General features: G+C 33.5%; 1 protein-coding gene across 2 annotated transcripts; it reads left to right on the top strand.

The window, feature by feature from the left end:
* The first annotated feature begins 21,809 nt into the window (after positions 1-21,809).
* Positions 21,810-51,095, top strand: LOC120087625 (cellulose synthase-like protein H1). 2 transcript variants are annotated; one of them, XM_039044460.2, is made up of 9 exons: positions 21,810-22,139; positions 23,073-23,397; positions 24,804-24,941; positions 31,144-31,257; positions 32,668-32,883; positions 48,592-48,709; positions 48,799-48,986; positions 49,525-49,875; positions 50,446-51,095. In XM_039044460.2, the coding sequence occupies exons 1-9, from the start codon at positions 21,883-21,885 to the stop codon at positions 50,977-50,979; spliced, it is 2,241 nt and encodes a 746-aa protein (XP_038900388.1). In that variant the 5' UTR covers positions 21,810-21,882; the 3' UTR covers positions 50,980-51,095. The 2 variants fall into 2 exon arrangements, with proteins under 2 accessions (XP_038900388.1, XP_038900389.1); XM_039044461.2 differs by lacking the exon at positions 24,804-24,941 and having other exon boundaries at positions 21,812-22,139.
* Positions 51,096-72,089: the final 20,994 nt, after the last annotated feature.

The following is a 72,089-nucleotide window of genomic DNA, read 5'->3' as shown; positions in this document are numbered from 1 at the left end:
GTGGGGATCTCTCGGTATCAGTGGATACAAAAAATTACAGATTGGTGATTTCGTTGATTATCTGTAATTTGTAAAATTCCTTTATTGCTCATTAATAAATTAATTCAAGCTGGTTCTCAAAGTGGATGTAGACCAAACTGGTCGAAACACTATATATCTTGGTGTTCTTTACTGCTTTCGATTTATTTCTGCTGATTGTTTGCGTTCTGTTTGGCCATCTAAGTTAAGTTCAAAAACTCTCACAAATGGTATCAGAGCTCCAGTTGATCCAAAGAGGTTGTGTGGTAGTGTGTGCTGGCATATTCTTTGTTCAGAAGTTTTTGTTGGAATTAATTTGATAGATGGCTTTGATATCTACATGATTCAAAGTTGTTAAATTTGATGGGAAAGGTGATTTCGGGTTATAGAGGAAAAAGATTAAGGCTATTTTGGTACAACAAAAGATAGCCAAAATATTAGACGAAGATAACCTTCCACCAACAATAACAGAAGTTGAAAAAAGGGATATGGATGAGATGGCCTATTCGATGATAAATCTGTATCTGCCAAATGGAGTGCTTAGGCTAGTAGATGAGGCCACTACAACAGCGGAGTTGTGGAAGAAACTGGAAAGTCTTTTTTTGACTAAGTCCTTGCCAAATAAATTATATCTAAAGGAGAAATTCTTTGGATATAAGATGGACTCAAGTAAAGGCTTAGAAGAGTACCTAGATGAACTTCAGAAGATTATAGTTGATCTCAATAACATCGGTGAGAAGATGTCGGATGAAAATCAAGCATTTATTCTTCTGAATTCTTTGCCAGAATCGTATCGAGAAGTTAAGGCAGCTATTAAATATGGACGGGATTCATTGTCCATGGATATAGTGTTTGATGCCTTGAGAACTAGAAATCTCGAGATTAAAAAGGAACGAAAGAATGGAGAGTTCCTCATGGCCAGAGGCAGAAATAAGAAAAAGAACGAAAAAGGAAAAGAGTCGAGATCCAGGTCGAAATCAAAGGGGAAAAGCAAAAAGTGTTTCCTATGTCATAAAGAAGAACACTTTAGAAAAAATTGCCCTTTGAATAAGAGCGATGAAGCATCAAGAAGCAAACATGTAGGGGATTTTAGTGCAGCAAATATTACTGATGGGTATGATTCAGCATAGGTTTTGATGGTGTCCAGCAAGGACATTCAGAATGCATGGATCATGGATTCAGGGTGCACGTTTCACATGACTCTTAATCGGGATTCTTGATTGATTTTCAGGAAAATGATGGGGGATCAGTTCTGCTTAGTGATAATGGTACTTGTGATGTAAAAGAAATTGGGTCAGTTCGAATTGCAATACATGATGGTATGATCAGAATTCTTACAAATGTAAAATATGTTCCAGAACTCAAACGAAATCTAATTACTTTGGGCGAATTAGATGGAGCAGATTATTCTTATAAATCTGAGAATGGAGTTCTGAAGGTTATCAAGGGTTATTTGGTTAAGCTGAAGGGGACCTTGAGGAATGGTCTTTATGTGTTGGAGGGTACTGCAGTTTCAGGTAGTGCTGCTATTGCATCTGGAAAAGAAACAGATAAATCTATGTTATGGCATAACAGATTGGCTCATGTGAGTGAAAGAGGTCTGCAAGCTCTTTCACAACAAGGTTTGCTTGGAGGAGTTAAAGACATTGAACTTCCATTTTGTGAACATTGCATAATGGGAAAGTCTACCAGAGTAAAGTTTGGGAAAGGGAAGCATTCTACTAAAGGAACTTTAGATTATATTCATTCAGATTTGTGGGTCCTACAAAGGTACCTTCTATGGGAGGTTTGAGATACTTTATGTCAATCATTAATGATTTTTCAAGAAAAGTGTGGATGTATCCATTAAAACAGAAGGATGAAGCTTTTGGAAAATTTCTTGAATGGAAAAAGTAGGTTGAGAATCAACAGGTAGAAAGGTAAAATATCTGAGGATAGACAATGGTTTAGAATTTGTGAATAAAAAATGTGATAAACTTTGCAAATCTGAGGGAATTACGAGGAAATTCCCTGTTACGTACACTCCACAGCTGAATGGTTTAGCTGAGAGATTCAACCGAACAATTGTGGAGCGTACAAGATGTCTCTTGACAAATGCTTCATTATCGTTGAAATTTTGGGGGGAAGCTGCCCAAATAGCCTGTTATCTTATTAATAGGAGTCCGTCTTCCGCTTTAGGCCTAAAGACTCTTCAGGAGATATGGACAGGAAAAGCTCCAAGCTTGGATCATCTCAGAGTGTTTGGATGTTCAACTTATGCTCATGTTAAGGAAGGGAAGCTGAACAAGAGGGCACTGTATGTTTATTGGCTATCCTCAGGGTGTTAAAGGATATAAACTTTGGTGCTTGGAAGAGGGCAGAAATAAATGCATTATCAGCAGAGATGTGACTTTTAATGAAACAGAGATGCCATTTCATGTCAAAGAGCAGCAGAAACAGCAGACAGTTGATCAGGTTGAGGCATAGGTTAGAATTGATTCTAAAGCACAACCATCAGTTAGTTCAGGTAATTCCAGTGATCAGACATCCAGTTCTGATGGTAGACAACCTCAACTGCAGAGGACTTTGATTGATGAGGGAGCTTTTGGTGAAGAAAGCTCAAGTGGCAGTGACCTACAGAACTATCAGCTTACACGCGTGACAGGCCTCAGCGGGTGAGGCAAGCTCCTACGAGGTATGGTTATGCTGATTTAATTGCTTTTGCTCTTACTTATGCAGCTGACAGTATTGAAGTAGAGCCTCTTACTTTTGAGGAGGCTATTGTATCTGATTCGAAGGAACAGTGGAAGGATGCTATGGAAGCAGAGTTGTTCTCGTTGCAGAAGAATCAGACATGGTCATTGGTTCCAAAGCCTCCTAATCAGAAACTCATTCAGTCAAAGTGGATTTATAAAATCAAGCCAGGTACAAGAGGTGATAGCAAGCCTAGGTATAAGGCTAGACTGGTAACCAAGGGTTACACTCAAAAGGAGGGAGTTGACTTTCATGGGATTTTCTCTCCGGTGGTGAGGCATTCGTCCATTCGATTACTTTTATCTATTGATGTTCACTTTGATATGCTTGTTGAACAGATGGACGTTACCACAACTTTCCTTCATGGTGAATTGGAGGAAGTGATCTACATGACTCAACCTAAGGGCTATGAGGTGAAAGGAAAGGAAAACATGGTTTGTCATCTTCATAGGTCCATTTATGGATTGAAGCAATTGCCGAGACAATGGTATATCAGGTTTGACACCTTTATTCTGAAGCAGGGGTTTCACAGGAGCTCATATGATGTCTGCGTGTACTGGAATCTATCTCAGAAAGGTACATATACTTATCTATTTCTGTATGTAGATGATATGATTCTGGTGTCCAAGGATTATTCTGAAATCTGTGATCTCAAGAAACGATTAAGTAGTGAATTTGAGATGAAAGATTTAGGTGAACTAAAAAGAATCCTAGGCATGGATGTGAAAAGAGATAGGGAGAAAGGTTTGTTAACCATTTCGCAGGAGAGTTATGTGCAAAAACTGCTTGAGAAGTATAATATGTCTGGTTGTAAGGCAGTTTCAACACTCTTAGCATCTCATTTTAGGCTTTCTTCATCTCAGTGTCATATTACTGAACAAGAAAGGTTAGAGATGGCTAATATTCCCTATTGTAATGTTGTTGGAAGTATTATGTATTTGATGATTTGTACTAAACCTGACTTGGGATATGCTATGAGTATGATAAGTAGGTTTATGTCAAATCCTGGAAGGAGCATTGGAGTATGACAAGTTTAGGTTTTGTTGAGGAGTTCTTGGAGCGGAGAAATTATGAGAAAAACCATTTTCTTCACAAAAAGTTTCAAAAGCATTACTATCAAATTCTCCTCCATGATCCCTCCTAATTTTAGAAATCAAAAAACTTTTTTCATTTTGAACTCTTTTTGCAAAACTAGAAAAGCTTTTCAAAGCATCATTGTTATGTTTTAGCATCAAAACCCAAGTAAACCTTGAAAAATCATCAACTATCACAAAGGCATAATAGTTCTCTCCAAAACTAGCAATTCTAGAAGGTCCAAATAAGTCCATGTGTAATAGTTGAAGGGGTCTAGTTGTAAAGATCACATTTTTAGATTTGAAAGAGGACTTAGTTTGCTTACCCATTTGACAAGCATCACAAACTTTGTCTTTTTCAAATTTAAATTTGGGAAGACCTCTAACCAAAGAATTCTTGGAAATATTTGAAATTAAGTGCATGATAGCATGTCCTTGTCATAACCAAGAATCATTATGCATAGCCGATAAACATTTATCATTAATAGGACAATCATTCAAATCAATCGTATAAACATTTTCATCTCTATTTCCAACAAATATAACTTTTCTATCACTAGCATTTTCAATGATGCAATTCTTTTTATCAAACACAACTCTAAAGCTTTTATCACACAATTGACTAATACTAAGTAAATCATGCTTCAAACCATCAACCAAAAGTACATTTTCAATTAAAATAGAAGATTCATTACCTATACTACATTTACCAATTATTTTACCTTTTTTGTTGTCACCAAAAGTTACAAGACCTCCATCCTTTTTGGAGAGAGAGGCAAACTTGGATGAGTCTCCCATCATGTGCCTCAAGCAACCACTATCCAAGTACCACTTGTTTTTCTTAGAGACTTTCAAACAAACCTACAAACACAAATGTTCAAGTTTGATTCTTTGGTACCCACACTTGTTTGGGTCCTAGATGGTTAGCATTGACAAATTTGGGAGTCCATTTCATTTTTGCATAGACATTTAAGGCATTGGATTTAGACAAGTAACAAAAATAAGTTGTATGTCCAAACTTGCCACATGAGAAACAAACAACATTATGCAAAGATTTATCTCTTACAACAAATTTATGCATTCTACTTTTCTTGGAGAAATTATTCCTTGGAGCATTGTGAAACTTTGCATTTGAGAAAAATTTCTTCTTGGAGAAGTAGTATAAGCATATTTCAATTTAAAACATTTAGGTCTAATATGGCCTTCAACACCACAATAATGACATATAGGCACAAAGTTAGATTTAACATGCTTAGACACAACCTTAGGCATATTGAGCTTAGACATATTATGAGATGCTTTAACAAAGATAGTTTTAGAACTTGAAGGAGTAGAACATTTATCAATATAGCCCAAACCTCTTTTATCACCAAAAGGCTTGCCTACTTCAATTATCTTGCCTAATCTTTGAGCACCTATTGTCAACTTTTTAATATATTCTTTAGCCTTATCAAGTACTTGCAAAGCACTAAATTCCTTTTCTTTGAGTAATTTAATCAAATTATCTTTTTCATAACTATCATGCTCAAGAAATTTAACTTTGTCAAGCAAGGAATTTTTCTCATCACAATCAAAAGCATGCTTGTCACAAGAAATATTCATTTCATCAATATGCATAGCATCATGCTCATTCTCTTTTACGCAAGATATTTCTTCAAGTAAAGACTTATTTTTACTAGATAAAACATTGTATTTCTTTTTAAGCAGAATATACTTAGAACTAGGTTTTTCTAAATCATTTTGCATATTTTCAAAAGCTTCAAACAATTCATTATAAAAAAGAGGTTCTAGAGTTACCTCATCATTTTGTTCATCTTCTTTGTCAGTATGAGCCATGAAGCAAAAATTGGTCACTTCTTCATTATCACTCCCACTTTCACTTTCATCGCTATCATCCCAAGTAGCTTTCATTGCTTTCTTCTTGGATTTCTTAGATGATTTGAGAAGAGGAAAATCGGTTATAATATGGTCCAGCTTCTTGCATTCATAGTATATTACCTCATCCTTTTTGCTCTTTTCACCTTTTGACTCTTTTTGGTTGGAGAGATGCTTCTTGAATTGCTTTTTTCTCTTGATGAAATTCTTATACTTACGTGAAAGATAGGCAACATCATCTTCATCTTGGGAGTCAACTTCTCAAGAGATGGTCTTTAGAGCTGTACTCTTTTCTTTCTTTTTCTTCTCATCCTCCATGTTTTTCTTGATCTTTATCTCATGCGTCAACAATGAGCCCATGAGTTCATCAATGGAGAGAGATTTGTGATCTTTTGCCTCTTGAATGGCAATGACTTTAGGCTCCCATTGTTTAGGCAAATACCACAATAGCTTCTTTATCTTCTCAAGATTTGAGTACTTTTTCCCAAGTCCTTCTAAAGCATTGACAATGTTAGTAAATCTAATAAACATATCGGAAATAGCTTCATTTTCATCAATTTTAAACATATCATATTGATGAACTAACATGTCAATCTTTGTTTATTTTACTTGACTAGTTCTTTCATGAGTAATTTCTAATTTATCCCATATCTCTTTAGCGATTTTGCAAATAGACACTCTATTATACTCAACTTCATTCAAAGCACAAAATAAGCAATTAATAGCTTTGGCATTTAAAGAGCATATTTTCTTTTCATTTATTGACCATTCTTCCTTAGGTTTTATAGTGCTAACACCATCAACATCTTTTGTTGGAATTTTAAAACCTTCCTCAACAATATCCCATAAATCATAATCAATAGAAAGCAAGAAAAATCTCATTCTATTTTTCCAATAACTATAATTAGTATCATTAAAGAAAGGAGGTTTTGTAATAGATTGACTATCGGTAAAAGGGATAAAACCTAAACTTGTCATAGCTAAAAAATAATTAAGTTTATCAAGAAATAAATATTTCAAGAAGAGCAACCCGATACCAATTGTTGAATCGATATGGCAACCCTAGAGGGGGGTGAATAGGGTTTAATTAAACTTTTTTTCTAAATTAACCCAGTTAAACTAATTAATACACTTTCTATAAATAATAAGAAAAATTCAATTTATGCAACAAATAAGATGACAAAAAGTGTGATAATTTAATTCTATCAAATTTTAGCAAATAAATAAGAACAAAATAAAACATACAATAAATTTCTTAAATTAATTGCAAAAATAAAAAAAGAAAAGAGTTAGATAAGAGGACACCATAATTTTTATAGTGGTTCGGTCAAACTCGACCTACTCCACTCCCCAAGCGCCTCTTGGAAATTTGAATAAAATCTTTCCGACTCCTTCCATGGATTAGAGCTCAACCGTTACACCACCGCTCCTTTTACGGGTTCAAGAGCAAACCTGATCCTTTCCACGCTTTAGGATCAAACCGTTACAAATGTTGGAATTTTTTAAGAACACAATATAACTCTCACTGGAATGGATTTACAAGTTTAAGCACTCAACAAATTTATCCTCACAATACAATAACACTCTCTCAAGAATAAAATGAAAAGAAAAAAAAATTGGGAGCTTAGAGAGAGCAACAATGGAACCTTGTTTTTGAGGATTATGAAATATAAAATTTATTAATTCAAAATTTGGAGAGGAAGATGGTTTATAAAGAGATGGAAAGGGAAAAAATTGAATTTAAATTGGACCATTAGATTTGTGTTAAAAAAAATGAAGGGTGGAGATTAAAAGAAATTAAAAGAAAAATAAGAAGATAAAATATATAATAAAAATATATATTTTTTAAATTCTGAAATTTTCAAACGGTAAAAAACATATATATAAAATATAATAATAATAATAATAAGTTAATGGTAAAAAAAATTGAAATATATATATATATATATTACACATATTAAAAAGGCTTCCAACGGAAGGAGCATTTAATGCTTTCTGGATTTTTTTTTTTTTTTTAAATTTGAAAGAAACCATTTGATACATTTTTTTTAATAAAATAATATATATATATAATATTTTAAATAACCAAAAGCCCCATATGTCACTCTCCCAAAGCTCCACGTGTCGTCGCCGGATTGGTCATTGATGCTGACTCAGTCGCCACATCATCGCCACTGGTATTTTTTGATAAAACTCGTTTCGGTCATAACTTCTTCGTTTTAGCTCCGATTTGAGTGATTCAAGAGGTGTTGGAATCGTTGTTTCGAGCTTTACGCTATGGACATATTAAAACACTAAAATTTTCAGTAATTAAAAATTGAGTTTGTTATCATCAAAACATTGATTAATTAATTAATTTGAGATTAAGGGCCAAAAAACCAACAGGAAACACAAGGATAAACATATTAATCTAAAACATGTATGAACCATGAAAATACATTGAGAATAAGGGAAAGGGATATCACATACCCTTAAAGTACTGCCTTCTCACTTCCTCTCTACAACACGTCTTCTTCTCTCAATCTCACAAACTCGACACGACGAACACAACAACAAGGAAAGGAACATCACCACGGGACCTTCCTCGTTATTCTCAGGGACGAGTGTGCAGAATTTCATGTGTTGCACTCAATCTTGGTAAAAGTGGAGGATGAGAGCTTGAGAGATTTTTGGAGAGAATCACACACATAGAGATGGAGAAGGATGGAGAAGAAGATGATTCTTTTTCTCTTCTATTTTCACGTTCTTGAAAGCTTGAGGGTTGAGTTATAAGTCTCTCTCCTTTTAATTTTTCAAATTAAATTTCAAAACAATTTGAATTTTAATAATAATATATATACATATCTTAACCAACTTAATATATAAGTGTTAAACTATATGTTATATCACATATAATATATAACCTATATTTTTATATAAATCATATTCTTGTAAATTAATATTTGAATCACATTCAATTAACAATCTCTCTCATCAAACTATATAGTTTTAATATGAATCATATTCACATTAATTTTAATATATAGTTTCTATATAAATCATATTCATATAGTTAACGTTTGAATCATATTCAAATATTCATTTCTCTCATAAAACTATATAGATTTAATATGAATCACATTCACATTAAATTTTAACATATAATTTTTATATGAATCTCATTCATATAATAACTACTTGAATCATATTCAAATAGTTATCTCTCTCATAATGTATCAACATACATTATACATTATTTAATTGTATCTTATACAATCAATTCTCTTTAATTAATTTGAACAATTCAAATTAAACCAAAATTTTTTATTCTCATTAATTCTTATTGAGCTAACAAAGAGACCATATAGACCTACAGGTTGAAGCTTTAATGATACTTGATTAACTAATTAAACTCTTTAATTAACTTAATCATCCTTCATTAACTGTCGGACACTCCACCAAAGATCGACAACTGTACTCTTCGCAATATATATATATATATATATATATATATATGTCCATTGGATAAATAGTCAACTATGCGTTGACCCTTCACAAATTGCTCGTAAGTACAATTCGGTCAAATTACCATTTTACTCATGTAGTTACATTTAACTTCTTAAGTAACACCGATTCTTCTAATTAACAATTAGTCATAGTACAACTATAACTGAACCCTTCTCAAGCTAGGAGAGGGTGAGGCACCTCATTGTTCAAGCCTTGAAATTAACCTTTAAGAGAGCAATTTATCTACTTAGCCTAACAGTAGGGAATGAGTGAATTTTTTCTTGTGTTGTGTTCCCAGCTCCTTAATAAGACGAATTCCCAAAAATTGTAGGCTTATTGAGTCGGTGAATCTGGTCACTGTCACCCATACAAATCAAACGACCGCCCTTATAGGCAGGAATTCACAACCCACTCAGTATTCAAGTCGAGTCACCTATGGTCATCCTAGTGAAATGTAAGTCTCTTCGAGCAACGGTGTTATAAAGAGAGACTATGCATTTCGTGGTCTAGTCTTATACAAACTCTTTGTATATGATACTTTTGATCACATGTCTCCACATGAATCATCAGGATCAGATCATTTGTAGCACTTTACAAATATTGTAACAACTACAAAGTGAGCCGTATAAGTAGTGTTAGCAGGATAAGATACCAAATCTTATCCATATACTACATACCATTTAGATTATCACTTAAACATGATCCACTTGTATGTCTCCATATACATGTTTAAGTCACATAAGATAATCTTGGATCTTTGTATAATATAGATTATTGCATATAAAACTAATCAACCATTGATTCAAATAACCTATAACTACGAGACTTTAGGGCATACATCCCAACAATTATATGATTATTGATGGTGATTAGGTATTCCCTCAAAACATTGTACATTCTATTTGGTAATCATTTTGGATTTCTTGTTATCCATTTGTTTCATGTATGAAAGATGTAAATTATTAAGCAAAACAAGCATGATCTTCGAAAAGAATATAACCAAGATTGTCTTATATTACTCTTATAGACCATGTGAACATATAAGTTGTTAATGTTAACTAAAGAGGAGATCTATTTTTGTTTTGGAGATATGAAAGAATTTGTAAAGGAGAATTTTTGCAATTGGTGCAGTCGATAAATATTGAGAAATTTTAATATTTTTCTTTTTGTTTAGATAATGTAGGTCCCTGTTACTTACTTAGTTTATCTCTATAGGTTACAAATATGATTAGAATTAGAAATAGGTAGAGATGAGTTGTCATGTATTATATGTTTGAATGTTAGTATGGTTCTGACTTTAAGTTTTTTAAACAAGGATAATAAGCCGATATCATACTATTTTACCGTACAAATTTTTCTTTGTAGCTTTTAGAGGGCAAGATACAAGAGGTGTAGTGAAACAAAAAAAAAAAGAGAACTGTTAAAATACTTTTTTCACGAGCCTTTTCACATATTGTTGCTGATACCACTACCACCTTTCCTTGGCTTTAGGATTGCAACCGATGTGAGTGAACTGTTAGGGAATGTTAACACAAGTAGTGCTCTTTCTATGTTTGAGAAGATGGAAGAGAAAGGTAAGGAAACAAAATATTGAAGTCAAACTTAGGTTTGGTTGTCACCCTAAAGCTAAATACCTTTTGTTTAGATCTTACTTTTCTTTTGATCAAATCTTCATGTTTAGAGTTATTATATTAAAATTTAATCATTCATTTATATCAAACTCAACTCTTTGTATTTTGAGTATTAGTCTCTTTTCATTATTTCAACGAAAATTTTTATTTCTTTTTATATTTTTAAATGTTAGATATGAAATTTTATCATTTCTACTTTGTGACCTATCTTCTCCATCAACATGAATTAATTCCTCCGGCATGCCCACTACTCTCACCTTAGCCAGTAGCCACCACCTTTTCCTCTCTATTCTTTCCATATTAGCCTTCAAATTTCACCTTAAGAATCGTCCCTTTGTTGAAAAACTTGGAAATTATGTCCATCATTTGTTTATGACTTAGGATGAAAATTTTCAAAGCCTAGTTAGATTTCATTTACTATATGCTATTCTGATTTTTTTTTTTCTTTTTTAAAACTGCCCTTGTGATATAATTATATCTTCACTTCATTTTGTACGACATATGAATCTATGACGTCTAACTTTACAATACAGTTCATTGTGATATGAGCTATTTGTTCGGTTGGGTGGCCAAGCAACCTCTATTTTTTACTTGATCTCTAATTTCTTTACATGAACATTTCAATCTACTTCCTTTATTTATCTGGATCCCTGATGTGGTGATTACGTCTCATTACTGAATCAAATATTTGCTTCATTTTTCTTATCAATGCTTGATCCTTTAAATAGAAGATTTTTTAAGCTAATGTAACTTTATTTAGACAATTTTTCATACTGAGATTCTTCTGTTTATGTTATGAATCTTGGTAGTTTTGGCAATGGAGTCTACATCCACTTTGAGAAACAACTTGAATTAATTTTATTATGAGCAAAAAGGAATTTACAATAAAACAAGTAGATAACATGGAGACTATTTTTATAACAGGAGCTTTTGTTTTGTTTCTTTTCACACTCAAATGGGTTGAATGGCATTCTATTGAGGTACCCTTTTTTGAGTGTCAAGTTTTATGAAATAACTCAAAACCTCTTGTCAGAAATTTGATGTCAATGGACCAAGGACATCTGTTATTCTAGTGCTTACGTAGGAATCTCAAATCCATTCTATGTTGGAGTTCTAATTTTAAAGAGGTTAGATATGGTCTGTTTTTATTGGGTTGGTCCACAAAAAACAAAAACAAAAACAAAAACAAAAACAAAACAGAACCGGTGACCCAACCCGACCCAACCCGAAAATTTTGGGTTGGGTTGGGTTGGGTTGACCCTCCAAAAAAGAACTAATAGGATTCATTATTAGCCAACCCGAATATTTGGGTTGGTCCACAAAAATCTTCCAACCCGGCCCAACCCAAACTATGTACACCCCTACTTTTCAGTTCACCTAAATCTTTCATCTTAAATTCACTACTCAATCGTTTCTTGAGATCACAGATTTCAGAATAATCCTTAGACACCAGGATCATATCATCTACATACAGAAGTAGATAAATATATGTACCTTTCTGAGATAGTTTCCAGTACATGCAGGCATCATATGAGCTCCTGTGAAACCCTTGCTTCAGAATAAAGGTGTCAAACCGGATATACCACTGTCTCGGCGATTGCTTCAGTCCATAGATGGACTTGTGAAGACGACAAACCATGTCTTCCCTTCCTTTCACCTCATAGCCCTTAGATTGAGCCATGTAGATCACTTCCTCCAATTCACCATGAAGGAAAGTTGTGGTGACGCCCATCTGTTCAACAAACATATCAAAGTGAACAGCAATAGATAAAATTAATCGAATGGATGAATGCCTCGCCACCGGAGAGAAAATCTCATAAAAGTCAACTCCCTCCTTGTGAGTGTAGCCGTTGGCTACCAATCTAGCCTTATACCTAGGCTTGTTGTCACCTCTCGTACCTGGCTTGATTTTATAAATCCACTTTGACTGAATGAGTTTCTGATTAGGAAGCCTTGGTGACCATGTCTGATTCTTCTGCAATGAGAACAACTCTGCTTCCATAACATCCTTCCATTGTTCTTTCGAATCAGATACAATTGCCTCCTCAAAAGTAAGAGGCTTTCCTTCAATACTGTCAACTGCACAAGTAAGAGCATAAGCAACTAAATCAGCATAACCATACCTCGTAGGAGCCTGTCTCACCCGCTGAGGCTTGTCACGTGTAAGCTGATAGTTCTGTAGGTAGCTACTTGAGCTTTTTTCACCGAAAGCTCCCTCATCAATCAAAGTCCTCTACAGTTGAGGTTGTCTAACATCAGAATTGGATGACTGATCACTGGATTCGCCTGAACAAACTGATGGTCGTGCTTTAGAATCAATTCTAACCTCTGCCTCAACCTGATCAACTATTTGTTGTTTCTGCTGCTCTTTGACACAAAATGGCATCTCTGTTTCATTAAAGGTCACATCTCTGCTGATAATACATTTATTTCTGCCCTCTTCCATACATCAAAGTTTATATCCTTTAACACCCTGAAGATAGCCAATAAACATATATTTCAATGCCCTCTTGTTCAGCTTCCCTTCCTTAACACGAGCATAAGCTGAACATCCAAACACTTTGAGATGATCCAAACTTGGAGCTTTTCCTGTCCATATCTCCTGGGGAGTCTTTAGGCCTAAAGCGGAAAATGGACTCCTATTAATAAGATAACAGGCTGTTTGGGCAGTTTCCCTCCAAAACTTCAAGGGTAATGAAGCATTCGTCAAGAGACATCTTATATGCTCCATAATTGTTCTGTTGAAGCTCTCAACTAAACCATTCTGTTGTGGAGTATACATAACAGTGAAATGCCTCGTAATTCCCTCAGATTTGCAAAAATTATCAAATTTTTTATTCATAAATTCTAAATCGTTGTCTGTCCTCGGATACTTTACCTTTCTGCCGGTTTGGTTCTCAACCTGCTTTTTCCATTCAAGAAATTTTCCAAAAGCTTCATCCTTCTGTTTTAGTGGATACACCCACATCTTTCTTGAAAAATCATCAATGATCGACATAAATTATCTCGAATCCCCCATAGAAGGTACCTTTGTAGGACCCCACAAATCTGAATGAACATAATCCAAAATTCCTTTGATAGAATGCTTCCCTTTCCTAAACTTCACTCTGGTAGACTTTCTCATTATTCACAAAATTGGAGTTCAATGTCTTTAACTCCTCCAAGCAAACCTTGTTGTGAAAGAGCTTGAAGACCTCTTTCACTCACATGAGCTAGTCTGTTATGCCATAACATAGACTTATCTGTTTCTTTCCCAGATGCAATAGTAGCACTATCTGAAACTATATTACCCTCCAATACATAAAGGTCATTCCTCAAGGTCCTCTTTAGCTTAACCAAAGAATCCTTGATAACCTTCAAAACTTCATTCTCAGATTTATAGGAATAACCTGCTCTATCTAATTTGCCCAGAGAAATTAGATTTTGTTTGAGTTCTAGAACATACCTTACATTTGTAAGAATTTCGATCATTCCATCACATGTTGCAATTCGAACTGACCCAATTCCTTTTACATCACAAGCACCATTATTACCAAGCAAAACTGATCCCCCATCATTTTCCTGAAAGTCAATCAAGAAATCTTGATTAGGAGTCATGTGAAACGTACACCCTGAATCCATGATCCAAGTATTCTGAATGTCCCTACTGGACACCATCAAGACCTCTACTGAATCATATCCATCAGTAACATTTGCTGTACTAGAATCCCCTGCATGCTTACTACTTGATGCTTCCTTGCTCTTATTCAAAGGGCAATTTTTCCTAAAATGTCCTTCTTTATGACATAGGAAACACTTTTTGGTTTTCCCTTTTGATTTTGATCTGGATCTTGACTCTTTTCCTTTTCCGTTCTTTTTCTCACTTTTGCCTCTGGTCGTGAGTAACTCTCCATCCTTACGTTCCTTTTTACTCTCGAGGTTTCTCATTCTCAAGGCATCCAACACTATATCCATGGACAATGAATTCTGTCTATGTTTAATAGCTACCTTAACTTCTCGATAAGATTCAGACAAATAATTAGGAAGAATAACTGCTTGATTTTCATCCGACATCTTCTCACCGATGTTATTGAGATCAACTATAATCTTCTGAAATTCATCTAGGTTCTCTTCTAAGTCTTTACTAGAGTCCATTTTATATCCAAAGAATTTTTCTTTTAGATATAATTTATTTGGCAAGGACTTAGTCAAATAAAGACTTTCTAATTTCTTCCATAACTCCGCTGTAGTAGTGGCCTCATCTACTAGCCTGAGCAATCCATCTAACAGATATAGAATTATCGTCGAATAGGCCATTTCATCCATATCCTTTTTTTAGCTTCTGTAATTGTTGGTGGAAGGTCATTTTCATCTAAGATTTTGGCTACCTTTTGTTGCACCAGAATAGCCCTAATCTTTTTCCTCCATAACCTGAAATCACCTTTCCCATCAAATTTAACAACTTCGAACCGTGTAGACATCGAAGCATCTGTCAAATTAATCCCAACAAAAATATCCTGAACAAAGAATATGCCAGCACACTAAGCAGTAAAGAATGAACACCAAGATATATAGTGGTTCGACTAGTTTGGTCTACATCCACTTTGAGAACCAGCTTGAATTAATTTTATTATGAGCAAAAAGGAATTTATAATTACAGATAATCAATAATAATCACCAATCTAACAATAATCACCAATCTACAATTAATATCTACTGATACCGAGAGATCCACACACAACGTCACCTCTGAAACCGAGAACAACCCACTGCAAAATAGCCCAAATCAATCCGCCTCTAACCGGCGAACCACTCGCAGATCCGCGCATACCTCTCTGTTGCTGACAACCGGTAAGCCCACCCGACACCCACTGCGAAGGACGAGTACCTGCGTCATTGGACACAAACCCACGCCCCCGCCGACTGCACTACCACTGACGTCAAAAGTCGGTCGGCGCGACACAAACCTGGTATGAGCCTGCCGCCGACTAGATCGGCTGCTACCCTATTTCTCTCCGACGGCTGCTGTTTTTTTTTTTTCGGTTTTATCTCAGACGGCTGCCTCGTCTCTATCTCAAAGAGTCTCACGATTTCAGCCCTAATTTTGGAGAAGATATGTTTAATTACAAAAATGTCATTTGCCCATAATTACCAAGAATGTCATTGGACCTTTAATTTCACCAAAAATCCAATAAAACCCACTTAAATATCGTGTTATTTTCTACAAACTTTATGTATATATTGGTCAATATAACTTATTGATCGGTTAGTTAAACAAGTTTTCACTTTCTTTGTTGTGAATTAGTTAACTTTTGTGTTTTTTGAAAGTTGTGTTGTATATATAAAGAGAATTAAGATTTTATTTTGTGAATATACGGATGGAAAAGAAATATTATTCATTTTAAAAAAAGAGACATACTATTGATTTTCATATGCATATATATAGAAAAACGTGGGTTAAAATAAACTTTACCTTCATTTTTTGAACACATGCCCCAAACGTTGAGTGGGCTATCCCATTTCATATTGAAGCACTAAAAAATCCCTAGAATAAGAGCAATACTTGAATGTATCTTGCCCTGCATCAACAAAAAAACATTTAAAAATAGATAAAACAAAAAGTTTACTAGAAAACAAAATGTGATTTGACAATTGGGTAGATTGAAAAAAAAAAGTGATAGTCTAAAATGCATACCCAAGTTTTTTGTCCTAAAAAAATAAATTAATTGTTAGTATACTCTTGCATCATTTATTCTTATAATAGTTAAAATTAAATATTTGAAGATGAAAGTTCATCTAAATGTATAGTTCAATGGCATATGAAATGTGGTAGTGATCAAAATTCCACTATATATTGGGCACAACTAAAGACATAGTTTATGCATTTTGGTGTCTTTTAATGGAGCTGGTGGATCAAATTGAAAATTTAACCATGTTTACAATAAGTTCATGGATGATTTTTTACAAAAACACAAAATCCAAAAAATATTTAGTTGTTAAATTATTGCTACCATTATTACTTCCAGACAGCTTTTAAATATTGAGACCAATTACCAAAATTGAATCCATCAATCCATCCAAAATCTTGTCGTCTAAAATAATCAAATGGCCAATTCTCTCTCACTACTGATTGATTACTACTAAGTTATGTGTTCTTTGGAGAAAATTACTACTGATTGATCGAGATCTTGACGAGTTCTACAAAGGTATGATTACAAATCCTCTTATTTTAGATGAGTATGCTTTAGTTTCGGCCAAAATTAGTGAATTTGAAAGCTTATTGATTCTTGTTACTTCCGCTGCATAATAATACACTATTTAAAAAGGTGGTTACGAGTTGGCCTTGTCTAACTACAGTGAGTGAGGTGTGCAGTTTCCTAGGGTTAGTAGGCTATTATCGACGATATGGGAAATATTTTTTTTGCATAGCCATTTCTTTGACTCAATTGACTAGAAAAAGAGATTTCTTTATTTGGAGTAAGGCTTGTGAAGAAGGCTTGTGAAGAAATCTTCTAGGATCTCAAACAAAAGTTAGTTATTGCTTCAGTTCTTATAGTATCAGATGGAAGGGATGGTTTTGTTATTTAAATCGATGCCTCTAAGAAAGGATTGGGGTGTGTCTAATGTAGCAGAGTAAGGTACTTGCTTATGCCTCTCGTCAGTAGTTTTTGCCTTAAAGATTTGGAAACATTACTTTTATGAAGAGAAGATACAGATTTTCACAAATCATAAAAGCTTAAAATACTTCTACACTGAGAAGAAGTTAAATATGAGATAGTGTAGTTGGTTAGAGTTGGTGAAGAATTATGATTGTGAGATTCTGTACCACCTCGAAAAGGAAAATGTAGTAGCAAATACTCTAAGTAGGAAGGCAACCTATTTAACAACCCTGATTACTAGACAGACTCATCTATGCAAGAATCTCGAACGAGCTAAGATTGCAGTAGCAGTGAGGGAAGTTATTGCATAGTTGGTGCAATTGTCGGTATAACCAACCTTGAGAAAAAAATTATTGATGCTCAACGGGATGATCCTTACCTTGTTGAGAAAGTTTGAAAGGTGGAGTCAGGACAAGGCAGTGAATTCTCTGTGTCCACAGATAACGGTCTCCTTTATTATGGAGGCTTATGCGTACCTCTCCACATACATGTTTAAGTTACAACGATAACCTTGGATGTTAGTTTATTAGTTTGTGGTTAATACAACTAAAATATCACATATTTTATAGACAAAGTGAATAAAAATATTAAATATTATTAATCACCTACAAGTTTATTCATGCAAGGTTTACCAACTATAGAACCCTACGAGATTTAGAGCACCAACCCCAACAGAATCACTCTCACCTATGATAATCCCGAATAAAGAGGAGTTCATAATTAGCTCAGGATTAAGGTCTAGTTATCTTAGGTCATCAATTTGAAATAGTCAGTTTTAACAATAAACAGTTGTTATAAAAAAAGTAACTATTTTGTGGTCCAGTTTTATACAAACGTCTTTTGCATAAGATGCCCCCATTCACAAGTCTTCACCTGAACGACTTTGGGATCACATCGTTTGTATCAATACAAAGTGGGCCACATCTATAGTGTCCCCAAGATAAGTTGCTCAACCTCATCCATATACTTATAGAGTATTTTGGCTATATATTTAAAACTTTGTCCTCTTTTATATCTCTACATAAAGTTTAAATATTCATATTATGACCATGGGTTTGTTTATTAGATTTATAAATAAATGCAATTCAATAATGATTCATTAACACTTTTATTTAATGAAGTCTCAATAATACCTTTATTGTGAATAGAATATGTTTAATGTTTACCAACTGCAAGTTTTAGGACATTCCCAATAGTTAAGACATGATTTGGATTGACTAGGAAAAAATTGTTTTTCAAAAAGCCATTTTTCATTTAAATTTTTTTTTAATAAGGTTTGTTTAAAATAAAGAACTCACTTATTTGGTTACATTTTCTTAGACGTGTTTTTATACACTAGTTTTTTTTTTCTTTTTTTCTTTGGAGTTTGCTATACACTCAAAGTGTTTCTATTATGTCAAATTATATAAAAGAAGACGGGTAAATACTATGAACTAGTTGTTGCAGTTGGTGGCATAGGTGGTCATTGGAGTTGTGACTGGAGGCCATAGTTTTCAGAGTTAGTCGCCGAGATCGTCTTTGCCAAAATTGGGTGTCAAAGGTGGCTTTTGTTGAAGTTGGCAACCAAAGTAATCGTTGGACTTGGTCCCATAGTTGGCCATTGGAAATAGGGATGTCGATTTACCCCGCGGGGATCCACCCCGAATGGGGTGGGGAATCCTGATTAGACGGGGAATGGGGGTGGGAGCAGGGATAATTTTGTCCTCATTGGCTAAACGAGGATGGGGACGGGAATTATATTCCTCGTCCTCGCCTCCATCCCCCCTCCCCCGCGATGAATAATTATATAATTATATTTATATAATAATAATTACTTATTATTATTATCATCATCATCATCATCATCATTAATTCATATTCTGTTTACCTAAACAGAATATGAGTTTATAATAATTATTATAATAGTTATTATTATAATTATTATTATTTTATCAATATACTTTTTACGAAAATTGTGATATAAAAAGTTAGCTATTTTCTAGTTTTCATTTCAACATTTTCGTACTTTAATACATTTCTCAATTGTTTTAACATTTAAGACTTTCTACCTTCAGCCATAAATGTTGTAGTATTTAAATGGGAAGCTTGACTATGATATTAAATATTTAAATTTTAACTTTTAGAAATTATAGGATTAAATTATATTTTTACACATATAATAATATTTTTTTTATAATGAATTTTTATACTTTTTTCTTTGAATAAAAAAATTATTGGAATCCCCGCCTCGATCTCTGCGAAAAATTTCGTGGGGATGGTGTAGGGGGGATTGGGGACGGAGAAGCCTTCCCTGTCCCCGCCCCACCCCATGGACATCTCTAGTTGGAAGTGGTTGTCAATAGAGGGAGTGATTGGATATATTAGAGGGAGGAAAACTTAGTTATTATGGCCACTTGGTTGTAAATATTTCCACCATAGAAAAATAAGGGTCAAATTTATAGACCTTACCCCATTGTTTTAAGGATTATTTGGTCATTTGTCCAAAAAATAATTGCCCTTTTTAAAAGTAGCCAAACAACTCTATATTTGTAAAAATGACCGAATATTCCAATGATACGATTTTGTATTTAAAAAAGTGACAACTATGCCCTCCTATAAGATCCTTATATTTTGTGTGCTTAAAAACAAAATCTTTTGAATAAAAATTCCCTAATATCTACATCTATAGTGATAACTGAAACTAATAAATATATCTAAATTTTTCATACTCATTACTATAGTACTATAGAAATCGTGTTATAATTATAGAATATATCACAAAACAAAAATCAAATCAAATCAACTTTTCAATCTTTACATATCCCAAGGAGAAACCCTTCATCTTCGTTCAATCTCTCATACCCCATTTCATCTTCCCACGCAACACTGAAATAAACCAGCATTTCATCTTCAGAAACCCTCGAATCCCAAATAAGAAATACCGTGTATGTGAAGAATAAAACCTAATTTGGGATTCTCCATCATATGTCATATACCCACTCACCTCAGTTTCTTTATTAATGAGCAAACTCTCCCTGCTTTATTAATTATCTATTTTTCATATTTACAAGGAGGGTATTTGTGTTTGTCTTATGTTCCCCATTCCTTTACTTCACATTCATAGCATTCCGTGTATATTTTCTATTAAAAAATGCTAGATTTTTTTTCAAAGTTTTGCCATACATTTCTTGTACTTAGCTAAACTTTTCATTAATCTTTTAGCAAAACAAAATACTTATGACAATTTGAATCTTATACCTTGTAACAACTTCAAAAAAAAAAAAAAAAAAAACCCTTTTAACAACTAAAAAAACAACTAAGTGAGTCATACTGTGTTATGAAATTACTTTGAATTCAAAATATACCGTCGAAAATATTTCTAAAATATACAATGATAACCAAAAAAAATATGATCCATTTTTCAAAAAAATTATTAAGATCCGTGGATATAGTGGTACTTGGATGAATAAATCGTAACCTAAATAATTGTAGTTTTTTTTTCCAGAGAATTGATTGGAGTATTGGAAAGTTGGAGATGAAAGATATGGGTGATTGGAGAGTTTTTGTTGGATATGGAAGATGAACGAACAATCTACCATTACAATTAATCAAATATATAGTATCAAAGATTGAGAAAATGAACACCTAGAAAACAATTAAAGACCAAAAAAAAGAAAAAAAAACCCACCGGCAAAAGGGAAGAAGAATAGCCTCTTTTGGGGAATGTAACCTCTGGAGGGAAGAATATTTTTCATCCGAAGTAATATCTAAATAATTAGAAAACCCATTCTAATAAAATCTCACATAAATCTCCAAAATGCACACTTGGCAACGTAACCCTTAATGAAAAAGGAAGATTCCTTTTTTTTTTTTTTAAAAAAAAAACACTTTAATTAAAATAAGGCAATACTTGAATTATGTCTTGCATCAATGGAAAAGAATTTTTTAAAAAGGAAAAACCAAAAGTTTGACCGATGATTAGCTACGATTGCGATTGGATAATTTGGTAGATTGTAAAAAAAAAAAAAAAAAAAAAAAAAAAAAAAGTCTAGAATGCACACCCATGTTTTTTCGTTAAAAAATAAAAATGTTAGTATACTTTTGCATCCTTAATTCTTAGAGTTAAAATTAAATATTTGAAGATCTTATAGTTTGAGAGTTCATTCAAATGAGTGTAGTAAAACGACATATGAAATATGTTAGGGACCAAAATTCTACGGTAGTTGGCACAATTAAGTGTAGTTTATATATTTTGCGGGAGTGGTTGGATCACATTGAAAATTCAAGGTTATTTACAATTAATAGATGAAAAAAAAAAAAAAAAAAAAAGAAAAAATTTAATTAATATATTATTGCTACCATTATTATTCCATACTGAAGCATTTTAAACACCGAGACCAGTCACCAAATTTCTAAGTCCATCGAAAAACTGGTCCCCTAAAATTATCAATGGCCAATACTCTCCCACTTTACGAAAAAACAATTATCAAAAGACCAACACAAAGAGCATTGGACATTGCCATCTTCTTCCTGTTGCTTTCTCTGGTTTCTTATCGTCTGTTGTTGCTCTTCAACCATGGCTTCTCCCATCTCCAAACCATTGCTTTCCTCTGCGAATCTTGGTTCTCTTTCGTCTGGTTTCTTGCCGTCATCATCAAATGGAACCCCGTCGACTACAAAACTTACCCTCAACGCCTCCTCAAACGGTAAACGCACACCATCTTTTCATTTCTTAGATCTGTTTGGAATAACTTAACCTCTTACAAAATCATTTCAAATATATTCTAAGCAAAGAAAGAAAAAAAAGGTTGTAACTAAGGTCTTCTTTGCTAATCATTTAGACCCCGTTTGAATATTTTGTTTTTGAAAATTAAACTTATGAACACTACTTTCATCACCAAATTTCATTCTTTGTTATCTATTTTTCATCAATGATTTAATAAATCAAGCCAAATTTTGAGATCGTATTAAAAAAAGTAGCTTACAAAACATTGTTTATGTTTATGAACTTTGACTAATAATTCAACCATTGTAGTTAAGAAAAATACAAATCATGGTAATAAATGTGGATGAAATATGCTTAATTTTAAAAAACAAAAACCCAAATGGTTATCAAATGAAGCCTTAGTTTTTGTTTTTGAAAATTAAGTCTATTAACACTCCTTTCACTTCTATATTTTTTTGCTTTTGATTTATTTTTTACTTATGTTTTAAAAATTAAGCCAAATTTTAAAATGACTAGACATTCAACTCATGTATTAAAAAAGATTAAAGATGCAAATAATAGAAAAACATTAAGAAGGAAATAGACAAAATCTTAGAAAAACAAAAAATAAAATGATTATCAAATAGTGTCTTAGTTGTTTTTTCTTTTGAGTTCAACAATTTGGGAGTTGGAATGGAGATCTATAATTTTAAGGAAAGGATAAAATAAAATAAAATATTTTAATTTTTGAGTAGCAGTTTATATATATATAAGAGCAGTGATATTAATGATATTTGCTCCATGCCAATTTTTTTTTATTAAACAGCTAATTAGACTGTACGAAAATAGATTAGGTAGAGCACTCAAGTTTTTCTGAACACAAAAATAATTGAGGTAAATTAAGATGAGTTATAAGAATTTATGGGTGGTGTAGGGAGGTGGAACTTCCGGCCGTGGATATATTTGTGACAACGGCGGATCCTGTGTTGGAACCACCGATAATAACAGTAAATACTGTACTGTCTTTGATGGCGTTGGATTATCCGACAAACAAATTGAGTTGTTATATCTCTGACGATGGATGTTCTGCTATGACCTTCTATGCACTGAGTGAAACAGTGAATTTTGCAAAAATGTGGGTGCCATTTTGCAAAAAATATGAAGTTGAAATACGAGCTCCTTTTAGATACTTCTTAAATGACTCACCAATGCATTTTCATTCTTCTCCACAATTCCAACATGATTGGAAAACTGTCAAGGTAAGTGACAATGACAACCTAAACCCTTTTCTATATATATATATATATATATATTTATTGTGAACTGACAATAAAAAAATCTTTGGTAGTTGGATATTTACTACTTATTAGACCATTAGCATTTAAGGTCTCGCAGCCACTTCTACTTTTTTTTTTTTCTTTCTTGAAATTAAGTTTATAAATCCTCATTTCATTTCTATTTTTTTTTTTATTATTTACTTTTTTATTCATATTTTAAAAAACAAAGCCAAATTTTAAAAAAATTTGTTTTTATTTTTGGAATCTAGTTAAGAATTTAACTATTATACTTAAGAAAGATATAAATTATGATAAGAACATGAGAGAAAATGAACTTAATTTTCAAAACAAAAATACTTAAATGGGTTTCGTCTAGCAACTATCTGTGGCATCCCTACCAAATTGTTCAATCATAATTTGCCATGTGGTGTAGCAAATTCTTTTTTATTTCTTTTTTGAAATGTTTTAATACTTCTTTGCTGTGCGTGATGAGAATGTGATGCATAAAAATGGGTGCATCCAAGTATTACGCTTTTCAAAACTAGAAACAATAGAATCAAATGATACCCAATGAGGACTAAGTGACTTGTTTTATAACCATGATTAAAATATTATTTTGCTCCCTCTACTTTGTAGTTTGTTGAAATTTAGTTTTGTATTTTTAATAAATCTTAATTTTTTGGGTTGTTTTCAAATATAGACAAATGAACCAAAATATTTACAAATTATATCAAAATTTTCGAACTATCAATGATAGATGCTAATAGACACTGATATACCTCTATTAGTATCTATCAGTGACATTGATAGACACGGATAGAAGTCTATCAGTGTCTATTAGCGTCTATCATTAATAGTTCTAGAATTTTATTATATTTTGTAAATATTTTCAATAATTTTACCACTTGAAATAATTTTCTTAATTTTTTTTCCTACAATTTGTTTATTATTAATTAGAAAAAGAAGTGATTATATATTACCATTTTCACTATAAACTTTCAAAATATATTCACATATTATGTTTCTTTGCATGAAATTTTTTATTATAACTTCGTCAATTTGAACAAAAAAAAATAACTTTGCAAGACGAAATTTAAGATTTATGATTTATTGAAATTATGAGAAATAAAATTGAACATTTAAAATTTATTGAATAAAAATTAACTTGAAATGATTAAATTTAAATTTATCGGATGTATAAAAAGTTAAAATTTGACGTTTAAAAATATATGGATTAAAAATTAAACAAAGTGTGGAACCAAAATAGTGTTTTAATGAAAATAGGATATACATTATAGATAGAATTGATTTGTTTTTGTTTAAAAAGACATGGAAGGGGTTAGTTGAGAAATGAATAAAGGATAGATATGTAATTATGAAAAATGAAGGTTGGGTATGAGAGGCTTGAAGGGAAAATAAAGGAAGCAGAAGAAAACAGACTTTGTTCACATGAAGAGATTGGACTGGGCATTGACTTGGCTGCTTTCTCCAACATCCACACCAAACACCATCCCACCATAATAAAGGTACTCCTCTTCCCTCTCCCTTGTTTGCCTCTTGGGGAACAAAAACAAAAAAAACATAAATAAAGAATCAAAAGTGTTGTTTAAATATCTTTCATTTACATAATTCTCCCTATTAAAATTAATGTATAAATAATTTTCAAAGATAATCATACTGAAGGGTTTAAGTTAAGTCACTTCTGAAAGTTTAAGAGTTTAATTTTTTTGATACATTTAGAAGTTTGAACACAAAAACGAACATAGCCATCATATGCAAGAACAAAGTGGATTAGTCACAAAAGCGAACATAGCCATTAAGACATACAAACTCCTAAATGTATGTCTTAAAAAATTGAACACAAAAACAAACCAAACCAACATCAATAGCCATCATATGCAAGAACATCATCCTACCTGCCCAAAATAGAACCTAATTAGTAGATAAATGCATTAACTATAGAACACCATCAATTTCAGCTTGCGCTTTGTACAACGCTGAATATGAAGAACTAGCTCTCTAGATTCAGCAACCAAGACATGCATAATACGCTTCCCAAACGAAGTGTTAACTAACGTCTGGCTAGGACAACTTTTAGTGTCCTAAGACTTCGTGTGAACAAGATCAGAAACATGGTTACCTTGGTAAAGTTTATGAGTGAAAGAGAGTAGGGAAGGAGCCATTAAATGTCAGAATATCTGATTTTTTAATAGGTGAAACCCCCAAATCAGGCGAAGATAACATATAGGTTATGTGACAGCTTAAGATCCAATATGTCTCATGATTTGGTTTGTCACAAAGGCTCCATAATTGAACTTAGTAGGAGAGGCACCCGTTTACCAACCCCAATCTTGTGCAAAAGCGCACTTAAATCAAAAGCCATTAATTCCATGATCTCTATACAGTCTTGAGCTTGATCAGACAACTCTTTTTCTACAACCATACGCCTTTTCACCACAAATTTTCACATTCTAGCATTATGCAAAAAAAGAAACAAAATGGCATTTAGAGGCACAACAGGGATAGAGGTTGAGTGATTCTTAATCTTTTGACTTTTAGCAGGCTGTTTACACTTTGCAGCATGAGGGTTGTCCACCTTAGAGCTTGAGTCATCACCCACAAGCCCATAAGATCCTGAGTTTTCTTTTTCACAAGAATTTTGTTCAGACGGACATGGGGAGCATTGTCTTCATTTTTCATTTTCTTCTCCTACTTCTTGCTCAAAACACTCATAGATATATTATCATCAGATTCACCTTCTTCACAGCTCTCAACACTAGGAATGAACAGTGGTATATATTTAAGGAAAATAGATAATTACAAGAGTAAAACGAATATTTAACCTAGTCGTGATTACCAACAACCCGTGAAAATCCACTTGTTTATACTGATTATATCCATAGACACAACATATCTTATAGTGTATAAGAGTTCAACAATAAGTCTATAGTGGTTTGTCCCATAGTTAATGAGTGAAGGTTAGTTTAATTAATTAATCTTGGATCATTGAAACTTATAATTTGTAGGTCCATAAAGCACTCTTGTTATCTCAACACAAACTAACAAAGATCAAATATATTGAAAGAAAATTTGAAACCTTCAAATTTTATGAGGAAAAATATTAATTGTATTGAATACAATTAAGTACATATTTTATTATAAAGTTTATTTGAATGAGTTTCAAATTTTAACTTTATAATATGAATGATTAATTTATTTGAATAGAATTCAAATAAATAAATTATCTAATTTGAATAACAATCGAATTAAATAGATAATGAGAAAATTAATTTATTTGAATATGATTCAAATAATTAATTCATTCAAATTAAAGAGATAATGGAGAGAATAAATATTTAAATATAATTGAAATATTTAAAAAATTTTAACATGTGAGGTTGGATAATTGTCTTTTAATTATCTTTTAATATGAAATATTAGTAGATAACTATAATTAAATCTCCACGGAAGGGTTATTCTAATAGGATTTGGAGTAGCCTAGTAGAGTTCTATAAATATAGCCCTAGGGAGCTCTTATGGGACTACACTACAACATAATCTCTACAACCATCTTGTTGAGATTTTCTCCAATAAAATTCTCTCAAATTTTAGAGAAATATTTTTAGAGAAGGATTCTCTAGAAATTCTCCTTCATCATTCCCTTTCATCTTTCAAGAATGGTTCCTATAAGTCAAATGCTTGCTAGAATTATAAAAAGAAAAATCTTGTAGAAAAGGGAAGACTTTGAAGAGCAGCTAATCAGTTTGAAGAGAATATTTTGTTGCAGTTGCAGATTGAAAAAAGTATGATGCTTAACATTTTCTTCTAGTTTTTGTATTTTATATTCTTTCAATAAATCAAAGAACGTAGTCATACGCTTCCGCTGGGATTTGATCACCTTCTGATAAGACATCTTTCCTTTGTAAAAATGACATTAAGCTCTGGATCGCATAGTTGACGTATGCTAATAAGCTTTGCAGTAAGCCCTTTCAACAAGCATAACATCATCAAGAGAAGGAAGACAAGGGTATTTGAGTTTACCTTTTCCAATAATCTAACTAGTTGCACCATCTCCAAATGTGACCTATCCTAATCCTATAGCTTTGAGGTTAGAAATTTAGCTTTTCTCACCTGTCATGTGTTTGGAAGTTCAAAACTATCAAAAAATCGACCACCTTTAGTGGACATCATAAAGAACGTTAGAACAACATTACATTGAGTAGACGTATTTTTTAACTTTCCATTCCTACATAATTCTTGGAGAATTTTGAACAACATTACCTATTTTGGGTGGAAAAACTAGCCTTGTCACCTTTTTAAGATATCTATGGAGGGAACAGTAAGGTTCGAAATGATCCATTCTTTCACAATAATGACAAATCCACACCAATCATGGCTTTCAACCAAGATTCTAGTTGACAATAGGTTCTGATATTTTGTTTTCCTTTAAATAAAGGATTACTTACAACTTTGCTTTTTGAACCTGAGAAACCAAGCCCAGATAAATCATCAGAAGTTTTGCCTTTTGAAAGATTCTTCCCAAGAGCATCAGCTTCGAAATAAATCCCTGACAACGACGCCAATTTATTCGAGGCTGTCGATCCCCAATAAAATAAATTTATAAATCACTCTAAAGAGTTTATAGCTAGATGAAACAAGTTGTCTCCACATGAAATCTTAAGATGTTAAAGTCTATTGATGAATTTGAATGGTCATAGGGGGTTGGTTGTTTTGTTTGCAATTAAATTTAAAAGTATGAATGTAAAAGCATAATTAAAAAGGGAATTAATTTGATTAAAAGGCTTAGCCTAGGAACTTGAAATCTACCCAATCACTTGGTTGATCATAGAAGTTCTAAAATCATGCGATGCTAGCATGTTTTACTCTTAGTTCACTTGCTCTAGAAGTCCTAAGCCACATGCTCTTATGTATTGATTAATTTCTAAATCAATCTAGATGTTCAACTAATTGGGTTCATTAGTGTCCATGTCAATTAATCACCTGTATTAAGATAGGTAATATAGCTAATGTGATTTAATAACCCGATTAGCCTTAGTTATCGATCGATTCGTTCTTGAAATTAATTAATCATACAATGTTTTTGAGAAGATTATTCTAAACAATCTAAGTTCACATCCAAGCATGCTTTAAACCTTGCCCTTGAGGCTAAAAATACATTAGTTTCAATCCTAATCTCTAGCAATTAAAGAATAAATGAGAGTTATGAAATAAATGCATAGAAATTAAAATATCATTCAAGAACAAAGAAATTAACAAGCATACATCATAGAAGTGAAAATTCAAGTCTTCCAACCAAGATTAAATGGGTTTCAATCCTACCCTAAGCTAGAAATACTTACCTTGGCCACACATATCGTGCCAAGATGAAGTCCAAATGTAAATAAATGAAAAACTATAATAAGTTAATGCTAAGAAAAAAAAAAACACAGAGAGAATGAAGTTGGAGGCTAGAAATTCGAGGATCCAATGACCTAATTGGCCAAAAATCTATTTATAAAAAGAGCCAAGTGCAACATCACGACGTTGGCCTCTCTTGCCGAAGCGCCAGCCTCAAGCATCGTTTCCTCCCCGCAGCGCCAGGTCTAGGGGTAATTTGGACATGTTCCACTCCTTTCTTCGCGGTCGATGCTGCGGAGCTTTGATTTGATCGATTTTTATCCCTTTTGGCTCTATGGTCCATTATAACTCTTAGTTGCTCAATACCTACAAACTAGCATAATAAACAGTCAATAGAAATCACCTTCATGTCAAAACTTTTAGGTTGAGATCTTAGAACTTTACCAACCAGTTTTTCTTTTGGAGATCATTTCACCCTAAGGCAAACAATATGTTCGCAATATCAAGCAAACAAACATTGCACTTAGCAATTATTTAATCTTCAAGCATTTTTAAACTTTCAAACTTGTGATCAAAATTGAAGTCTCATCTTGAATTTTGATGTTTCCTCAAGAGTCATAGCCAGAATATATCTATCAGCTGAAAGATATTTTTGTAAATGCCATTAAAGATAACAGTGAGAGCATGAGAATTTTCAAGAGAGGCTCCATTTTTAGCTCCTATCCACTCAATTTCAGGTTTAGGAGCATTCCCACTATTGAAAAATTGTAATATGTGGAGGAGTCCATCTAATTACAATGAATTTCCAAGTTTTGTGATCATTACACTTCAAAAATGTTATCATCGTAGTCTTTCAAATATGAGTAGTTTGTTCTATCCAACACTGAGGATGTGTTGTAGATCCACCTTCTTTAATTCCTTCAATTTGAAGAAATAAAGATCAAAGTACCAGAAGTGATGGTGTCCCACACTTATGCCAATTTACATTAAGGTTATCTAACACACAACAACACTTGTCACACACGGTGTTACAACAATTCGATGAAAATCAAATATAAACACACACAAAAAAAAGCATGAACAGAACCTAGAGTTTGGTAACGTAGTTTGATGCAATACTGCCTATGTCTATGGGGCAATGTATCCAAGAAAAAAAAATTTACTAATATAATGTCAAGTGATTACAATGTTGCACTTATCTATAAAGAAAGGACAATTACAAGACACACAAATTGCTTAACTTCTTAAATAATAACTTAGGCTTCCCATAAGTGTGGGACTCCCTCTCATGAAACTTAGGCTCCCCCAAGTATGAGACTCTCTTTTACCAAGACTTTTATCTTTCGACCTTCAAATAAAGACCATTCCATTTGATGAATCTAGACTCCCCCAAAGTTTGAGATTTCTTGTCAAGTTTTAGTAAAACGATTCAACAAGATTTAGAGAAACACTCACGATCTACTGCAACAACATGTTTCCACAATCCTAAGGATTGATACACTTGTGGTTTATAGCGAACACACAAAACAAATGGTTCAATGATTATTCAAAATGGTCAACCCTAAAAAGAGAACAACATCCTCTTAAATAAGCACCACGAAAAAAGGAAACGATCCTAAACAAATTCTACACACAACTCATAGAAATAAGTCATAAGAATAAACACCGAAGATTTTTTAGATATGAAAAAAATATTATGCAAGATCCGTATTTTAGGGAGCATCATTCTGTGTAGAACAACAATAGAGATGGACTGCCACAACATCCTAAAATAAATATTGTCAACACCAAATTTCTAACGTTCATAATAATAAAAAAAATATTTTAGGGACCTTTCAAATCTAGTCTTAAAAATTTAGAGACTAAAAAATATATTTTTAAGAATTCGGGAACTAAAAAAATAAATTTTGAAAATTCGCAAATCAAATACACTTGGTCTTAAAAATCGATGGACTAAAAGATTAGATTTTTCAAAATTCACATACCAAATATACATATTCTTCACAACTTGAGAACTAAAAGGTAATTTTTTTATCATTTTTTAGTATATCAATAATTTGGTAGCAAAAGATTCAAAACTCTGACCTGATGAAGTATATATCATACGCCATTTAAGCTATCTCATGTTGTTTGGTTTTAATAATTTAATAATTATAATTTGTATTTCTTTAATTTATTTAATAAAACTGTGTTCTTATTAAACAAGGGAGTTCAAATATTATTTTTGTTAACCTAATCAACAAACATAATATTATAGTGAAATAATCTTACTGTTATCAATCTCGAAGTGAAAAGTTCGATTATTCCACCTAACATATTATAAAAAACAACAATATACTGACATGTTTATATAACCAATTGTATTTATAGATATTGTGGGAGAACAAAGATGTTTCAGATGAATTGCCACATTTAATTTATGTATCAAGGGAGAAGAGTTTAAAACATCACCACCAAAACAAGGCGGGCGCTATGAATGTTCTGGTAATTCGAAACATACTGATTAATAATATATATATCATGCTGATTAAAAATGATTGATAAATATCATTTTATACTCTAAATTATGAGCTTATATCAATTAAAATTCTATATAAATAATTGTATCAATTTAAATCACCAACTTTCATAAATGTATCATTTTACACTCTTTTATATTTTGTTTGATCAATATGATGTGGAACCTATGACTTGAGTCTACTAAATGTCTAAGAACTTGTTCGGTGCAAAATCTCAAAACAAAATTTTAGAAACAATGAATTCAAAGAAAACGGAGTTATATTTGGTTAAAAATTCATAAATTAAATTTCAATTAATTTTTTTTTTGAATGTATTTGATAATATATTAATAAACCATAAAACTCATTATAGTTACTTACTAAATATTAACTTGAATATAAAATATCCAATTTATGCACTTGTTTTATGTTAAAATTTTTATATAACAATATTTTGTTATATCATATAATAATATATTATAGGAAAATTATTTCAAATGGTAAAACTGTTGAAAATATTTACAAGATATAACAAAATTTTAGAACTATCAATGATAGATGTTGATAGACACTGATAGAGACACTGATAAAAGTTTATCAGTGTCTATCAACGTCTATCATTGATGGTTCTAATTTTGCTATATTTTGTAAATATTTTAGTTTATTTTTCTATATTTAAAAAAACCCCTATATTATATAATACATATTTTAATTTCACTAAAATAATTGAGTTTATAACATGAAATATTATATTTGTTCTTGTTTATATCTTTTCTAATATAATTCAGCATTTTTAATTTTGAATTCAAAATTTGGGTAAACAGAAAAACTAAAAATCTTGTTTTCAGAATTTGCACTATTTGAATCATGGAATTTGAAATCAATTTTCGAAAATTTGCTCAACTTAGTGAATTTGAAAACATAAAACATGATCTGAATTGTCAACCACACAAGCATTAAAATTTCATAAACAAATTAATTAAGACATTTCATTATGATTACCTTTCAAAATCATTCATACATTGATTCTCAAACATGTGTAGACTTCTTCAAGTTGGTTCTACAAGATAAATGATTAAAATAAATGTAAGATGATTATTAAAAGAAATATGACTAAGTGTTTAAATTGAATCATTTATGAACATATACGTAAAACTTTAATTGATACAATTAATTTCGTTAAAAAACTGATACAATTATAAGTTTCATACAGGTTTTTCCAAACAAAATGAAGTAGAAGATGTAAATTGATACATTTACATGAGTTTGATGAGAATTTAAATTGATGCAATTAATAATTTAGAGTTTAAATTGATATAAATCCTAAAATTTAGGTATAGATTGATATTTCCCTTAAAAAGATATATAATAATGTTTGTACGAATTGATGTTGTAGACAAGAGTGTCGGGATTATTGACAAATGCGCCATACATATTAAATGTGGACTGTGACATGTTTGTCAATAATCCCCAAGTTGTTTTACATGCAATGAGTGTATTTTGCACCCCTAAAGATGATTTGGAAGATATTGGATATATTCAATCTCCCCAATGCTTTTATGATGGGCCTGAGGACGACCGATATGGAAATCAATTGGTGGTCATATTCGAGGTAATTTTTTGAAAATTTCTTTATTCATGTACATGTAATCTTTCTTCATATTTTGCAATTCGATAGTTAAAACAAGATGTATAATTTAAAAGAATTTGGTTGTATACTAGGCTACCCCTAGAGCATAGGGATGACTAAAATTCTTCGCCAGGATGGATCTCGAACCAAATTCCTTGGAGATCCGACCCAATTGGGACGAGAAATTTCCGATTTGATTGAGGACAAGGTCAAATCAGGGATTTAAATTGGGTTCCCAATCAGGAATCAGGCGAGGATGGAGAGGGGATCTTCGACCTCGAACCTGATTCCCGTCCCCGTCTTGATTTTTTTAATTGTTTATATATGTATATATACTACTACTACTACTAATAATAATAAAACAATATATTATTGAAACAATATGTTTCAGTTTTTTTTCTTTTTTAATTTTAAAAATCTAAAATAATAAATTTAATTTTTATTAGTTTATAATAAAAAAAACATGTAGCATTTAATTTAAACAACTATATGTGACAATAATACTAATTTCCTACATAAAATTTATAATTTCAATATAAATATTAAATTTAGTTAATTTTAAATAATAAAAATAATAAAATAAAGCAAGGATTTTCCTCGCAAAGATTCTCTGATCTCGACCCTGACTCCCCAAAACGGGGAATGGGGCGGGGATGGAGATTAAAAATCCCCACAGGACTGGGATGAGGAATGCATTTTGGGTAACCCATTTTGAGGAGTAAAAGGACTCTACAAGAATGAGCTATGTGACTCGGCTACAAAAGTTAGTTGTACCCAAAAGTGTTGGGATTTTAATATGTAGCGAATAGATATAAAGTCAAATAAATCACAAGTACAAACGAGAGAAAGATAACAACGGTAACATGTAAATGAAAAATTCATAAGGGTTGTTTGGGGCGCGAAGTTAAGATGTGATATATGGAGTTCATATACTTGTAGAGTTTATATGTCTATAAAGTTGGGTTCATACGTTATGAGTATTTGATGTAGTTTTTTAAACTCTTCATAATCTGCTTTTATGATTATTATTTTTGTTTTGATTTTTTTTATTCAATAATTCCACCCATCTTTATTTGAATAAAATATGGATTAAAATTTTTTTCTTTTATTTTTATAAAGTTTGACTATCTTTCTTTTATTTTTTTTTAGGTAATGAATAATAATTAACCAACTACATTTCTTGCACGAATATGGTTAAATAAAATAGGAACCAAAGAGAAATTATTAATTCTAATTTTTTTCCATCAATTTCATCTTTATCTTCTTCTTCTTCTTCCTTTCTTCATCTTGTTACTCTATTTTTTTTCCTCTTTTATGAATTTTTCTTAATCAAATATCCCCTATCATCTACAGTGAATTTAATCTCACCACGTTTCTTTATCAATTCCACTTTCAATTCCTCCTAATTTGGAGGGTCATCAGAGAACAAATCTTCATTTTTCACTAATTCTTACTAGAAAATGTTTTGGAAAATAAATCTCCATTTTATGGGTTTTTTTTATTTGTTGATTCTCTTTTGTTTTTTCTTTTGTTTTTGTTTGTTTTTTTTCATAAGTTCTTGTTCCACCATTCAACTACCTACAAACTTTTACAAATTCTTAACACTAATGAGATATGCGAACTCAACTAGAAAATATATATTTTACAGTTTTCTACATATAAATATTGCACTTAAAGTAAACAAAATACTATTATTTATATAGTCAACAACTCTACAACATACTTTAACAGTCATAGAATATATGAGTTGAATGTGCATAATAAATAGGATAGGGTTTATTTCAAAAATAATAGGGTATATATATATATATATAAACATGCCCAACAATGAGACAATTTGTAGTCGAGGTGATTGTCGGAGCTCCAAGTTAGTCACACAAACATTTGAGTCGAAGGTGGTTGTTTAAGTTGATTATTGAAACTGATTTTTATTGAAGTTTGTAGTCGAAGGTTGTTGTCGGAGCCCCAAGTTGGTCACACAAAGCTAGTGTTGGACTTGGTCATCGGAAGTGGTTGCTGGAGCTCAGAATTAGTCATCGAAGTTGGTCATGCGAAGGTGGTCGTCGAAGTTGATCATCGAAGGTGATTTTCACCAGAGTTTGTAATTATAGATGGTTGTCGAAGCTTGGAGTTAGTCGCATGAAGGGTGTCGCCAAAGTTGGTCACATGACTTTATTATTGGAAGTGGTTGCGGGAGCTTGAAATCAGTCGTAAAAGTTGGTCGAACGAAGGTGGTCATTGAAGTTAGTTGCTGGAGTTGTCGGAGGTGGTTGTCGGAGCCTTGAATTGGTCGTCGGAGTTGGTCTGTGCTGGAGTTGTCATCGGAGGTGATTGACGGGTCCTAGAATTAGTCATCAAAGTTGGTCTTGCAAAGGTAGTCGTTAGAATTGGTCGTCGGAGTTTTCGTTGGAGCTGGTTGTTGGAGTTTGGAATTGGTCGTAAGGGTTGGTCGCACGAAAGTGGTGCCAGAGTTGTCATTGGAGGTGGTTACTAGAGGCTAGAATTTTTCATCGGAGTTGGTTGCACGAAATTTCGAAGCCCAGAGTTGGTAATCGACGTAGGTCGTATGAAAGTGGTCATCGAAGTTCGTTCCTGATATGTGGCAGCAGTAGTTACTGACGGTGGTCAATAGATATTGTTGAATCGTTCTTCTATGGTTAGTAGTATCTTATATTAATCTACATACAATTTCTTTATCTTATGGTGTCCTTTATTTCTAAGACAACGTGATCACTTATTTCTAGGCACTTTGTCCCATATACCTTTGTGACATCCATTTATATCCCAACCTTCTCAGCATTAAGACTCTACTAGATTGTCAAATTAAGTGGCAAGTTTAACTTAAAATTTTTATCTTTAACTTCTATAAAGGAAATGCATAAGTCAAGTCGATATGAAGTGTAGGCCTCAAGCCATAAGACCCTAGGGTATCCACATTGTTGAACTCCTTAGAGAATTTAGCCATGGTTAAAGATAAATAAATGAAATTTATTAGATCAAAAGTCATAACTACATGATGATGTTCAATGCAAGAGAAAAGAAAGAAAATAAAAAAGTGTAGACAAGTAAACAAAGAAATGCTGGAAATATACTTTGATGATGCCTTATGGAAATTTCTCACTCTCATAATCTTTCTCTAGGGTGACTCTCCTTTTTCAAGGATAAGCCCTTTATTACCACACGTTGTCACGGGATTAGAACAACCTAGATTGCTCAACCTTTAGAGGAACTTTTTTTTACGAAGTTGCTGATTAGGATTGTAAGAAATTGTCCAAGGATGACTAACTTTGTGGAAGAACCGTAAGTGACGTAGGTGGTGCATAGATGGAGAGTTGATAATCGAAATGAAAGTATTCTCCTCCTTTTATAGGCTCCAAATTGGTTGAGGAAGGCCAGAAATCATGCTAAACACTTTTATCATGCAATTTCGGGGTTGAAAAAAAGATTGGGACAAGAAAACAATAACCTCCGACGACTGGGTGAAAATCTAGAAAATTAAGGTTTCTTGATGCAGCCATAGTGACTTCAGGCAATGCAGGTGCATTGAATAAATTTCATCAAATCAATCAAAACTACCTTCAAAAGTTCATAAATTCAGCTAAAATCAATAGAAATAAACTTTTGAGACAAATAGCACCCTTATAAGATCATTTGATCAATTTAAGACCAAATATGGGTGAAAACATATGTAAATGTTCATTAATTTTTCGTATGTAAAAGTATAGAAATATTAGCCTAAAACATGCATTTCATGCCATATATCAGGTTATGACTGCTTTTAATTTCCAAGATAAAAGTAAATGATAAAAAAATAAATAGCATTGAAACTAAAGCCAAGAAAAGTAGAGGAGTAAGTTAAATGAGAGAAGATCTAGCTTAGGTATTCGGATCCACCCATATATGAAGTTGTTCATTGGACTGTAGATATAATCATCAAGTTCATGCAAGTACTTAACCTACTTGTTCAATAATGCGGCAACAATCGCCCTATGATATTAATCAATATGCTTAACTAAACCATGTGTCAATCAATCAAGAGTGTAATGCATCTCAAAAGCAATCAACACATGCATTAAGATTTAGCAAAAATTAAGACAGTTAGTTACTAAGTAATGCTTAAATAGTCTAATTGATTTTATTCTTGAACTTAACTATTCATCCAGTGTTGTAAAAGGGTCACTATGAGTAACCAAACAATTTACATACAAGAGCTTTGATTTGTGATACTCAGAAATTCATGCAATGTTATATGCCACATACCGATTATAAATCTCTAGCAAGACATTGAAAGGGTTGTCAATCCAAACATATAAGATATTGAGATTAAAATACAATCAAGAATCACAAGTACTTGAAGGATAATAATGTAAATACAAGTCCTGAGAACATATTACAATGGATTTCATCTTCAACCTAAGCTGGAAAGTACTTCTTAACCATTAAACATTGAGATATTGAATGGATAAGGTTTAGAGACTAAGATACATCACAAAAGTGTGAAAATATAGAGAAAAAAGAGTGGAAGCTAGTTGGCTAGAGGCCGAATGGATTGGGTGTTGGATGGGTAGATGCTTGACCTAATGCATATGGATGTGTTTATAAATAACCAAGAGCATTGTGTGGCTATGCATGGTGTTGCAGAGTCGTGTTCTGTTAGGCTAGGATTTTACGTCATTAATAAATCCCAGACCTGATCAAAAGAATACTTATAAATCATTGAACCACTACTTATACTATTAGGTAGTACAAGTCGAACCACAGAGAGGCCAAGAATTAAATCTCTCTTAAGCTAAATTTGACTATGGAAAGTAGTAAAAATAGAGTTTTGGTTTGTTTGATATAATGGAAAAACAAGCAATAAATTAAATTGTAAGGGATAAATGTAAACAGGGATTGGTTTATTTAGTTCTAAAATCAAGATAGATATTCAATACACTTTCTATCATCGTTTTATACCAATTAATTATGCAATCAAATTATGCATGCACAACTACTCACTTGATTCGACTGAACTAGTCTCTATAGTGGCAGATAACTAGCAAGAATCTAGCCAAGAAAGCATCATAATTATTGATTATAGTCGAAAAGTTAATACTCTAACTAATTTACATGCTTCTAAATTCTATTGGGTTTGATAGCGGCCATATAGAACTAAAAACACATGCATTAAAATTTAGGATTCAATTGTGTCGATTAGTTGTCAGGATAGTCATATTGAATTAACAAATTTTATCTTCCAACATAGAAATTCATGCATCTTAGGAATAACGATCAAATTTACAATTAGCTAATACTACTTTGGTGACCTTAGCTAGACATTCATATGCAAAAATACATTAAAACAACATATTGATGCAAGATTGTGACAAAACTAAGAATCATAGCTTATCATGCTTATAAGTGAAAAGTCATCAACACAAACATGTTTTTAAAAACTAAAGAGGATTTAAAGAATATATAAATTCAGATTGCAAAACACTAGTTAGATTAGACAACTCAAGAAATAAGCAAAGCATCCTTAATCCAAGAATTAGATAGAAAACATCTCAAGAATTCATAAAAAAATCGAAGAGACAATTCATTCCAAGCTTATAATCCAAAATAAAATGAACAAAACCTACTTAATGATGTTGAAAAGATAGAGAGGAAGAAAAAAAATCTAGTCTTCCCTTCAATCTCCATAAAATCCAACATTATTTGATCTAAAAGCGAAGAGAGGTATACAAAGAAAGCAGTCAATAGCATTGCAATGTTGCTACACAGTTGGCCCTCGAGCATTGGATGGATGGTGCGGTTCTGGCTTGTGCAAGAGGCACACGCGCAGAAGGCTGGAATCGCATTAAGAGTTCGTAGCGGTTGCAACGTTGCCTTGTATATTCAGCTACTGCCTTTCAGCATTGGGATAGCGTCAGGCTTAGGCATGATGAGGATTGTGATGCTCATGTGAGGGGCTGTTTGATCATTTTTACTCCTTTGAGGCTTCGATGCTCAAATTACCTCCAAATTGCGTCAAATTAATCTTGTTTGGCTCCAAACACTTGGTTCTACCTCTTGATTGCTCGATACCTACAAATAGGATAATTAATATTAAAAATCTACAAATGAACTTGAATTAAGCTAGGAATTATAGCTCTTTTTAAGAGTTATCATCTTCTTTCCAAGCTTGAATTTTTCCATAAAAGAGACAAGGCTACGATGTCAAAGGTTGCATCATAGTTCGATGAAGTGTGCTTCCACAAAGAGAACTTCCCAAAATTGTATGGAATCATAGCGGTGTTGCCTAATGAGGCTACTATCTTCAACGCTGTCCACTAGCATCGTGCAGCCCCGTAGTGGCTTCAGGGGTAGAATCGTAGTTTTGATCCATTTTGGCCTAGACGCTCCGGTTTGTCTTCAAATGCTCCACTTGAGAACAATTTTTGTCCAAATGCCCAAATCTACCTCGTCGATGCTTGATACCTACAAAATCGTAGATTAAGCACTTTAAACTACACAACCAATTCGAGTTAAGTTAAGTAAGATAACACATTTAAGGTACTATAATAGCACATTTAAGGTGCTATCACCTAGTCTTTGAATTTTAGCGTATACACGCATTTTTTTCTAGAGTGATTGTAGATGAATGTGACAAAATACGAAGAACCACCTAGTGATTTTTCACTTATAAGGCCATAACCATCAGTGTGCACATATCCAATACATTGAAACTTCTTCGTGCATTGGCTTGAATGATACTCTATGCTGTTTTCTCACTAGATAGCGTAGACATGATTTAAGAGTCATGCCCACTCGAGGTTTGAGACTCTTCTTTGCAAGAATGTCTAATAATCTCTAACTCATATGACCAATTAATGTATGTTGTAGCTCCATGCGCAACTCATTTTCAACAATAGCTACAAGGCTCTTCGCGATCTTAGCATTCGTCACATATATTGTGAAATTTTTATTTCCTCTTGCTACTACTATTGAGCTTCTAGTGAGTTTCCACTGGTTATCACCAAAGTAACTATGATAGCCATCATCGTCAAGTTGTCCTGTGTAAACAAGATTGATCTACATATCTGGAACATGTCGAGCAATTTTTAGAAGTAAGTAACAACTATTATTGGTCTCAAGATACACATCTCCATTGCCTATGGTTTTTTATGTACCATAGTTTCCTATCTTCACTGTTCTAAGGTCACCTGATTTATAGGATGAGAAGAGCTTATGCTTAGAGGTAACATGAATTGCAACACCATTATCAACTATCCAATCTGTATCCTAGCATGTGACGTTAACTACACTTTCATCACAAACAACCTATATATCATGTATGGCTACTAGTACATCATTTTTTTAATTTTTCTTTTCATTCTTTTCCTTTTTTTGTTCTCATTTTTATCTTCGACAATGGATCTGTCTATGACATATCTTCTTGCAATGGAAACATTGTATATATTTGTTCGATGTACTCCTAGATCTCTTTCTATTATTTTAACTTCTATTGCGACTTTGGCTTCTCCCCCAATTTTCTGTGATAGAGCTTCTGACTCACTTGTTGAAGGCTTCGTCATTTTCCTTATAATCACCTCTTCATTGAGAAGACTACTTTTGAGTCTTGACAATACTCACAGTAAACTTTCCACAGGATGAGCAATTACTCAAAGAGACCAACAATATCTCATTGCTGTTTGGTAATGAACTGAAGAATAATAATGCTTAAAATTAATCTTCCAAGTTCATTTGTATATTTGATATCTGATCCAAGATACTTTACATTTCATTCAAATGTTCTACAATTGGAGTCCGTTTTTTATATTTCAAATTTACGAGATTTCATATCAGGAAAGCTTTATTGCCTGCATTGTTTCTTTCAAACAAGTCTTTCAACTCTATCCATAAGGAGTATGGTTTTGTCTCTTTAGTAATGTAATAATATACACTATCATCAACCCATTGAGGTATAACCAACAACTTGCCTATTTAAGAGTTCCCAATTTTCATCAAACATATTTCTCTTAGTTGACTCTCCCTTGCATGATACTCTTTGCAATAGAGAAAGTCCTCCATTTTTCCTTTCCATATTTGCCATTTTGCTTCATTCAAGCTAACCATTCAGCTCAGGTTAACACCCATGGCTACACACTAAAATTAACCAAGTCAACAACATCAGCACAAACTTTGTTGGCTTGCAAATTTCTCGCTAGGTTCAAGCTCTGATACTGCTTGTTGGGATTTTAATATGTAGCAAATAAATATAAAGTCAATTAAATCACAAGCACAAAGGAGAGAAAAATAGCAACGTCAAGATTTACATAGAAAACCCCTTAAAGTAAGTAAAAAATTATGTGACGGCTCCCAAAAACATCCACTATATAAATACTTTAGTCGTAACTTGATGATACAACAACTATCAGCAAAACTATTACAGAAAGACTCGAAAACAAGAAGAACAACATTGCAACCAATTGAATTGTTGTCGACATCTTTCTGTTATGTGTTGTAACCACTAGAGCTTCATCGTTGACTATAGCGACTGCATATAAAAGGAAAACGAACGTGAAATGAATGTAAGAGAGACTAAGAAAACAAGAGAGCAAGACATTCGTTCTGTAATAACTTTAAAGAAGAAGTAATAAAAGAAACCTTCTCGATTTGTACAGTAGACGTAGGCCTTTGGCCGAACCACTTAAACTCCTGTGTCTTTTCTTTCTAACTCTACAATCGTTTAGCATTTACTATTATCGTTTACACGATCGTGTAGTTCCTATCGCATCGTGTACTCGATCGTTTAGCTCCGAGTCTAATCGCCTATACGATCGTTTAACTCTTTAGCTCTCGTCTACACAATCGCCTAGCACCAGGAAACTATCGTCTACACGATCGTCTAGTGCTTCATCCTATCATTTACATAATCTATCGTTTAGTTCTTGGAGCTTCGTTTATACGATTGAGCTGCCATTTGGTAAACGACAAAAGAATTTCATGCCTTAGCATACTACCTCCCCTAACTCTTGAATTGTTTTTTAGCGTTAAATCTGAGTAATTTGTGATTGTGAACGAGAAGATCTAGTCATCTAGGACAACAAGTGGTATCAGAGCTCAGTGAACAGTTCAAGACAGATCCAAGATTTGAATTCTTGCATACTTTGATTCAGAATAGTCAATCTTGAAGATCAAGAATGGCAACTACCAGATATAAAATTGAGAAGTTTGATGGTAAGACATACTTTGAACTATGAAAAGCGAAGATTAAAGCAGTCTTAGGACAACAAAAGGCTCTACTGGCCATTACAAACCCTGCAAAGTACCCTGAAACACTCACTAAGGCAGAGAAAGAGACAATTGAGGTAAAGGCGTATGTAACCATTGTCTTGAATGTCACAAACAGTGTTTTGAGGTAAATTGTAGACCAACCTACTGCCTATGCCCTCTGGAACAAACTGAATGAGATATATCTCAACAAAGACCTGCCCAACAAAACTTTCTTGAGTGAAAGATTCTTCACCTTCAAGATTGATGTAGCAAAGTCCTTCACGGATAATCTGAATGAGTTCAAGAGATGTCTTCTACATTCAGATCAATAAGAGACAACATTGGGGAAGAGAATGAGGCGTCCATATTACTAAACTCTCTGCGAAAATCTTTCAAAGATGTCAAGGTAACCATAAAGTACGGTAGAGAAAGAATAACCACAGAAGTAATCATATCAGCTGTGAGAGTCAGAGAACTTGAGTTACAAATGAGTAAGAAGGATCAACAAGGAGATGAAGGCTTGTTTTCAAAGGGGAAGAACAAGAACAACATGAAGGGGAAACAGAACGGAGGAGATAAGTCCAAGATAAAGTGTTATTGTCACAAAATGGGCCGCATGAAAAAGGACTGTTATGCCTTGAAAAGGATGTTGAACCAATAGAACAAGGGTGGAAAACAGACCGAGGCTACTGTAGGGGAGAATTACCTTGTCTATTCAGATGCATTGGCTACTACTGAAGAAGATGGAGACCATAATACTATGGAGACGGGATTGGATGTTAGATTCTGGATGTTCAGTCCATATGACACCATCTAAGGGATGGTTTTGCACCTACAAGAAGTGGGATGGTGGGCTAATCTATATAGGAAACAATAACACCTGCAGAGCTGTTGGAATAGGATCTATGTCCTTGAAAATGCATGATGGTTTAGTGAAATTGATTAGGAACGTGAGACATGTTCCTACTTTGAAGAGAAATCTCCTATCTTTGGGGATGTTCAATGCTATTGCTTGTGAGTATAGGGGTGTGAGAGGCACCTTTGAAATAATTAAAGACTCTAAGGTAGTTTTTGTGGCAACCAAGGTGAATGGATTATATTTCATCGAATATGTGCAAATAGCACACTTGACCTTGTTGGCAACTAAAGAAGAACCCATAAAAGATGAGTTACAGCACAAAAGGCTTTCCCATATCAGTGTGAGAGGGCTGCAAGTGCTCTCTAAATAGGGGATTCTTCCAAGGGGTGTTGGAGATGACCTAAAATTTGGTGAACTCTGCATATTAAGCAAAGCAACAAGGCAAGGGTTCCCTAAAGGATAACACACTTCAAAGAAAATTCTAGATTATGTGCATTCAGACTTGTGGGGGCCAGCTCACTCTCCATCTCTAAGTGGAGCAAGGTACTTTCTTTCATTCGTAGATGATTACTCAAGGAAGAGTTGGGTTTAATTTTTAAAATCCAATGATGAAGTGTTTAGTAGATTCATAGAATGGAAGATCTTGATTGAAAAGCATACCTCTAAACAAATTAAACATTTGAGAATTGTTAACGGTTTAGAGTTTTGTGGAGAGAAGTTCAACTTGTTTTGTAGGGAGCATGACATAGTAAGGCATAGAACAACGAGGTACACACCTCAACAAAATGGAGTAGCTGAAAGATTGAATAGAACAGTGCTGGAAAGAGTAAGATGTTAGCTATCCAATGCCTTATTGCCTGAAAAAAATTGCATTGAAGCTGTTTCCTACACGATATACACTCTTAATAGGTGCCCACATCAATCCATAGAGCTGAAAACTCCTGAAGAGAGGTGGATAGGGTAGCCACCTAAGCTGGAACACTTGAAAGTGTTTGGATGTGTAGGCTATGTGCATCAAAGCCAAGGAAAGTTGAAACCTAGGGCTGTAAAATGCATGTTTTTAGGTTTTACACCGAGAATAAAGGGTTATAGGTTGTGACATCCAGTTGAACAGAGATGTGTGAATAGTAGAGATGTGGATTTCAGACAGAATGAGATGTTTATGATGTCTGAGCAACCATCTACTTTAATGACAAAGACAAGTAGTACAAGATTTAAGGTGGAGCCTCAAAATGATCATGGAGCTTCTACTTCCTCTCAAAATCTAGAGTTAGAAGGTGATGAAACTGCTGAAACCAGTAAGCATGTGTTAAGTGAACAAGTTGAGACACATGGAGACTTACACAATTATTCATTAGCAAGAGACAGACCTAGAAGAACTATTATTCCACCGACAAGATATCAAGAGTCTGATTTTGCTAGTGTAGCATTAAGTGCTGCCATTTCTTTGAGTAACAATGAACCTACCAGCTTTGAAGAAGAAACAAACAACCTGGATGTTAGACAGTGGATTGAGGTAATGAATGATGAATTAAAGTCCCTCAACCAAAATGACACTTAGAGACTAGTACCTTTGCCTAAAGAGTACAAACCTATCTCATGTAAGTGGATTTAAAAATTTAAACAAAAGATTCCAGGTGTGCAAAAATCTAGGTTCAAGGCAATGTTAGTTGCTAAGGGGTTCACTAAAAACGAAGTTATTAACTACACTGAGGTGTTTTCTCCAATAGTGAAGCATACATCCATTAGGCTACTACTTTCCTTAGTTGTACAAAAGGACTTGGAGCTAGATCAATTGGATGTAAAGATAGCCTTTCTACATGGGTTGTTGAATGAGAAAACTTATATGAGGCAACCTCAAGGTTATGTGAAAAGGGGAGAAGAAGACTTGGTGTGTTTGTTGAATAAGTTTATATATGGCCTCAAGCAGTCACCGAGATGTTGATATGGGAGGTTTGATAAAGTGATCACCAAGATGGGGTTCAAGAGAAGCTCATATGATTGGTGTGTCTACACAAACACTAGTAGCTTCAAGGAACCGGTCTATCTACTTCTTTATGTAGATTACATGTTGTTGGTCAAGAGTTGGTCAAAAGTTCCAAAGAAGAATTGAGGCAAGTTAAAATTCTTCTTAAGAGAGAGTTTGATATGAAAGACCTAGGGGAGTAAAGAAGGATCCTAAGCATTGAGATTGAAAGAGATGGAAAATAGGGCATATTGCAAGTTAGTCAGTCTGAATATTATTCTAAGATACTGCAGAGGTTTAAAATGGAGAGTGTTAAATCGGTTGGCACTCCTCTTGCACCTCATTTCAAGCTTTCAGCAGCAAATAGTCCAAAAGGTACAAATGAAAAGAATTTAAACCATATGAAGGTTGTTCCCTATTCCCAAGCAGTGAGGTCACTGATGTACCTTATGACTTCTACCAGACCAGACCTGTCCTATGGAACAAGTATGGTCAGTAGGTACATGGAAAACCCTAGTAAAAGACATTGGGAGGCAGTCAAATGGATACTTAGGTATCTATGTTCATCCAATGATGCCAGAGTCCTATATAGATAGAATGAGCCATCCAATGAGGAAGATTATGGTTATGTAGATGCAGATTATGCAGGGGATTTAGATAGAAGACGTTCTCTATCAGGCTATGCTTTCCTATGGGGGAACAATTTGATAAGCTGGAAAGCTAGTTTACAACCTGTTGTGGCTCTTTCCACAACAGAGGCTGAGTTCATCGCACTATCTAAGGCTGTGAAGGAAGGTTTATGGCTGAAAAGGTTTACTAAACGATTTCAACATAACACAAACAAAGGTCAGAATCTATTGTGATAACTAGAGCACAATCCACTTATCTAAAAAAACCAACTGTTTCACAACAGAATCAAGCACATTGATATTAAATATCATTTCATCAAACAAGAGATTGAGAAAGGGGAAGTCGAGGTAGTGAAAATTCATACCTCAGAAAATTCAGCTGATATGCTAACCGAAACTGTTCTATTAAACAAGTTTGGTCGATGCTTGGCCTTCTCGGGTTCAAGTTACCTGAAAAAGGTTAGCTCAAGTCAGCTCAACAAGCAAAGAAGGAAAGGTACTCTAGATGCTTACAAAGGTGGAGATTGTTAAAGAAAGACTCGAAAACAAGAAAAACATCGTTACAGGTAGTTGAACTGTTGTTGACATCTTTCTGTTCTGTGTTGTAACCACCAGAGCTTCATCGTTGACTATAGCGCCTGCATATAAAAAGAAAACGAATGTAAGATGAATGTAAGAGAGAATAAGAAAACGAGAGAGCAAGGCATTCGTTCTGTAATAACTTTGAAGAAGTAATAAAAGAGACCTCCCGATTTGCATAGTTGACGTAGGCCTTTGGCCGAACCACTTAAACTCCTGTATCCTTTCTTTTTAACTCTACGGTCGTTTAACATTTAGTAAAGTATCGTTTATACGATCGTGTAGTTCCTATCGCATCGTGTACTCAATTGTTTAGCTTCGAGTCCAATCATCTATATGATCGTTTAGCTCTTCAATTGTCATCTACACAATCGTCTAGCTCCACTCAACTATCGTCTACACAATCGTCTAGTACTTTATCCTATCGTTTACATAATTGAACTATCGTTTAGTTCTTGAAGCTTCGTCTATACGATTGAGCTACCATTTGGTAAACGACAGAAAAATTTTATGCCTCAGCATACTACCTCCTTTGACTCTTGAATTGTTTTTTACCGTTAAATCTGAGTAATTTGTGATTGTGAATGAGAAGATCATAGTCATCTGGAACATCAAAAATAGTAGATAAGAATACCATTCATCAAGTAAAGATGGAACACAAATGTAAGGAGAGATCTCACCTGCGAGAACAATGGTGAAAGAACAATAAAAAAGAAACAAACTACTTCTTCGGCTGTTACACGAATTGCACCAAGTGGTAAAAAAGAGCCTTATTGAGTCTAAAGAAATTGGGCCCATTTTATTATTTGTCGAAACCCGACAACGAGTACCAAGTTTTATACCATTGAATATGGTTGCTTACAAAAATATAGACATTGATTTATACATTTTTTAGTTCAAACAAGGGTAAGAATAAATACTAAATTTAAACAATGAACTAATAAAGATTTATACTACAAAATTAAATTAGTCTCCCGGTCACTTTTTATTTGAATAGAATATCTAGTATATCACAGTTATAATTCAAACTCTAAGAAGCTCAATTGAGCGAACTAATAGTAAGAATGAGCTTAGTGGAACAGAAATCGAGATGTTATACTTGGAAGGAAAAAAAAAAATTGAGCTAACTAATACCCAATGTGTAAATAACTAAAGCTTCGTTTGGTAACTATTTAGACCTCGTTTTGTATTTATTTAGTTTTTTATTTTTGTTTTTGAAAATTAAGCCTATACACTCTACTTCTACGTCCATATTTTATATTTTGTTATCTACTTTTTATCACTTTTTATCAATGGTTTAAAAACCAAGCCAAAATTTGAAAAAAAAAGTGGCTTTTAAAATTTTGTTTTTATTTTTAGAATTTGGCTAATAATCAACCCTTCTACTTAAGAAAGATTCAAATCATTGTAAGAAATGAGGATGCAAATAGACTTAATTTTAAAAAACCAAAAATAAAAAATGAAATGGTTACCAAACGAGACCTTAATTTTTCTGTTTTTAATTTTTGAAAATTTTAAACATAAAAACACCTCTCTCACCTCTAAATTTATTGATTTGTTATATACTTCCTATGAAAGATTTCAAAAGTCCAACCATATTTTGAAAACTTAAAAAAAATAGTTTTAAAATTTTTTGAGATTTTGCTAAGAATTAAACTCTTGTACTTAAGAATAATGAAGATCAATATAGGAAATGAAGAGGAAATAGACTTATTTTTCAAAAATCAAAAACAAAAAACTAAATTAATTACCAAAATGGAACCTAAAAAAAACTACAAAATACAAACTTAAACAACAATTAATTTAAATTAATTTGAATTCATACGAAGAAATTCATTTGATAAATACATGTACGCTTGGAATTCTACCAAAATGTCTTCTCAAAATTATTGACAAAACAATTTAATTTGGAGAAAGAAAAAACAGTTTTCACATTAAGACAATTATTACAACTCTGAAGGAGAGTTTGAATCTCCAGTTTTCACCATTATTTTTCTTATTATTTATTAATCTTTTTTTGTATTCGATTTCAAAAATCATGACAAGTGGTTAGGATTGAACTCATCAACTTTGGAAAAGTGAAACTCGTACTTTATATCCAATTATTCACTAAATTAGTAAACTAATAATTTATCCTTTATATTATTTGAAGACATTTTCAATTTACACCCTTTAATCATTTATTATATCAATTTAAATAATAAACTTAAATTGTATTAAATTAAACTTCGAACTTTCATAAATATATCAAGTTACACCACCCTTTCTGTTAGTTTCTATATATTAATTTTTAGTTTAATAACATGTGGGATAGGAGATTAGAACAAACTTTGACTTGTTGGTTAAGAATATATACTTGAACCAATTTAGCTATATTCAAATTAGCTGGAGTAATAATGTGTGTAGTATATATTTTGTAGTACTTCGCACGTGGGATCATGGGACTTCAAGGACCATTCTACTGCGGGACTGGGTGTTTCCATAGACGAAAAGTCATATATGGCCAATTTCCTCACCACACTACACATTTTATGGACGGTAACTTTTGCATAGTTCAGTTTTAATTTATATAATGTTAATCTTAATTCAATCTTATGAAAAAAATATTGTTTTTAATCCTCTTGTAGGAAAAGCTTCGGAACAAGAAATAATGAAATCATTTGGATATTCAAAAACTTTTGGAAAGTCAGCAATTTATGCTTTTGAAGAAACCACATGTGGCCATCTTCCAAAAGGCCCTTTGAGCAATAATCTTGAAGCTGCCAACCAAGTGGCTTCATGTGGCTATGAGATCGGCACTACTTGGGGTTCCAAGGTTTCTTTTTGACTCCCTATTATTATGGTTATGTTTGAATAAATCTTTTCAGGTTATTTTCAAATAAAAGAAAATAAATGTATTTATTTATGAATATGATAAAATATCACTATTTATTAATGATAGACTACGATAGATATTGATAGAAGTATATCGTGGCCTAGCGTCTACTTATAAATGTCTATGCGATCTATCACAGATAGATAATGACATTTTGTTATACCTGAAAATAATTTTCAGCAATTTTACCATTTAAAACGATTATCCATGTTTTTAATGAGATCAACATTTTTTGAATAAGTATTTGAAATTTTTTTTTAGTAAAATTTAAAAAACAATAACAAAGTTGAAAACATACTTTCAGAGAGTAGAAAATAAAACAATAAAAATGAAATAACCTTTTGTATTCAAATTACAAATTGAATAATGCTAAATAAATGATTAGAAAATGAGGTTTTAGGTAAAAATTATCGAGTGATGGATCCTACTATTTGTATTCAAATTACAAATTAAAAATGTGTGTTTGATTGAATCTCAGATAGGGTGGATGTATGGATCTACAACTGAAGATGTACTAACAGGCTTAGTGATTCAAAAGAGAGGGTGGAGATCAATTTACATTGCATTAGATCCTCCAGCATTCTTAGGATGTGCGCCTTCACAACTTGTTGCTTCATTAACTCAACAGAAGCGATGGGCCTCTGGCTTACTCCAAGTTTTATTCAGCAAACATTGCCCTATTTTTGCTACTCTCTTTGGGAAACTCCAATGGAAGCAATGTGCAGCCTACTTGTGGATTCTCACTTGGGGCCTTCGTTCCATTCCAGAGCTTTCTTATGCATTACTTCCACCCTATTGTCTCATCACTGACTCCTCTTTCTTCCCTACTGTAAGTACAAACCATTATTATCTTTCTATGTGCCATGGTTTCTTGAAACATGAAGTAGAAAGTGAGTAAACTCTTAATTTTTACTCACTTTTTACAAACCATTATGTGTCATGGTTTCTTGAAACATGAAGTACAAACCATTATATTTTTTAAAACATTAGTTGAAAGTATAGATAACAAAACCCATAAACTTATCGTGAAAGTAGTGCTTATATGCTTAATTTTTACATTTCTAAAACAAAAATCCAAAAGATTATTAAACGTGGCATAAATAGTTATCAAACGAGAGCTTAATAATATATATGGAATATATTAATTCATAGATATTGAAAGCAGAATGGTCGGATGATGATTTTATTACATAAGTTAAACATGGGTCCACGTAAAACTAATTAACAATTACAAGAGTAACCCATATGTTCAATAAAGATTGTGAGATTTTTTCATCATCCGTTGACATGTAAGTAAATCTCTTATAATATCGTTTTTTCTAAAAACCTTCCACCCATAAATTAGGAGGGTTAAAGTATTTGGTTGATTTAGTTATATGTTGCGATTGCATATATGCAGGTGGAAGAGAGAGCAATCTTGATCCCAATTTCTCTCTTCATCATTTATAACTCTCAACAGTTGTTACAATACAAAGAAACAGGTCAATCAATAAGAGCTTGGTGGAATAACCAAAGAATGGGAAGAGTAAACACAATGTGTGCATGGTTATTTGGAGTGTGGAATGTGGTTCTAAAACTTTTGGGTGTAAGAGAAACTGTATTCGAAGTAACAAAGAAAGAGACAGGTTGTGAGGCTGATTTGGGACATTTCACATTCGATGAGTCTCCAATGTTTGTGCCGGGGACGACCATTTTGTTACTCCAACTTATTGCTTTACTTATGAGCTTCATAAGGCCGCCCAAGAGATCAGGAAGCTCAGTGCTTGAGGTGATTTGTAGTGTATGGTTAGTTTTATGCTTTTGGCCATTTTTAAAAGGAATGTTTATGTTTGGTAAAGGAAGATCTTATGGACTTCCTTTCTCTACCATATACAAATCAGGTGCCTTTGCGTTGTTGTTTGTGCTTTTATGCCAAACAACAACCATGATTTAACTTAAGAGTTTTCAATTTTGTAATAAGTTGAATGATATGTGTTTCGGCCGATAGATTATTTAAACTTTTAAATTCTTGATCGAAGATACATTTATATATGTTCAATGTTTGTCTAAGTCTATTTATTTTATTGATTGTGACCTCTTTTAAATGAGGTAACTCTCTTCTATTAAGGATTAAAATAACAATGTCGATATTGATATCGAAATCTCAATTTTATAGATATATTGATAAAACTTCGATATCAACATATATTTCTACAACTCATTAAGATTATAGAATTTATTTAGATTAATAATTAAGTTATTTTTACTTTAAACTAAGTTATGGATATTAATTATTAGTATTCATATTTACATTGGACTAAATAGATGACAATGCGTTAATAAGTCGATCCTTTATGCGTTGTTCATAATTGCAACTAGGTCAAAAGTCCGTTTTACCCCAATAGTTACTTCTATCTCCTTAATTACTACTATTCTCTATATTATATAGTTATAATTGGAACTCATTTAAATAAACTTTATAATAAAACATGTCTTAATTGTATCCAACACGTGTCTTAATTGTATCCAACACAATGAATACTTTTCCTCATAAAATTTGAACGTTTCAAATTTTCTTTGAACATATTTGATCTTTGTTCATCCGTGGTGAGCCAACAACGGGACCTTATGGACCTAAAATTATAAGGTCCAATGATATTTCACGATTAATTAACAAAACTCATTAATTAATTGGCCTTCTTTCATTAACTATAGGGCAAACCACTATAGATCCATAGTTAAACTCTTATGCACTATAAGACAAGTGGTGTCCATGGATATAATCAATATGAACAAGTCGATCCTTCACGAGTTGTTCGTAAATACAGTTGGATCAAATGTCCATTTTACCCCTATAATTACCTTTTTTCCTTATGTACCACTAATCCTCCAATGAAACCTTTTTTTTATAGTCCGACTATAAACTAATTTCCTCTCAAACTAGTGACAGGGTGGGGTCCATTGTTCAAGTTTCGGAGTCAACACTTAAGGAACTACTCATCTACATACCCTATATCGGAAGGAGTTTATTATATCTTGTGAAGTTATGTTCCTAACTCCCTATTTGATTAATTCCCAAAATGGTAGGCATATTGAGTCGGTGATTCAGGCTACTCTTACTCGTGCAAATCAAAAGGAGAGCTCTGATACATGTCATGAAATGCATGTTTTCAGACCTTTATTTGCATACTTTTACTTAGAAAAGTGGACTCTTGCATGTCTTTTCCCTTAAATTTAGTCTAAATTAGTTAAAATGAACTTATAAGGGTCTGAGTGATCTTAAAAGATGTCATTTATTGACTTTGAGGTGATTTTGTGGACTTTGGCAGGTGAATTTGACGGAACTGAAGATTTTTGTCCAATATGGCCACATCACAAAATTCTCTATGACTGCATCACTGAGCTCTAATTTTTCATAATTCAACCTAGTCAATGGTGGTTGCGATTTTCAAGGACTTATCCCAAAACCTCTTGAGTTGTATTATCTAGCATTTATTATTCATTTATTTCTTGTAGTTTTCTTATTTTCTTTTCACCATCGAACTCTATATTGTAGCTATGATTTATGATTAATAAAGTTCATTATGTTATCACTAGTCGTGCGCTAAATATTCCTAGGAATTTAGCAATGTTGATGCCCTAGGGTTGTTATGGCTTAAGTAGTCTTGCATTTCATACCACTTTGTTTTACACATTCTCTTTGTTGAATTTACAGATAAAATTAGTAAGTTAAACTTACCACTTTATTTAACAATCTAATGGAGCTCTAATGCTAATAAGGTTAGGGTGTAAATGGATGTTACAAAGGAATATGGGAGTTCAAACCTAGAAATATGACTGTCACGTCCTCTTAGATATAAGGGACACCATAGGATAAAGAAACTAAATTCAACTAACCTAAGATCCAGCTAACCATGGAAACATTAAGCATTAGCTGCTTAGACCTCCTAAAGGAACTTGACACAAGACCAAATAGGAGTAGATTTTTGTTCATGTGTAACTCACTGTCCCTGTGTGATGCAGCCATATTACTTAAGGCATAACATTCGAAAGGTTAAAACATTGTTTATCCCTGTTCGATCACCATTGTTTACTATTTTAAAGTTTTTTTCTCATCTACCACAATATAACTTTTCATTGGTCACCTTGGTTACATTGGTCCATAGTCATAATCAAATTAAAAATTGATCTAGTCTTGTGGGATTCGACACTTGGAATACTTCAAATTTATTACTTCATCGATAGTGTATGCTTGCATGAGACCTCATTTACCCATAGCTTTTTTCCACCCATACATTTGGTCAATCAAGTATTTGGCGTCGTTGCCAGGGATTAGTAGAATTTTTAGTTATTGTTGATTGTGATTGAATAATGTGACTGCATTGATGCCGTTTCAGAAAAAATTTAACTCTTCGTCGCTATTTAATTTAAAAGGAGGAGTTGGTTCATGAGAAGAAGACCGTGCCTTTTTCAACCAGTTTCTAAAATAGAAAGGACCTTTCGCTAATGGAGACAAGAACAAAGGCACAAACGTCGGGCGTAGAAGGAGTTCAACGCACAAGAGAGTCTTCTGAGGCCACATTCGTGCAGTAAATTCAAATGAACCACCCTTCTATAGATGATCCTTCAATTCCTCCCATGAACGGGGTACACCAAAATGAAAACCAACATCCACCACCTCAACCTTAGCTACAGCCAGCTACGAACCCCCAAGATTATATCTTCATAGTAGAAGATAGAGATAGAGCCATCATAGACTATGCAACTTATACATTTCAAACCTTACACTGGCATTCTAGATCCACTAATTGATATGCCCACATTGGGAATAAAACTTCTTATGTTTCAAATGTTGAACTCATTTGGTCAACTCATCGGGCTACCTAATGAAGATCCCCATAAACATCTAAAATCATTTATAAGAATCTGTTGCTCTTTCGAAGTTAATGATGTTTCTGAAGATGCACTAAGACTTAAATTATTTCTCTATTCTTTGTAGGGAGACGCTGAAGTATGGCTTGACTCCTTACCTCCCAACTCGATCACCACATAGGATGACCTTGTGAATAAATTTCTAGGAAAATATTTTCCGCTGACAAAAATTCCTAAATTTAGTGGCGACATCATAACCTTTAGGCAATCTCCATCTAAGTTTGTCGATAGAGCATGGATTAGATTCATATCGAACTTCTAATGTCCAAGGAAATCCAGAACAAATCTTTAAGGACCTTGCCCAATAGCAAAGAAGCTCCGAAACAGAGTAGAAAGGAGTAGTGGAAGGTTGTAACATTTAGAAGCATACTAGAGTATCAAGGACCAAAGATGCCTAAAGAAAAAGAACATAGCCTAGAGAAAAGATCAATGAGTGTCAAGTCTAAGGAAGAAGTGACCAACAACTACAGAAAAGAATAAATTTGATGAAAACGACGAAAAGAAGAACGAAGGCTAGCGATAGCACCTTAAAAGTGCTATTTTCCTTAGTTTAATATAGATTCATTATATGGATTTTACATGTTAATATGCTATTTTTTATAGGTAAATCAACCTTAGAGCGTAAAATTGTCATTTGGAGTATAAACGAGATTAAAATGAGCTAAATTGGAGCTCAAAGCATCAATCGAGCAAAAGACATGGAAATTACAAAAATCCCATTGATCCGCAACGCCGTGGCACCTAAGTGGTGGTGAGCTCGACAAAAAAACCTCAGAGCTCCTTAAGCAGAGTAGCACCTGATGGTGTGTGTTGCAAGCGTACGTACCAAAGTAAAATCCCAATTAAATTGGGTATCCTCCTCAGAGACTGACGTGAACAATTTATCCAAAGCTTAGCTATTGTACTTTCTCGTCAATTTTATTTAGGCAACCAAAAGATGATTTTTTAGCAATAATAAAACACAAGTAACAACTGAACACAAAAGAAAAATCAGAGGAGAACAAGTCCAGGGTGTTGTTTCATTAAGGGTGTACAATGGATTTTACATGCGATTGATTAATAACGATAGCTTGATGCTAGAAGTTCTAAAATCAAGAAATCCTTTCTCAATTAGCTCATTCCATTCTACCCCTAGTTAATCAACCTGAATCTCTTATATTGTTTAAACTAGTGTTGTATTAAAACCTTTCAATTGCACCCCTTATTATTCTTAATTCATTATCATGGAATCTCAAATAACAATCTAAATTATTAGGCCCAACAAATTAAACTCTTTCTCAAGAAATTTAATTAGCCCCAGATCGATCAATTAATGGCCAGTTAACCAAAAACATGAAGCACAAATAATATAGAAACTATGAGATAATTAATTAATCACAATGTCAAACATCTATTGAAACAACCCGAAAATCTAACAACACACTAGAATTTAAAGTTTAGCTACACATGATTTAAAAAATATCAATTCCTAAACAAAAGTATTTCATGGCAACAAAATAATGTAAAGATATAAAGAAACAATCTCCCATCATTGTAACCGAATCCCAATCACTATCTTATTGACTTTCGCTAACGAATCCTAGATTGATCTCCAATAAAGATTGACATTCAGATTGATCTTCTAGTCATGTTCTGTCCAAAAAAATGCTCCAAAAGTCTCTCTAAAAGGCTCTCGGTTCAATTCTCTATTGAATGCTTAAGCTCTCTCTTGTAATTTTTCTCTTCTCCTCTTTTCTGATGGTGCACTCATCTATCTATAAAAGCATCACAACATTGCAACACTATAGGTCAACGTCGCAACGCAAGCGTCATTGCGAAACATGCATGCCATCCATAGCACCACAATGCTACAAGGCACGTTGCAATGTTGCCCTGTTTTATGCTCTTGGGTCTACAGTGATAGGGAGGCAGCATTGCAACGCTGGCTTCCCCGAATTGTCTTCCAAATTTGGCCTATTTTCTTTACTTTTGGTCCTTGGTTCCTTCCTAATTCCGTAATTGACTCGTAGATACTCAAATTTGAACTTTTAACCCGGGTTTTGATCATTTTCGCCCAAAGTGTTCCTAATGCTTAGTTTCCTAAATGCACTTAATAAACCACATCAAACCATATAAAACTAGAAATAATAGTTCTAAAATTGAAAGCAATAAAAGCACTTAAGTGCTTTTACCATCCCAAACTTAAAACTTTGCTAGTCCCAAGCAAAAGAAAAAAGGAAAGAAACACAAAATAGGAAGAATAAAAATATTGAAATACTAAGGTCCTAGGCATATATCCTCTTACTCCAGTTTCATTAGCTTCTCAACACATGCAACACTCTTCCATAGAAAAATTCATATACATCTTAATTATTGAGAGTTTCTAAAGCCAAAACTTTTTATCCCCTTTGTGTGTGTGTGTCCCCTCTTTTAATTCAAAACTCATTAACTAACTTAAGATTTAATCAAGTTTCATCAGTTTTCTGCTTAATCTGGCTCAAGTACCAATCAAAAGCACTGACACAATCAAGAAAGTATTATGTCTACTAAGGTGCCTTGTCTTTTTCATCATTTTTTTTTCTTAACAATAAAAGGGCCCTAAACTTGCATCATTTTACCTAGGGGAACTACTTTCACACATCCACTACAAGGAACCATACCTAGTCAATTCCTAGGTGTCCTAATTTATCACAACAAAGACAATTTTTTTTACCCCATCCATGCATACACATTACAAGTTTAAACAATAAAAAGATATTCTCTTATATGCATGTGTATACAATCATTTTTTTTTAAAAGGGCAATCATAATATTATTTTCTTCTCCTCTTAGTCTAACATTATAAACCATCATGCAAGACATTCTCTAACTAGGGAGGCCTTTCGAGATGAAAACCAAATTGACTTAAATTAATTCCTTGTTCAGTTAAAGGTTCTAAATTAAAGTGGTTCGTGCTCAGAATAAACAAAGGATAAAAAAGGGATTTAGAACAAAGAAAACTCAAGATAGGGCTATATTATCTTATTTCTATTTCAAAGCATGGCATACATCAAGAGTTACTCAACAACCATCATCATAAGAACAAGTAACCAAAGAACACATTCAATCAGTCAATACATTCTTCCTAACCAAAATTAACTATTTTTCAAAAAATATTTCACAATTTTTTTTTCATAAACCTCAAAATCAACATCTTAACATGCATAAAACATTCAACTCAAACAAACATGCATACTAGCACAAGTACCAAGCACATAGTACACCCCCACCCCAAACTTATAAAGATGCATTGTCCCCAATGCATGACAAACAAAGCAACCGCACAACAGATGAGTGACACAAGCTTGGGCATGAGTGGGGATCCACGAATCTGGATGTCGGACTGGTGCTTGAAAGTACATGGGCATCATCACAATCCTTGGGATCAAAGAAAATAACCATGAGATAGCTCTTTCTCCTAAAAAAAAAAAACAACCAAATAACAAATGAAATAACAACTAAAACACTTGGGTTGCCTCCCAAGAAGCGCTTAGTTTAACGTCTTTAGCTAGATAGGACCAACTGATCACTCCTTTCCACAATAATGTTTCAACCTATGGGCATTGACCTTGAATGTTGTTCGATCTTTGCCATGCAACTCAACTGCGCCATAATGAGTCACACACTTGATTATGAACAGTCCAGATCATCGAGACCTAAGCTTTCCTAGAAACAACTGAAGATGAGAGTTAAATAACAAAACTCGTTGACCAAGAAGAAAAGTTATAGACAAAATCCAGTTATCATGTCATCTCATTGTTCGTTCCTTATAAAGCTTAGCATTCTCATATGCCTGATTCTGAAACTCCTCCATCTCATTAAGATACAACAATATGTGCTTTCCAACTACCCGAGGGTTAAAATTGAGTTTCTTAATCGCCCAATAGGCTCGGTGCTCTAACTCAACAGAAAAATGGTAAGCATTTCCAAACACCAATTTGTACGAGGATGTAATCTTTGGGTGATAAGCTAAGTATACCTTATGCTTAACCCCATATTTAGAAAGCATTTTTTCAAGGAACTTATTGCAAAAATGTGATCTCTCATCACTAATCACAGCTCGTGGGGTGCCAAATCGTGTGAAAATATTTTTATGTAAAAATTTAAGAACAGCATGAGCATCATTTGTCCTAGTAGCAATCGCCTCTACCCACTTTGAGACATAATCCACAGCAAGCAAAATATATGAATGTTGTATTATGTGTCCTAAAACTCGAAGTTTGTAAAGTTAAGCACATTCTATTATCAATAAAGATGTTATTCAACATTTCTTCAATAAAGTTGTTATTGACTTTTTAACTTGTATTCGTAAGGTCTAAATTCAATAAACTAAGATCCATGACTATTACATAAATACTTGAAATTTATGTAGAGACATAAAGATGGATCAGGTTCGAGTATATAACCAAAATGATCTATAGTATACGAATAAGATTGGATTCCTTATTCTTATAACACTATTGGATGTGGCCTACTCTGTAGCGGTTATAAGTTGTTATAAAGGTGCTACAAACGAAGTGATCCTAATTCATTCATGTATTAACATGAGGAGTGGGTGCGTCCTATGCAATGAATTTGCATAAGATCGAACCAAGAAATAAGTCACTCTTATTTTATAACGTTGTTTACTGTTTAAGATTGACTATTTCACTTAGAAGACCTAGGTAACTCGATCTTAATCCTGAGCTAACTATAAACTTTTGTTTATTCGGGATCATCCTTAGATTTGCATAAGTGAGGGTTGGCTCAACAGCGCCAACTCAATAAGCCTCCCATTTCAGGGATAAGACCGAGTAGATAGCTGGGGACATAGGGTGCAAGACGAAATTCACGCCTACCCGATTTAGGGATATGAGAGAGGTTGTTCTCTAAAGTACTGAATCTAGGTCTTGAACAAGGGGTGTCACCTTCTCATTAGCCCGAGAGGGATCCAGTTTAGTGATTGGATCATAAACTAATTGTTCATTAGAGGATATGCAAGAACTTAAGGACCAAGACGTAATATCGAGGGTAAAATAGCATATTGATTCAGCCGTTATTACGAACAACCTGTGAATGGTCGATTTACTGGTTAGGGTTATATCAGGTGGACACAAATATATCTACAATGAGGAGAGTGAAACTATCGAGCTATAGTTATGTGACTTGATAATTAATGAATACTGATTAATTTGGACTAAAGAGTTTTAGCTAATTAATCTTAAATCGTTGGAGTTCATGATCTATAAGTCCATAAGGTTCCTCTACTAGCTCATAAAACATGAACACCTTGAATCAATAAATTAAGTGAATTTGGAATGATATGAATTTGAAAATGTTCAAATTGAATTTAGAGTTTGAATTTGAATAAGTTCAAATTCAAATTAGGGTTTGTTAATTATATATGATGTAATTAAATATTTAATTTATTGAAATTAAATGAAATTGGAGAGTTTATAATATTTAAATATTGATTACATGAATGAGATTCATGTTTAAAATTAGGTGTGTGATTAATTTAATATTTGATATTAAATTGCTTAATTAATTAAATATGGCTAATTAATTAAAAAGAAAAATTAATTTTCAATGTCAAATTCAATTTGAGAAATTGAATTTTGGTCTTTTAAATTCAATTAATTAAATCAAATTTTAGTTAATTTTTAGAATCAATTAAAATTTAAAATAAAAGAAATTAGAAATCGTAAAATTGGGTTTTGAATGGATTTTTCCCACAAAACACCAAGGAGGAGGTGTTCCTCCACCAAATTGACACATTTTCCCCACTTCTTGATGAAGTAGCTGCTGGCTTTAAGTTAGTTTAATGGTGCCTGCATGTAGATGTAGGATAAAAACACTTTTAAGTTTGATAGATTAAAGGTGAATAAAGTGCTGGAAAATAGTTTTTTTCAAAGTTCATCTTCTTCCTCTTAGAAACCCATAGCATTCACCTCACAAATTCACTTAAATTAGAGTTCCACCACTCAAATTCAAGGCTGAGAATAATAGAGAAGGTCTCTTGGTGGTTCATTATCAATTTGAAGTTGAATCAACATGAAGAGCAACTTGAATTAGGGAGGATTCATCAAAGGTATGTGAAACTGGAAACCCATTTGTAATTTTCTGTAATAGCATTCTTTTGAACTCAAATTAAATGTAATTGAGTGCTTATTGATTCTGTTTGCTTCCGTTGCTTACTTGTGTATCCCATCAATGAATACTAATTTAAGCATGTTGTAATTTAGTCTTTAATGCATCATTGTTTTTATTTGATTGTAAATGTTTATGTTCTTTCACAATGGAGTTTGGAACCATCTGCTTCCGCTCAGTAGTCCTCTAGTTTTAGAGTTCCTTCATACAAATTTTTCGGGGTTATTTGGAACAATTAGGAGCCAAAAAGAGCATCCAAGCTTCAAATGAGGCAAAATGACAAAAAGGCCCCCGAAAGAGCAGCCTTCAACATTGCGACACCTTTTCCAGAAGCACCTGATTTTGGTGCAACGCTGCAATGCTAGATACTTTGATGGACGCATGCGCGCCCTAGCGTCGCAGTGCCACCACAACTGCTATATAATGTTTTCTTCGTTTTTAGGGTAGAGAATCAACCTCTTAATCGGCCTCCAGTCGATTTCTTCATCTTCTCAACTCTCGCACTTGCATTTTTCTCTAATTTCTTCCTTCTTTTCATGTAATTTAAGATGGAGTCTGGATCTATCTTCTTCATCCCATGGGGAGGTAAGTTCTAGGGTTTTCTCTAGTTTAGAAGATTTTGGATTGAACTCTATGTAATCTTTGGAGTTTTATTTAAATGTAATCTTTACATTTTGATTATAAGCTTCCTTTCTAATTGAATCGCTTTGTAATCATATTTTCTCTTGATTATCTTAAAACTACTTGGGATTTTATGATTGAATGCTTAGAGATTGGCTTGTAATATGTGACATAAAATTATGGGTTAATCTCGAATGAAGCAAAAGGTTAGATATGCTTGCAATTTGTTTTATCTAACGAATAGTGTTGTTCCTATTAACCTAGGGAAAACTATATTGAATGTTTGATTAGATGATGGAAACTAAATATTCATCCTAGCATAAGCCTCAGAGCGTAATGTGGATTGGGAAATATATTTAGTATGGATTCATCTAGCATGTTTAGCTAATTAGGTAACTAGGACTGTTGGTTAGATGTCCAACCAATTGAGCTAGGGATAATTAAAAAGCACAAGATTACATTCGAATCATTCGATGAACTAGATTACATAGTGTCATTATGATATTCACCCTTTAGCTAGTATGTCTCTATTAATTGCATTTCTATCTTTTACTTTCTCGAATTTTACTTTTCATGCATTTCAACTCACCCAATCCATACCAAGCTTCGACGAACTAATCTTCCCCGCTTCCTTGTAGTTCGACCCTAGACTTGCCGCTTATACTACTAGTTAGTATAAGTAGTTTGTTCGGTGATTTATAAATTTTATTTGATTGGTACAGAGAGGTTTGCGACACCCATTCTTTGAGCCTTGATCAAATTGGCGTCATTGTTGGGGAGGCCAATTAATTTTGCTAAGTTAGTTTGTAGTTAAAGTTTCTTTTGCTTTGATTTGTTCTCTTTCTTGTGTCAGCTGAGCATGATAGGATTTCCAAATCAATCTTGAACATCTGAAAGCCGAGTTTCAGGTCTTGACGACGAGGTAAGTGGCCTTGATTGCCACATTGCCGAGTTGATCTCGTTGGTTGGCCATGTGACGAAGTGGAGTTCGCAACAAATAGAGATAATAGGACTAAGGTTGCAGTGGAGTCCAGTACCACATGGTCATTCCAAGGAGGGGTATTATGATCATTTGGACTACGAGCCTCACCATTCTTGGTGGGAGGAGTCCTTTGACCATGGATTCTCAGGATGGCAATAAAGCACGAGCAATGAAGATTTCACAGCACCCCACCAGTTGACTCATGCTCAGTCTTCAGGGTCAGGTAAGTCTTTAAAGGCTTGGTTTTGGGGCTTTCTAACTGCACTTTTGAGCTTCAGCGGGACAACCTCCATGGGCAACAAGAGTTCGAGCACTTCTAGCAAGAGAGTCTTTGCCCTAAGGCAGAGGCTAGAACTGATTTGCAAAGTCTGAGTGACCTTGTTGCTTAGCTTGCAATTTAGTTGGAAGGGCGGACGAACCATTGCTAAACCATTCCCTTAACTTCTCAGAGGCCTAGAAGCATGAGATAGTCCATGTCGACATGATGGAGAAGAAGGAACCACTTTCTTGAGATTCATCCTCAGGTACCACTTTCGAGTTCTTAATATCTAAACTTGCTAACATATCTCTTCAGTTTCAGTAGGACACTCAAGCTCAGCTGCAAAGCATGGCCGACCATGTTGCCTAGCTAACCGATGCCTTGCTGAGATTAAAGAGCCAACCTGAGCAATCCATCGTCTATACCTCAGAGGCTGAGTTTCTTGGACAGGGTTACTTCTTCAATGATCATGAGGACATCACACCATGCTCTCCCGTTTGTGAGGCTAAGAATGATCCCGAGCCTAAACCCAATGACATCCAGGTGATAGAGTTGGAGGTCAAAAGACCTCGCCCTATTTTAACTCCCAATATTTCGTATATTTTTTTAATTTTTCTCCTCTAGTCCTCACAAGTCTTTTGAGTCTTTTCTTTGTTTTGACTCTTTTTAATCATTTGAGTCTTTTCATTCTTTATTTTTTCCTTTTTTTCCTAATTCAAAAAATCATTAATTCAACCTGTTTGGTTTTCTTCAAAAGATGAAGAGCCTTATAGCCTTACCAAGCTATATTGACTCATCTAAGAAAGGACAAGAGAAATATGTAGAATTTCTTTATGCCTTGATAAGGGACAGGTCACGTCGAGCAACCAAAGTTAAAAATTTGCCCTTTCTAGACAGAGCCAAGTGAAAAATATTACTGCTTTCCTAGCTTAGCTTCTTCTTTTACTTCTGTAGGTTCTCTTCCTTTTCCCTAAGATAATAAGAAGATTAATTCATACACAGCCCTCATACCACCATCCCGTGCACGTAAACGTCATCAAGGGATATTTTCTGTTCCCTTGACTCTTTTGTTTTTCTTGGGCTTAGATTAGAGATACATTTGGGACAATGTATCATTTTAAGTTGGGATGGGGTATGTTGTGATAACTTGGGGTCCTTGAGCGCTATGCTCGAATAATGTTTGTGTGCTTGAATTGCTTGCTTGTTCTCTTGCTTCTTTTATTATAATGAGTAGTTGATGTTGGGCCCTCTTTTTTATTAGGGTTTGCATAAAATTATGTTTGAAGAGCATGATCATGATTTTTAGCCCATTTTAAATTTTTTTCTTATCTTTCATGCACGTTTAAATCCTCTGTCTAACGAAATTAGGTCTTGCATCCTTAAAGTTGTATTATTGGGCTTATATTTTTAGATAATTCATTCTCCAACAACTTTTAAATATAGTTTTTAGCACTTTAGAAAGAGATTTTACATTATATAAATTGAAATTGAGTTGTTAATCTTAATTCAATATATGAAAATATTATTAACATTTTACTTCTTTTTAGAACAAAAAATTAAATAAATGACCTAGGTAACCCAAACCAATCCAACCCAAATGTTTCATGTTTGGGTTCATTTTTAATGAGGTTTAATTGGGTGGAAGAAATTTACAATCCGAACAATTGAGTTGGGTCTAAAAGTCCTTCAACCCAACAAAACTCAACCCACGAACACCCCTAGTCTCTATTAATTGCATTTCTATCTTTTAGTTCCTTGCATTTTACTTTTCATGCATTTCGACTCATCCAATCCATACCAAAGCCCCCTATTTTACCACTTTAACTAAAATTAAGCTTCGATGAACTCATCTTCCGCATTTCTATGTGGTTCGACCCCGGACTTGCCGCTTGTAATACTTGTTTGTATAAGTAGTTTGCTTGATGATTTATAAATTTTATTTGATTGGTGGAGAGAGGTTGTGACACCACTCTTTGTTGGGAATTTCTTAAAACTCGCAGTTTGTAAACATTAAATATATTCTATTCACAATAAAGATATTCTTGAGGCTTCGATTATTAAAAGTCTTATTAAACTGCATTTATTTATAAATCCAGTAAACAAACCTATGGCTATAACATGAATACTTAAACTTTATGTAGAGCCATAAAAGATGGATCAAGTTTGAGTAAATAGCCAAAATGGTCTATAGTATATGAATAAGGTTGGATACCTTATTGTGGTAACACTATAGATGTCATCTACTTTGTATTGATACAAACAATGTGATCCCAAAGTCATTCATGTGGAGACATGTGAGTGGGGGCATCCTATGAAAAAGAAGTTTGCATAAGACCAGACCATGAAATAGTTACTTTTTTTTATAACAACTGTTTACTGTTAAAACTGACTATTTCAAATTGATGACCTAAGGCAACTCAATCTTATTCCTAAGTTAACTATGAACTGTTGTTTATCCAGGATCATCCTTTAATCTGCATAGGTGAGAATGGTTTAATATCACCGCTCAATAAGCCTCCAATTTTAGGGGTAAGACCATATAGATAGCTGGAAACATAGTTTTGCAAGGCGGAATTCACTCCTACCCGTTTTAGGGTTAATAGATAAGTTGTCCCTTAAGTACTGACTTCTTGTCTTGAAGGGACCCTGCCCTCTCACGACAAAGAGAGATTTGGTTTATTGGTTGGACCATAAACCAATTATTCAATAGAGGATCAGTGGAGACTTAATGAGCAAAACGTATTATAGGGGTAAAACGATAATTTTGACCTAGCTGTAAATATGAACGACCTGTGAAGGATCGACTTACTGATTATGGTTAAGTCAAGTGGACAAAAATATATCTACAGTGAGGAGAGTGCAACTACAAAGCTACAGTAGTATGTCTCGGTAGTTAACGAATATTGATTAATTCGGTTTAAAGAGTTTAGACAATTAATCTCAAATTGTTGGAGCTCATGTTCTGTAGGTCCATTAGGTCTTTCTACTAGCTCGTAAAATGATTAAACCTTAGATTAAGATATTGAGTGAGTTTCAAATGTTCAAATTCAAACTAAGGTATGGATAATTATATTCGATATAATTAACATATAATTTTATTGAAATTAAACGAATTTAGAGCGTTCAAGATATTTTAATATTGATTTCAATATTAAGTACATGAATAAGTATTTATGTTTGAATTAGATTTTTTATTAATATAATATTTTATATTAAATTATTATTTAAGTTAATTAATTAAATTTTTTTAATTCATTATTTAAATATAAATCATTTTCCTTTCGTAATTCAATTTCAGAATTGAATTTTATTTTATTTTATTTAGAAAATTAAAATTAAATAGAATTGAAATTGAAAAATTCTTTTAAAATGATAAAATGAAATTATCCCACTTTTTCCACTAAGATTAACACTTAATTAGTGGTTATGAAGTGTCAAAATGTCCATCAATTATTTTTTCATGTTTGATTTGATTAAACACCTTTCGAACTCTATTGAATTGAGAGCATGCAAATGAATTGCTGAGAAATTTATGCAGAAAATTAGTTTTCTGTCCAACCCTCTAATCCTATCCAAATTCTCTCTCAATTGGAGTTTCACTACTCAATCCAAGGCCTGAGTTTAGTAGAGAAGACTATTGTGGAGTTCTACTACAAAGCTTGAAGGAGAATTCCGTGGAGAAAGCAATGAATTTGTAGAATCATGAAAGGTTGTACACTTAAACCCTATTTATGTTTTTTCCTTGTACATGCATGCTTTTTCTATAAAATTGATGTAATTAGAGTGCTTAGATTCTTAATTGCTTCCGCATGTTGATTGTCAACTCCCTCACTCTTCGAGATTTGATCAGGCACTAGCTTTCACACATTCACTGTAGGGACTCATACCTTGTCAATTTTCAAGTGTCCTAACTGACCATAGCAAAGGTAACTCTTTTTACCCCTTATCCATATATACACATTACATTTTTTTTCCTAAATATATTATTTTATTTCAATTCAATTGAGCACAATTTTTTTAAAATAGGTAAATATCACTCTTTTTCTCTCTGATAGTATCACGTTATCAACCATCATGGAAGACATTCTATAACCGGTAGGGCCTTTCGAGGTGACAACCAACTTAACTCAAATTAGTTCATTATTCAGTTAAAGTTTCCAAATTATAGTGACCATGTGCTCGAAAGCTGGGAGACTTTAAGAGGGAATTAAACAAATCATAATTTAAGAGCATGCTATTATATTTCTACAACAGATTATCTAACTTGCATATTCAAAGTACTTCATAGGTAATCGTCATCAAAAGCATGAAATTTAGAGATTCTCATCATCTTTTCTACTCCAAGATTTTCAAAATTACTCCATATTGCACATCATTAACATGCATATATCTCTATAATAACTCATTAACATGCATAACAAGATAAGAAAACACAAAAGAATGAAGACGCTCCCACCCCAAACTTAGAATGATACATTCTCCTCAGTGCATGAAAAGAATAAAACATTCACTCAAAGTAAGTGATACAAGCCTAGGAGTGAAGGGAGTTCACCAAACAGAATGGTAGAATAAGTACTTTTGTGTTGCTTCAATCATATTCTCATACATTGCCACGATTATGTTTAGTAAAGAAAAGTAAAGAAAACGAAGAAAAACCCATTCCAAAGCAATCTCCACGATTGAAGCCCGTCAATCTCGCCTCGATTCACACGACTCTCTAATTTTTCCTCACTTTATAAAGACTAAAAACTCTCTCAAACTCATAACTTCATGGTGCGTTTTAATGAAATTGGCAACCAAAACCCTTCGGGATTATATAGAAATTTTTTCCAAAAATTGAAACTTTTTCCCAAATTTGACCTAAAGTCATGGCACTCTCAGGCAATGTCACTGCACTACTTCCTTTTGCCAAAACATAGGGTTGCGCTCTAAAGCGTAGCTACATTGCTCTAAAAATGCCCCTATCGTGTAAAAAATGCATGGGGCAGCGTAGCTACGTTCTGCGATGCGCTACCCTGTTTTTTACACTTAATAATTTCTTTCTCTTTTCTTCTGTGCTTTCAACATATGGCTCGGGATTGACTTCTTTAGGCATATTTATGCTATTTTTAGCTAATTTTGATATTGAATTGATATCTCGAACATAACCCTAAAATCATTAATATTTAACATCAAATCATACCAAATCATATTAAAAAGCTTTCTAAATCAAGGGCAAATAATGCACATTTTAGGTGCATTTCATCTTTAAACCTAGTTGAAGCATGAGTTATATGTTAGCTCTAAAATACATGATTAACTAATTGCTACTTAGGTGACTATAGCTAGACATTCGAGGGTGAATGTGACAAAGTTATAAATTGATTAGCAAGGGAAACACATATCTACGAGGCATAGCCACACATAAACATGTGTTTAGAAATTAAACAAGATTGAAAGAAACATAAAAATATATGCAATCAGTTCAATCAATAGAAATCTCAGGAATTTACAAGGACTCTGTCCCAAAAACTAGATAAAAAATTCTTACCTCATTAATTCATAGACAAAACAAGAGGAGAAGCTCCAATATAAGATTACAACCTAGAAGAATGTAAAAATCTAACCTGAGATGATAGAAAAATTGAAGAAGAACAAGAGGTTTTTCTCGTCTTCTTGACCTCCATCAATTCCACCATGAAAAACCTAAAGGAGAGAAGAAATTATTTATTAAACTGAGGGAGTGCCACAACGGCACAGGGCAGTGTCACGACGCTAGGCACCTTTATTGGAGTGTCTGCCCCTAGTGCAATAGTGCTCACACGCAAGTGCTCTTCCTTTCCATCAATATCTGGCGCACCACGGTGCTTCATGGTAAAGTCATGTCGTTGCATGATTTTGGTGCCTACTGCCTTTGGGCACAGGGTGTAGTGTTGTGTATGGCACTGTTGCGCCATTTTTAGAGGCATTTTGGTCGTTTCACTCCTTTGAACCTTCGGTTGCTCGATTTCACTTTCAAAAGCTCCAAGTCAATCCCAAACGACCTACAAAGTTTCGGAATGCATGATTTGCTCGAAATCCTACAAATATAATCATTTAATTACATTAAACATTACACGCAAGGGAAAGAAAATTAAGTTATGAGTTTAAGAAAGGGCAAAGAAAATTAGAATATAAATATTATGCTACAAATGAGTTACTCTAATCTCAAGGCTAAGGATAACTCAGTATTCACAAAGATAGGTTTAATCAAATGCATGTAGCCAGTTAGCAAATTTAAACCTAATTTTCTATCCCTTACGTGTGTGTGTGCGCTTAGTCAATCTTATCTAGGTCTTTACTAGCCCGGAAAGGTTTTATTCGACACTCAGCTCATTTTTTCCTACTCTTGCTCGAAGAATCAAGCGTTAAGCTTCCTACATTCAAAGTGGTAATGGCACACTTAAGTGAACAAAATTAATTTTTTTTTTTTTTACTTTACACAAAATGAAAAACCTTGTTTAGACATGTTATCTCCACATAGCTTACGTGAAAGACATCTAACTACAAGCAATGTCTCCTTAAAAGGAACCAAAGTTTACTGATAGCTCCTGAAAAGTGCTATCTTTTCCAGCTTTATATAGGCTCATTCCATGATTTTATCAAGCTATTCCTTGAATTTTGTAGGTTTTAATCATTATAGAGGTAGAACGGACCATTGGATTTAATTTTGGGCTAAAACACATCCAAAAAGAGCCCAAGAAGTATCAACCAAATGAAGAAGCGATAATGACGAAATTACCTCTGAGGAGGGCCGTTACCTTGTGCTTCACATCATATGTTACGTTGGAAGATAACAACAGCTGTTTCATGGAGCATCACGACTATGCACTTTACACCTTGCTCTACATTGTTAACTCGAGAGCTCATATTCATGGAGTGTTGCAAAGCCACAAAGGAATGTTGCAACGCTACAAACTTTATTGAAAATCCCACCCTCACGCGTGCACCTGATTAAATTGATGATGTAACGTTGGGCATCGCTATGCCTGAGGCCTACGCTACAGCAAAATGTTAGAGTTTACCTCTGCTCTATCCTTGTGTCGCTACTCTCTAACCATTCTTATAAATTATGCATGATTTCTTAGGTCACAGAAGAGCACAATTTCCAGCCTCCATTACTGATCATCTACAACTCTTCTCTATCATCTTCCCTCCTTTAATCATCATCTATTTACTTTTCCTTGTAATTTCTCTTCATCTGATTAAAGATTCTTGATGACAATGTGTGGCAAAGTTAACTCTTACTTTGGGATAGGATTTTAGGCTTAGTTTTTCTTTAGAACTTGTGTTTTTCTTTGTTTGGGATTGTTGTAAACTCTCTTATTTTTTATCATGTTCTACATTGAAGCATTTAGATAGATTTGATGAGTCTTGATAAATGTTTTGTTGTTTGCAATGTTCATTTGGCGATTTGATGCGTGGTAATTTTTGTGATGTGGTGTGAGTTTGCGTTGATATGTATTATGCGGTGAACATGCAAGTTTCCCTAATAAGACCCAAGTATAAGCCTTCTTATGTTTCCTGGTAAGTCTAGGGTCGAACACAGGGACTACTAAGTAAATATGCGGCAGACTCTTCGATTCTATTGTGGTGATAAATAAGTGAAGTGGGTAGTGTTTAAGTAAGAATTTTCCTATGTGACGGAGTTGAACGCAGAGTTGATGAAAGCATAGAGTTACAATGAGTATGTGATGAAGGGGTTGAGAAGGGGTTTAGCTAACATTTCCTAAGATTGTGCACAAGTTATGTGATCATGCTACACACAAATAACATGTCATTTCTCAATGCATAATGCCATAATTTTTATTTCTAAGACATATGCAATATGTATAAAAAACAGTCGATAGAACTGATGTCTAAGCCTCTACTCTTATCTTATGCGATGATGAATGATGCACACACAAAAGAAGGTGACCGCATACAATCATTCCTATTTCTAAGGTACATGCGATGTGTAAGTATCAATAGAACTTATGTCTAAGTTTCTATTTCTTGCGTATGCGATTCTAATCTGACTGTCTCAAGCCTAGATTCTAATCTGACTCTTTCAAGTCTAGATTATATCTTTAGACTACTCTCTTAAGTATATTTAAAGGGTGAATGATGCATACATAAGACAAGATGATCGCATAAAATGTAAATCTTTAGTCATGCTAGCTAAGTACTTCTCAACCCATTCAGAAATTTAGCTACTCATGCGAAGTATGGAAAGATTGAACATAGATTGAAATGAGATTTCCATTTTCTGTAAATAAAGTACTAAATACAAAATAACAAATGGAATTGAGAGATAAAAAGCCCAGTAAGCAATGTCTTGCTTCCGTGGCCTTTTACACTGTTCTTTTTCACTCCAACTCATTCTCGCAAGTGTTGGCCCCCTCTCCTTTGTAATGCTTTCTGGCAGTCTCTCGATTTATCCGAGAATGATCTCTCGGCTTCTTCGTCTCCTTACTCGTCTCCATCCTCTAAGTATATGTATGAGTATATGCGTGAACAGACTAACTATCTAACTTTCTAAATTTTGTTCTGTCACTCGTTAACCCCTTTTACAATGGTTGCATTCGGTATTTATAGAGATCAAGGTGAAGCAGCCTTTCTTGCTAATGATTGCAATAATGGGCGGTATTAATTCCTCTGCTCTGATGCGCCGATTAATCGTCACCAAAAGTTAAGTGTACTTGCTATAGTGTGGCTTTTAACGGCTTTTCAACTAAATTCAGATTCGGCCATCATCAACTTTCTATCCCATCATGATTTATTATGCTGTCACCTTGGTGCGTAATCTTTATACGACCACTTTTTTAAGAAACTTCTCACGATCGCATACGATCGCATGACTTGCGATCGCAATCTTTAAGTGTGCTGATGCCTTGCTCCTTTGGATCACAATTTCACTTGTGCCATCGCATTTTTCCTGCACAAAATAAGTAAATTAACTACTTTTATGTGATGGGCGCTTGGGATCGCAATTCCTTTCGATTTAGCGCTTTTGAACATGATATTGCTTATTTTACCATTGCATTCTCTCATTGTTTTACTTATTTGAGCTGTAATAACTTGTATTTCTACCAGTTATCACACCCCCAAATTTAAAATAATGCTTTTCCTCAAGCATAAACTAAAGATTTACTTTAAAAAGTCAACCACTTTTACCCTACTTAGACTTCTCAAGGTGCCTTATTCAAATTTCATGAACCAATGTCTCCTTAATTTCTATCCTGATCTCTTCCTAAAATATTTCTAATCTTTAGGGACCGCAAGTTTAACCTTAAAAAAAAATTATTTCAAAACTATCTCCAGTCGGGGTGTTTCCAAGTGATTTTTACCCTTGCGCGATTTAGATGTTTTTTTTGTGATCTTGCGCTGATCCAAATGCCCAACCTTCATTTTGGCTTGCCCCCACGGGTGTTATGCGAGCATCCAACTACGAGCAAGGCACTCTTTCTCAGTCAAAAGTCATGCCCATTTCTTTATTTGGCAGCGGAGTTGCGATCACTTGGTTTATGTGTTGATCACGATTCCTACCTTCGTTTTGGCTTGCCCCCACGGGTGTCATGCGGACATCCAACTACGAGTAGGATCCGATCTCAATTTTTTTTTTTTGAATTTCTAAAAGTAGCAAGGTTGAAAATAACAATACTAGCACCCCCAAATTTGCACACAACAATGTCCTCATTGCCGATAGATTAAATAACTCATGCGATGAACTTAAGAAATTTCGTAAAAATCGTTTTGAAGGAAAGCTGGTGGACTGCTAACTTGTAGAAATGTTTCATGAATTGATTGTCCTGAAACTAATTTGATTCTAGTACATGTGGTAAGAAATAAAGGCATGAATTTCATCATTGAAGTCATAATTGGTACGAGAAAGAATGCGGTGACTAAATAAGGTAATAAAAAATTACAGATTGAGTCAAACTAAAGAGGATGTGATAATAGAATTTAGCAATATTAACTTGAAATGCAAGGATTGTAAAATTGAAATAAAATGAGTCAAGGGAAGACACAGCCCCTAAATTTGATCTTTTGCCCGCATCATCTTTGATCGCATCCTTTCTTGCGGTGGGCTGATTCCTTGATTGCGATGGGCTGATCGAACTGG

This window comes from Benincasa hispida, chromosome 10 (genome assembly GCF_027475165.1).
Source record: "Benincasa hispida cultivar pf3 chromosome 10, pf3_genome.v1.1, whole genome shotgun sequence".
NCBI lineage: Eukaryota > Viridiplantae > Streptophyta > Magnoliopsida > Cucurbitales > Cucurbitaceae > Benincasa > Benincasa hispida.
This window is presented reverse-complemented; position numbering and strand designations above follow the sequence as displayed.

Coding starts and splice junctions, on each gene's coding strand:
- LOC120087625 (XM_039044460.2), top strand. CDS start 21,883: ATGGCCAATACTCTCCCACTTTACGAAAAAACAATTATCAAAAGACCA. Junction 24,942..31,143: donor ACCATCCCACCATAATAAAG/GTACTCCTCTTC, acceptor TTGTATTTATAG/ATATTGTGGGAGAACAAAGA. Junction 49,876..50,445: donor ACTCCTCTTTCTTCCCTACT/GTAAGTACAAAC, acceptor GCATATATGCAG/GTGGAAGAGAGAGCAATCTT.